The 70856-nt window shown below is 38.3% G+C and overlaps 5 protein-coding genes across 8 annotated transcripts; 2 read left to right on the top strand and 3 right to left on the bottom strand.

The window, feature by feature from the left end:
* Positions 1–449: 449 nt before the first annotated feature.
* On the bottom strand, positions 450–9535 carry znf395b (zinc finger protein 395b). Of its 3 annotated transcripts, none has more exons than XM_024291439.2 (10): positions 9217–9535; positions 6770–6929; positions 6375–6487; positions 6182–6294; positions 5779–5978; positions 5602–5702; positions 3631–3928; positions 2385–2480; positions 2196–2302; positions 450–1237 (listed from the first exon to the last, which is right to left on the bottom strand). In XM_024291439.2, exons 2-10 carry the CDS (start codon positions 6893–6895, stop codon positions 1126–1128), a joined length of 1266 nt encoding a protein of 421 aa, XP_024147207.1. In that variant the 5' UTR covers positions 6896–6929; positions 9217–9535; the 3' UTR covers positions 450–1125. The 3 variants fall into 3 exon arrangements, with proteins under 3 accessions (XP_024147207.1, XP_024147205.1, XP_024147206.1); XM_024291437.2 differs by having other exon boundaries at positions 6375–6511; positions 9217–9532; XM_024291438.2 differs by having other exon boundaries at positions 3631–3925; positions 6375–6511; positions 9217–9531.
* A 12592-nt stretch (positions 9536–22127) lies between these two features.
* paqr8 (progestin and adipoQ receptor family member VIII) lies at positions 22128–26489 on the bottom strand. Its single transcript, XM_024290609.2, has 2 exons — positions 26168–26489; positions 22128–25127 (listed from the first exon to the last, which is right to left on the bottom strand). Exon 2 carries the CDS (start codon positions 25103–25105, stop codon positions 24032–24034), a length of 1074 nt encoding a protein of 357 aa, XP_024146377.1. The 5' UTR covers positions 25106–25127; positions 26168–26489; the 3' UTR covers positions 22128–24031.
* A 657-nt stretch (positions 26490–27146) lies between these two features.
* On the top strand, positions 27147–32029 carry mcm3 (minichromosome maintenance complex component 3). The gene is made up of 17 exons (XM_024291751.2): positions 27147–27378; positions 27502–27614; positions 28478–28686; positions 28758–28888; positions 28956–29194; positions 29271–29379; positions 29459–29612; positions 29797–29928; positions 30008–30216; positions 30290–30464; positions 30540–30666; positions 30744–30894; positions 30963–31103; positions 31178–31287; positions 31364–31437; positions 31505–31610; positions 31697–32029. Exons 1-17 carry the CDS (start codon positions 27304–27306, stop codon positions 31893–31895), a joined length of 2454 nt encoding a protein of 817 aa, XP_024147519.1. The 5' UTR covers positions 27147–27303; the 3' UTR covers positions 31896–32029.
* A 6758-nt stretch (positions 32030–38787) lies between these two features.
* il17a/f3 (interleukin 17a/f3) lies at positions 38788–42958 on the top strand. The gene is made up of 4 exons (XM_024291413.2): positions 38788–38934; positions 39159–39361; positions 40155–40292; positions 42205–42958. The coding sequence occupies exons 1-4, from the start codon at positions 38926–38928 to the stop codon at positions 42332–42334; spliced, it is 480 nt and encodes a 159-aa protein (XP_024147181.1). The 5' UTR covers positions 38788–38925; the 3' UTR covers positions 42335–42958.
* Positions 42959–43444: 486 nt separating this feature from the next.
* Positions 43445–53387, bottom strand: stmn4 (stathmin-like 4). Of its 2 annotated transcripts, XM_024291411.2 has the most exons (6): positions 53237–53387; positions 47904–47966; positions 47662–47757; positions 47386–47591; positions 46952–47143; positions 43445–45031 (listed from the first exon to the last, which is right to left on the bottom strand). In XM_024291411.2, the coding sequence occupies exons 2-6, from the start codon at positions 47914–47916 to the stop codon at positions 44972–44974; spliced, it is 567 nt and encodes a 188-aa protein (XP_024147179.1). In that variant the 5' UTR covers positions 47917–47966; positions 53237–53387; the 3' UTR covers positions 43445–44971. The 2 variants fall into 2 exon arrangements, with proteins under 2 accessions (XP_024147179.1, XP_024147180.1); XM_024291412.1 differs by lacking the exon at positions 53237–53387 and having other exon boundaries at positions 47904–47969.
* Positions 53388–70856: the final 17469 nt, after the last annotated feature.

Here is a 70856-nt window from a genome sequence, read left to right as displayed (position 1 = left end):
AGAATTTTGCTCTAAAACGGAAGAAGCTAAGGCTCTGGCTCATTAATCTTGTACCATAAAATATGAAAATAGGTCTAACGGCTTCAAATCCATCATCGTAATGCACCACTGAACGGGAGAGGCTCGGGGCGATCTGCTCATTTCTAATGGATAAAAAAAAGTGCAACTCATTGTTTTGCCTCTTAATAGTGTTCAAGTATTTACTAGTTTTGGATTAAAAGTTAATATAGTTTGTGTTTATGAACGTGCGGATGAGTGTGGAAAGCGTGCATGTGTTTCTCTGTCAAACTCCACACAAAAACGCAGATGTTGTGTTTGTTTCCCGCCACATATTTTGACGTTTTCCTGTTTACCTCTATAAAATACATGTATAAAAAACCTGTAATAAAATAGTTTGCTACTCCTCTCTTGCACTGTCTTGCAGAAGAAACGAGAAAAAAAGCAGCATCTGAAATTGTCAGTGCCTTTTTTATTTTATTGTGTTTGAACAATATATTTCCTCTAATACAAACTCCTTCCCATTATGCTCATCGCACAGCTTTCACAGAAAAAAATCCATTTGGTTGTTTGCTAAAACACGGGCGGGAAGGGAATCAGTCTCATGGAAGGAACTTGGTTGAGTCAAACCAAATTTAGCTTATTCTTGTGAGTTAGTATAACAACAAAGTGCCAAAAAACATAAAAGTATAAACAAAGACGATTAAAAAAAAAGGGTATAAAATACTCGTACTTAACTCAAAGCGCACAATATAATGCACATCATAACCACTGTGTAAACACTGGAAGATTGGAATAAGAGGAAACAACTCAGTCTAGTACAGTGGAGCTACGGGGGCAGAAGGATAACCTTTGGATAAAGTAGGAGGCGGCTTAACAAATCACATGGTCAAAGGCAGTCGGACAGCACCATCGCAGACTTCAGGTTTTCAGGATCAAGTTACAAAGATACACAAAAGTCTATTTGCATTCCTTTTAGGACCCAAAAATAAACCAGGGAGGAGAAAAATAAAAAATCAAAATGACCACACACACAATAAGAAGAGCTTGTTTTCCTGGCCTCCTTTATATTCTCTTTCTGATAAAAGTCTCTGTTTCATCCGACTGTCTCTCCTTCCCTGAAGTGGTTTAGTCCGGGAAGCGCTGGCACGCCTTTTTCCAGCGGCAGGCCGTGCACCACTGGTCCTTACGCTCCACGCCGTACACCTTGCGGCATTTCTTGGCCTCACCACGACCTTTCCTGGAGAAAAAAAACATAAAATCTAAATAGAAAAAACTTATTAAAGACCTATTCTGATGAAAACCGTGTTTTTGATGTTTTTTTTACATGTTCTTTTTACATGTTCTTGTCGCATTTTCTGATTATGGAAGACATATACAAGGATAATTAAGCTTAAAATTACATTTCTGAGTATTTATTTATTCAAATTTTTGTGAATCAGGAGCAGACAAAAAAAATGATGTCCGCCACCCCGACACAAAACCACAATTATTAATTTCTCCTTCATGATCAATCAATAGTTGGCTCTTCCATTAAAAGGGACGCCATTCGCACCTCACCCCCAAATCCGAGCTCCTGATTGGTCAGAGTTTAACATGATTGACTGTAATTTGTAACTTGCAACATGTATTCAATGGCCGCTCATTTTCATCGTAAAGCCTGGAAGTGGTCATATAAACTTGCGTAGTGACACATGTTCCTTAGACGTGGTGCATGGACGTTGCAGAGGGCAGTATGAATGTAGCTTTATATGTGATGTTCCAAAAAGTAAATCGCAACAACCACTAGAGGGCACTGTAGGTGTGTGTATCAATAATTGCTGCATAGAGGAAGTGTAGCTCAGTCTTGTCCGAATTGTTCCAAAGTGTCACCAATGATGAAGAATTCAATAGATTTTGGTGATTTGAGGTGATACAAAGATTTTTGCTGACTTTTTAGCACGTTCTGAGCTGATGTCTGGCTCAAAACATTTTATTTTTGCACAGTTAATGTTATGTTGGGGAGCTGTAAGCTTGCAGGAACAAAGAGCTCTCAGCAACAGGGAGGATGCTCTGTGATAACAGGAGGAAATTTCTGATGAACTATGTCCTAGGAAAGGACACTTTGAAAAAAAATTAGGCTAAAAACAGCAATAATCACAATTAAAAGACTACTAGGAAGACTTTTATACTGTCGACAACAAACTGAGTCTGGATACCTGAAGGTGCAGTGCGTGCGGGAGGGCGACGCGCTGATGGGCTGCAGCCGGTTCTGCTGGAGCCACTGCTCCCCAACGCTGACAGACCGACAGCGAGGCTTCACCATCTGTGGGCACAGACACCCAGTGACGTTTGGAAACAAAAAAAACACTCTGGGAGGAGGAGCTTCAGTCAAGCAAAGGTCCTACCTGAGTGCTACTGTGGCCGGAGACAGATGTGGAGGGGGTCCAAGCTTGGCTGCAAGGGCTTCTGGGAGCCCCGGATACCTGGACTGGACTGCAAGCCTGGAGAAGACATGAAACAACTTTTATATTGAGCATGTGAGACATATTTAAGCACTTCAACTTAAACTAAAATAACCATTTAAATTAAAGAAAACAGATTTGACATTAAATAAACATAAATCTGGCTTTTTAAAAAGTATTTTAATTTATTTAGTTTAAATTTAAACCAATATTTGAGGGGGGAAACAATATTTTGGGGACCTACCAGCAATCCCACTGCTTTTTTAAAGAGGTTTTTTTATGTTCACTGTTGTCAAACACGGTGGTGGTAGTGTCATGCAGTTTGCCTCTTTTGATGAAAATTTAAACACAAATTAAGGAAGAACAGATTATAAAAAGGCAAATTTTAACAACTAAAGATCTATTTTTTATTCAAAACTAGTTTAAAAATGTGAACAAACAGCTAAATTGCCAAACTTTTACATTTCTTGGTCTATTTCTCCCCCTGGTGTTTCGTTCAGCTCTCCAAACCAGACCTGCTCACATCCTGTCCCACATGCCAGACGGGTAGGAGGAGGAAAGTCAGTTAACTCCTCTCCTCAGAGTTTCTCCATGCACGCTCCAGCTCAACTAAACATCTGTGAGGAAACTCGTAATGCCTTTCAAAACTGATGTTTGCAGGTGAAATCCTTTCAAAATAAAAGAGCTGATGTGTGTTTTTTCCCCCTCCAGCAGCCTGCTCCGTCTAGTCTCCTCGGCAGAGCGGGCAGGCAGACAGCTTGCTCTCTCGCTGTCACAAAGCATCCATTTACAGGCTCTGCAGCTCGGGGTAAATGCAGGTCACCAGTGAAATGTGCTGCTTTATGATGCATAAACAACACTGCAGCTCATCGGCTCTTTAGAGGGGCTGTCTGCTCGGGGGCGCGGGGTAAGGAGGACATCTGAAACAGCACCGCGGCCGTGTAAGACGAGACTCCAGCTCCGGCACAAAGACGCTAGTGTCCTAAACGGAGCGTCACCTTAGTCATTCTGGTCCAGATTGACTCGTTTCTGCTTTTGTTTTAGAAAGAAAAAAGCCAAATCCTTCTAATTTGTTCATCTTAATTCAAAAATAGTTAGTAAAAGTAAGTAAAAATATGTTTTTGTTTTAATGATGTTGATTTTTTGTGTTTAATCCTCATAAAATGAGTTATTGGACTGAAGTACCCACCTGATATAGATGCTCAGAGTGGATCTGCCAGAAGCTGCTGGGGGCCGACTGGCTGAGCGGACTGGGCCTGCTCGGTCCAGGTCCAGAGCTGGAGTTGGACCTTGGCCGGGGAGTCGGGGGCATCTGGAGGTCTGAGCTTGGAGGAGAACCACAAGGGGCCCAGCTGAGATGAGCGGATGAGAAGGGCTGGCCCAGAGCCTGCTGGGCAGGAGGTGGAGCGGAGCCGGCCTCCAACGTCTCACAGCAGATCTTTGTGTAGTAGAAGTCCTCTTCCCTCTGGGACTGGTCTGACCCACTGCTGAGTTTGAGGCCGAGACAGAGCGCAGAACAGTTTACTTCACCTCCTCCCCACCGAGCCAGAGTTCTTCCATAACCTGAAAATTTTATTCCCTCTTGGTTTTTTAATGCCGTTTTGCTCAAAAAAGCGATAAACCATCAGGTTTCTCCTCCCGTTTAGACCAGTTCATGGTCAGACACAAACATCTGAGACCGGCACATGAAGCTGATCCAAACAAGGCCTCATTAGAGCAGTTTTTAGCCCCAAATTAAACTTGCATGACATGAAAACCAGTTCTCATTTTGTTGTGGACAGTAACACATCCTGAAAATGTATTTTTGCTTTGGTTCTGACAGGAATTCATCACTTTAAACTATGTCAAATCACCTCTAAAATTAAGTTAATCAGTAATGAAACAAATGATAAGGTATAAATAAATACAAAAATGTAAAATAATAAAACTTTAAAAATTAAGCAGTAAATTGTTAAGATAAAACCTAAAGCATTTTGGATAAACTAATAAGAAACATATACCAAAAAGCTTTGAAACCTTTACATTTAGGTTTATAAAAGACACAAAACAGCTAAATAGGACGACGACTGTCTGACTAAAAGTATGCAATAATAAATTGATGTAAATATTAGACAAAAACACACATAAAATCACACAAACTGTTAAAAATATAACCAACAAGTACAAAAAATATTCTCATGGAGAGAGTCGAAACTAAGAAACAGTTTTGTTTTTGTGTTTTCTTTTAATGTAAAGGTTTGTACTTCTCTGTAAATGAGAACTGGACTGAGTGACTCCTCCCCCCTGCATTCCAAACAGAAAGTATCTGTAGTATTAGAAAGTATCTGTATCAGCAGTGGTCTCGGACGTTGTAAAAAGGTAAGGAGCTTTTATAGTAACGTTTTTTTCAACAATAATCAGTTTTTTACATGTTACTAACAAAGCTAGGAGTTAGCATACTCACATTACCGTTTGTTTTAGTGAAAAAAAGTAGTTTTTTATGTGTTGCAAACAAGGTTGGGAGTTACTCGTGTTGTAAATACGCTAACAAGGCTAATATTTAGCATGTAACGAAAAAGTTGTGGAGTTACTGTGAACACATTTAATGAACTGATATTAACGGACTTATCTCTGACTCTTTTGTCTCCCTTAATGCATCTTTTTGTTTGGCGCTCCTTACATTCGAAAATAGACCGTTCATTGACAGTACGCCTTATAATGCACCATAAAGTGCAGAAAATCGTTCACCTTTCTGCTTATCCTCTGATTCACACATTCACTTTGACTATGCAGTTTCAAGGGGTGGAGGTGTGGACTTCCAACAAACTCACCCCTGATTTGGTGAGAATGGTTACCTTAGAAATGTTGACTCAGTGCGACTCGGACTAGTCGCCGCTTCCTGTCGTCTGGCACCGACATGGCGCCATTTGTATCATGAGTAAATGGTGACTGATTTGACTTCATTTGGTTGGAGCTGGAAGTAGGTCATTTTCTACGGGTGACATCACAGTCGCTCAGTCCAGTTCTCATATACAGATAATGGTTCTTTTGTCAAAAAGAGTTCAGGGGAAAGAATTATATTTTCATAATCTGAAATCAATTATCCCCAGTATAGTCTGTCCAGTTTCCGCAAAACATCTGCTTTTACTAAAACAGCTGATGAAAACTGAGATCAGCTCACCCCAGATGCATCACACGGATGTGCCTTTTTATTCCGACGGAAGACGTGAGCACTTTTCCACAGCTGGGCCACAGACACTTATACACACTTCTAAAGGAGTTCTGCAGCAGAAGGAGGACAACAGAGTGAGACTAACGACGCGTCATTGTCAGGAGAGACAAACGAGTATCCGCCTACCTTCGCCCTCTTGGCCGTGTGCTCCTCCGCCTGCTCCAGCTCCAACTGTAGACCTTCGTCCGGGCTGCTGTCCATCTCGGTGACGGACGGTGACGGCGCCGGACTCCCGTTGCCGTGGTCCCAGCTCCAGTAGCCGCTGCTGCCGCTGTCCGACAGTTCACCGCCAGCGCTTTCCATATCCACTGACGAGGACGAGCCAGCTGGAGGAGACAGACCGAATGTGTGAGAAGCCTCCTTTCCAGCAAAAAAAAAAACTGCCTTTTTAAATTGATGTACAATAATTTGGGCTACACTGTCTTTAAGCAACTAAACTGGTGTCTGTGGGATTTTTTCTAAAACAGTCAGAAGACAAAAATAGAAAAACAACAGATGAAGGATTTTAAAACAAAGGAAAATGTCAGACCTGGTCCAGGATCTGTTTGTGGAGGGCTCTGGATCACGGGGCTGCAGGACAAACTGGTTAGAACCATGGCTGCCATGATCTCGTCCATCTCTACCGACTCCGGACTCCGGAAGCTGGACGGAGAAGAAACAAACCCCTTCAGCTTTGGTTTGGACACATCTGACGCCAAGCTGCTTCCCGCGGCGTCTCTCACCTGTTCTGAACTTCTGCCGTTCCTCCCACGCCGCCAAAGAGTACAGAAGATCCAGCACTGTGAAAGGGAGCAGCCTGGCCTGTTGCTTTGCTCTTGCGATGGAAGCTCTCCGCCTGGACACATCTTTGGGTTAGCACCTTCAGAGAGAGGCAAAAGTCTAGTAAGTCTGTAGTTTAGGACTACAACCAAAATCAAAGCTTTTCAGCAAATTTTGCAGCATTTCTAATTTTTTACTCGCCACAAAACCTTGAAGCTTAGCACGTTCTTAAAAGCGCATAACATGCCCTGTGTGTCCATAGCTGTCGATTTATGCCCAAAATTGTGTTTACAAACATATTTTGCAGCCACTGTCCGGCCGGCGACTGTAGTAGAGTTTCAGGCTACAGCTTTCTCACCAGGCTCTTCTGCCCGTCTGGTCCTTCACTGGCGTGTGTTGCTGCAGAAACGTGTCGGCCAAACGGACAGGCAGCCGTCCCGGCTGGCTCTGCTCCAGCTCTGTCCTCTGGTCCCATAGCTGCCATGATGCTGCTGCACGCTGTGAAGGATCACACTCCTCTGCAGAGGCACACAGAAACACATTAGATTGCATTTTTAATTTTGGTATCCTGGCAACTTACAGCAGCAAGCAAGTCAGTGGAATTCCCCTTTTAAACTCAGCTGTTTGCAGGAGGTAACATTTTTGTAAAATGTTTCCACAAACCCTTTATAGAGGAATTTTCTTTCAAATTCTGCACAACCAGAAATTCTAAAATGAAAATACAACAAATACAAGAAAATCTGACTTTTGCAACAGAGCTGGAAAACATTCATTCTATCAGCCTTTATTAGGCACAGAAGAAGAAAACCACCAGAGATTTGAAAATGACCGCAGAAAAAAAGAAGAAACCACAGACTCAGATAGCGTCTGAAGCGAAGCTTAATGTAGTTTTGTTTTCTGTCTCTGATAGAGCATGTGACAGACATTCCACAGACATAATCTGACGTTTGGCTACAGTGAGCCGAGTCACACAGAGGTAAAACGGGGGCAATGCTGAATTCGTCAAACACTACAACGATCCTGAATAAACACTTGAAAGGTTAATCATTTATGGGGTTTTATTCACTTTTACATAAATATGACGCAATATAACTTTACTTTTGACATATCTTTAAAAATTTAATATAGTTAGAGCATTATTGTTAAATGTTAAATATTTAATCTTAAAAAAATGTTAGAAATACAGTTTTGGCACATTTCTGATGTAGTTTGATTGATAATTTGAAGTAAACTAGCTCTGGTTAAGGCCATTATTTATATATATATATAAAAAATTCTAAGTGAAAAGGTAGAATGTAAATACTTTTCTTACCTTTGCAATGCATTTTGAGAAGTTTTTGTGAGCTAAATGTATTGAAAGAACATGACATTGCGTTGTGTTTGTGTGGTGTTTTCATAAAAGGAATTTTAAATAATAAAATTTTAAAAACATTTGAAAGAAATTAGAAATATTACTGTACATATTTACAAAATTACAGAGCCTTGGGTGTTAAAAAATTATAACTTGTTCCCTCAAATTATTTATTTGTGGCAACTAATTAGTATTTTGTATGCAACAATAAGCATTTTATGTCCACAAATGATCATTTTTGCACACATTTAGTATTTTAGCATAATCCGTTCCCACCACTAATTTATAGCAACAAAATACTAATTTTCAGCCATAAAATGCTAATTTGTATCCACAAAAAACTAATTTGTGTGCACAGATGCTAATTCCTGCCCACAAAAGGCTAATTTGTGCACACAGGAAGCTAATTTTGTGCACAAAATAGATATAAAATGTTTTTGTGGCCACAAAATGCTAATTTGTGCACACAGAATACTTATTAAATGTTTCAGTACAAAATAAAACAAGTGAGCTCTTTGAAAAGAACAAATATCAATGCAAACATGGCATGTTCAATGGGATTATGTTCGACATTTTTTTGGTAAATCCTTTATCGTCTTGAAAAATGAACAACAAGTTTAAACACCGGTAATTATATTTGTTTCCTTTTTAAATGCTTTTACTCCATTTCCCTCCACCAATACCCCTCCAGCCATTATGGAGGGGGAGAAATCTTTTTACTCTCCCACATTTTGTGCGCCTCCGAATGCAGCACAAAGCCAGACTTTCCCCCAGCTTTCAACCAATCAGCGTCGAGTATTCGTAGTAAACAAGCGCCACAGTGTGGGTGGAACTCCGACGCTGATTGGCTGTCCTCTCTTCTGCCACATACACACCCCCTTCCAGCAACGTGTTAGGACACGAGTTTCGCCGTGAGGGCACGAGCTGGACAGGGGGGGAAACGTCCTAAAATAACTCGATTTCTTGCACAAAGTAACGACAAAAAAGCCCACAATAAGGGTTAAAATGCAAACGAAATGCGTTCTAATTACGCATTCGAGAAAATAATTGCATTCTGTATCCGCGTTTCAAAATATAACCACAAAAATGTGATATTTTATAAAAAATCGAGAAAAGGGGTAATTTAGGTTAAATCGGAAAGCTTTTCAAATTAAAAGCGCCAAAATACTAGCATAAAGGCTCCGGCCCGTCGACAGATCCAAATGTTTTCAATGAGAAGTAGCGCGATTTTTATCGTTTCTATTGTTTATATTGTTTTACTTTTAGCTTTTAAAATATTTAAAAAGTGGGTTTAATCACCCGGTGGTCTCTCACTCATCTCCACCCGGCAACGCAGATAGCGATCAGGAGCAACACCCCCTCCCCCTGCCCACACAGCAGCAAAGAAAACTGCTTTTATTTTTTTGATTTGCCGCCATAAATGCAAATAAAAGCCAGATTTGCGTTGGACTTACTCTGGCTGAGGAGGGCTCCGTGCTACCGGGGCGGTCAGTATTGCAGCCGCCGGTCGTCGCTGGCTGTCCCGCCGCTCGCCGGTTCTCCAAATCTGCCGGAGGAAGAAAAAAAAGGGGGGTTGGTCGACGACGCGGCTACGTGTCTGCGCACGGCGGACCAATGCCGGGGGTGACAGCTGGGCAGAGCGCAGAGATATGAGCCTGCAGCGCGCCGCGCACAAAAGGATGATCTAGGTGAGGGGTTACAAGAACAGCAGCAGCAGCATCATCTGCCCGCCTGTCTGCCTGTCGGTCGGTCTGTCGGTCTAAAGCAGGCGCAAATCCGCCTCGCTGATGTGTTTACAATGACATCAACATCCGGCGTGGACTACACAATGGAAAATTTGCGCACGTTTGCACGATTTATCGATTTAATCCAACCAAATCGATCTGTCTGAGGCTATCTGCTAATCGAACTGGCCTATATCAACGAAACAAAAAAAACATTTCAAAATAAATCAATTATATCGATATATTGGAACATACCACTTGGATTTAGGCACATATTTCACTGCAAAAAAATGACCATCATTGCAGTCCAATGTGTGGAAAGACTTAATTTTTCAGTCATGTGACCATAATACTCTAATAATGTTTCATATCTTATTGCTATGTGGAAAAACAACAGAACTAAACTAAAATGTGAATGGATTTGTCATTTGTTTACTTGTTTGTGCACATATTTAATTTACATTTGATTATCTTGCAAGAAATACAAGAAATTTGGAAAATGTCACCTGCACCCTGTACTCAGGTATTTATGTCTGATTTATTTATTTATTTTTAGCTAAAGGTTGATTTTAGGTCAGTGAATCAGACTGATAACAATGAACCAAAATCGACTAATCATATTGTCAACCATGAATCTAATTGTAGTTAAAGTGAATAATTACACCCCTAGTAAACAGCTATTTCTGCAGAAGTGAGGCCTCTTCCTGCAGTAAAACTGATCAAATTATACATAAATATATTTTTGCAAATGCAAATTCAAATCACAACCCAACACCACTGTTCCATTTAACATTTAAACCCTCCTGGTTGCACAAAAGTGCATCCAGCAGACGTGTGTTATGAAGCCTGTGTGTTTGTTTCTGTTGGAGAGACCGGATTAGTGTCGGCTGTCTGCACCCTCTCCACCAGACCTCCAGTCAGCAGGGATTTCAGGGTCTGAGCACCAACAAAGTAGGAGAGAGTAATCCAGGCCTATAGACCCAATCTGATTCCTCAACCAGACAGAATTCCTTCTATTCTCACGTTGGCTTCACCGACGATGCTGTAAAACGGTGATGGAGCGCTGGCCAGGGCCCTGGCTAGACTAGGATTATAAATGTTGACCAGATTATATAGTTTAGGCTACTGCAAATCAAAACTGCATACAAGTCATGGTATGCTCTGATAAGATATTAGCAGACTGAACAGCAATGACAGTCATCAAGTCATCAAAAATGCTAAAGTTGGTTTATAATCTCAAAAATAATCTGATTATCTTGATATAATTTAAAAATGATTTAAATCAATTTTATTAGAAATTGTGAATTAATTTCCTTTAATTTGGAAGTCTGGGACCTTTCTGAGCTTTTTTCAATATCATTTGCTTTCATTTAAATTTATAAGTTTTTTTTTGTGGCAAAGCTTGGGATCAATTACAGTACAACACTTTTTTGAAAATGCATTTTTCATTATATGACACAATCATTCCACAATTAGCTTGAAACTGTCCAAAAACTCAATTCCGAGTAGAAAATATCATTTTTTTTTTTTTACTGCAAAAATCACAAAGATCAATTTTCAAATATGTTGAGACAAAATAAAAATGTATACATCCACAAGCAAAGTCAAAACAGTGAACCAAAAAATGTCGATAATTTTTCAGAGTCACAATTTTATTACAACTCTTGTTGGTTTTGTTTGAAGCCAAAAAATGTCATAGCTAAAATCTTTCTGAAACGTTCATGTTTAAATTTGGGGGTTGGTGTCATTCCTATGACATTGTAAACAGCCAATGTGATTAGCTAACTCACCAGTGAGTTTAGAAACTATAGGGTTAAACCACTTTCTGACATTTTTGCTAAAGGGAAACAACAGAATCTTCTTTTGTTCTTTTTTGATTTGTTTTTACAAACTGAAATGTCAACTTTTGTTTCATTTAAGTCATTTACTTACAGAAATTGAATAATTATTGACTGTATAAGAGAACTGGACTGAGTGAGTGTGATGTCATTCATAGAAAATGGTTTCCTTCCGACTCCAACAAAATGAAGTCAGTTTAGTCCCCATTTTTTCCCGAGACAGACGACGCCATGTTGGAGCCAGACAGTGTCAGTAAGCAGTCTTTGTTCTGACTCGGTCTGAATCGATGTTTTTATGGCAACCATTTTTACCAATAAAGAAGTGAGCTTGTTGGAAGGCCACACCCCTTTCTCTTGAAAGCACACCACATAAAAATATGTCATTCAAACAATTCAATTGTTCAACGTGGGACCACATATTTTTACTGATGCATCTGATTGGTAATTTATTACCTTGGATAACTTTAAAAAAAGATATAACAAGAATGATTATTCGGACAAATAAAATGACTGACTAATAGCTGTTTAATTCTCAATAGGAGTTTATGTCTTCTTGGATCCAGCAGGTACTTCCTGTTTGAAACATGAGGGGGGAGGAGTCACTCAGTCCAGTTCTCGTTCACAGTCACTGACAATGACCAGTCCAAATTGGTTTTAAATTGAAAATTGAAATAATTTTTACAGTCTATTGATTGCTTTAAAGCTGAATTTAGATCAGTTTGGTAAGCTTGTGATGGAAATTGAATTGGTTCAATATTTATTTGGGCACTGATACACAAATCTCTCCTCGACATATTGGGTATTTATACCTCTGTAAATGTTTATTTATTGAAAAACTCCCTTAATCTCCCGACTTCAAAAAAAGTGACGTGCTGCAGCCTGAACCCCTCTCTTGCTGTGCTGGTCTTTCTGGTACAAGAGAGAGGAAGAGGGTGAGAGAGGTTGAGAATGGCATGTGAAGGGTGTATGTGGCCGACACAAAGGGGTCAGGAATGGAATGAGTTGTAACTTTTTAGACTCATAGCCACCTAAAAACATTAACACAATAAACTGATCCATTCACAAATTTGTCTTCTTCTCTTGTGTTTTTGTTTAATGAATACTTGGATCACATACGTTGTCATTCTCCATCTTCCTTTACATTTTAATCTTGTAGTTTTGTCTTTAATCTCAGTGTAAACATTTTATATGTCATATAATTACCCCATATGGGTGTGATATGTTACTAAGTTAACATGAAGTGCTATACAAATAAATCTGATTTATTCATTCAAGGGGAGAATGAATAGTTAACGTGTTCTTGTAGGATTTTTCTCATGAGGGAGGACATATATATACAGGAAATTAAGCTTTTAATTGCTTTTCTGAGTGTTTCTTGATTCAAATCAATGTGACAAAATAATTCTGTTTGAAAAATAAGCTTTTTACCGCTCTGATGCATTCACTTGTAGATGAATAGATCCAAGGACTTGGATATTGGATAGCATCAATACTGCTCACCATTTATGTTGTCCCGCTAATGCTAGTGTGGGGGTATAAGGGGCAGTAAACTAACGGGAGGCTGTGTAAACAGAAAGATCACAGCAAGGGAGAGGAGAAGAGGGGCGGGGTTGCTCCGTGCCAACGGTTTGGCTAACAACTTGAATCTCTAATGATCTTGTGTGGCTCTGCAGAAACTATGTCCTTAAAACAACACAGGTTTTTGATTTTGGATAAAAACAGCATCATTTTAATTAAAAGACCCATGGAAACACTTTAATAATAGATCAAAAGATGATCAGAGTTGGACTTTAAATAGAAAAACTTAGATTTGATGAAAAACATCAAAAGAAACAAGAGTATTAATATGTCTTCAACCAAGTCTTGAGAGGTACTTGACTGATGTTAACAGATAAATGTTGAGGTTTACGCCCCCAAACAACGTATGACACTCTCCAGAACCTGCATTTGACATGAGCTTGAAGAGAGAGGCGCCGTTGGAGTCCACGCGCTGGTCCAAACAGGCTGTCAGAACCCTGAGATCAACATTGTTTGAATGTTTCCAGTTCAGTTTCTTTTGCTTGTTCTCAAATTTCAAGGTGGTGACGTTGGTTTGGTGGAGAACTGTCGGCAGGTTTAGGTTTGTGCAGGTATCAGGGTTAGGGGAGGGTCAGTTACTAAGGTGCTTTCAATATTTAGTTTATACATTTTTACAAGAATGAAGCGGCCAAAACTGCCTGAAAAATGTCCTGCAGTTGCAAAAACTGCTCACATGGGGGCAGTAAACAAAATCTACCAGATGAATAAAGAAAACCAGCAAGTCCTGCTAGCTTCAGGACAATTCAGTGACAGGCACCTTCACCCTACATCTGTGTACCTGACCGGTATTCACTCTTCTGTTATGTAAAGCTTACTCAGATTTGCTATAAGGGAGAGACAGGATCTAAAGACAATACCTTTGCATAGATGGAATGTTTTTCCAGTTTTGGACAACTCCAATCCCAGTTTAATCTACAAAAGTTAAACCCTTTAAATAATTCCAAATTTGGAACTTTCTCCTCCTTCTTCAGGACTTTTTCTCCCTGTTTTAGACATGCAGAAACGACACATCCTCTTTGTTTGAACTGTTGGCAGGAGACTTTTTTGGGCATCAATAAAACATTAACTTTTAAAAAAAAACATTAAAAAGTTCATAACTTTTGACTCATATTCAAAATAAAAGACACACTGTACCACATAAGATCATTTCAATGCAGAAAAGGTAGTGGTGCATCTTTGATTTTTTTTTTGTTTTTTACTTAACTAAATTAAATTAAATCAGAGTTAATTAACTGACCTTTACTATATTCTTTGAACCATGTGGCACATTAAAAATCCTTGAATTCCTTCAAAAATAGAAAATCTGCCTTATTTTTTGAAAGGATAAATATATTAATTGAATAATTATCTAAAAACCAGCATTTAGAGATAAACAAAAAAAAAACTTTAACGCAGTTAATGCTTTGACAGCAATTTTATCAGCTGTTTTTCTTTAAGGTGTGCCACAGTGACACATATAGATGGTATTTTAAGAGCCTAACAGACTACAATGACATCCAGTGGAATGACACCAGGAACTCCAAGAATGAGAACACCACCCTTTTCTCAGGTTATGCAGCTTGTAGTTTTAATTGGCAGAAATTCCTTTTGTTTATGTCATGCCTTTTTTTTAATAAAATTATAAAATCATTAAATTTCAAGTGAAATTTCATGGAAGTAAAACAAGCTTTTTAAAAATCTCAGAATAAAAGAAGGAAAACATATTTTTTTTCTTTTATAAAACAATATATTTTAGTTTTACACCGTAAAAAATGTAGTTTTACTCCATCAAACATTCTTGCACTGGTTTATTAATGGTTTTTCACAAGTATCCAACAAGTAAAATTGACCATAGACACCAATCAGATGGAAGGTGTTGAGTGTTAAATGTATTTTTTCCATAATCAAAAAGAGCCCTGTAGCCTTGAAGTGGAACTTTATAACATATAGGTTAGAGGTCTGATACCCGAGGCTGCAGAGCCACATGTGAATCTTTTACCCCTACTTTGTGGATCTCTACCTTTGAAGAAAAATATAAAGTTTTTAGTTTTAAAAGTAACTGTAAAGTTAAAAAGCAAGTAAGTGAGAAAGTAAAAAAAAACGAGTTAAATAAACAAAAAGTAAAATACTACATTACCCATAATGCTCCAACAATCCATCAGTTTTTCCTAGTTTACCAAAGTTGTACTAAAACACTAATAGATTTTGGGCTCCGTGTGTCAGAAAGTCTAACAAAAATTCACGCTTAATAGGCATCAGAATATAATCAGATTTTCTATTTTTTAAACAAATTTAAGGATTTTAAGTGTGCCAAATCCTGTACGAGTCACTTAATTAGTTCTGATTTGATTTTATTTAGTTACATTTACACATTTCTGGCTAAGAGGTCCCCCCAAAAAACAGAAAAAAATATGTTTTTATCATTATTACTGCTGACATTACACCACCTACTACTAAGTTTGTCATTGAGATGATCTTATGTAACACAAGGTGCCTTTTATTTTGAAAGGAAGGTATGTAAACCTCTGTCAAAAGTTATAAACTATTTCATATTTTGGAAGAATATATTTTTTCTATGTTTTATTTATGCAAAAAAACAATAGCTCATTTATATTTATCAAAACTGTAACATTGAATTCAAATCAATGTCTTATATTCCTGAAACTCCTTCTGGGTTGGACTCAAATGGCTCTTGAAGATGCAGATCTGATCTAGTGTAATCATCTCTTTGAGCTTCTTTCTTAAAGGTCCTGACTGTAACTTTACGTCATTTATTGTTGGAGTAAATGAGACCATGTAATGGCTTTGAACTATTGCACTTTTTTATTGGACATCATTTTCATCATTTGTCACATTTGTCAGGAATGTCAAGCTGAATACGAAAATGCAGATAAAAAAAAGAATAGTTTAGTAGAAGAAATCAAACATGAGCATCAGTTGGGTTGAACTAAACAGTAATAAAGAAAAACCTAAAGCTTGTGTTTTATAATAACCTTCTTGTTCTGCTGGTATCATTACCTGAGTGGTTGGAATACTATTTTCACCGTGACAACAGCAGAGTGTCTTATACTCCTCACTTCAAGCGCAGGGACAGGTTGACTGACGTTTAACCACGTTTAACCTCCAGAGCTATAGGAGAACCTGTCTTTGTAACCAAATATCTTGCTAAAGTCAAACCTGGATTGTTTTCTTTTATTTTTTAAGCTTTCATAGTTTTACTCTATGGAGAAATTTTTGTTGATTTTGTTTCTCTTCAGAACAAATAGATCCGTGTGTAGATGAAGTAAAAGGGTTGGATGATAGATTCCTCTCACTCCTGTCCTTTTTTTCCATTTTTGGGGATACTGTCAAGTTTGGGATTTTTTTTTTTTTTTTTTCTCAGTGCTTTGATATGCTGCTTCTTTACTGTAGGAATGAGGTTATCTCTGTTGGAGAAGTTCTCTTCTTGGAAGTTTAGTCTCCTGTACTTCCTGGTTGATTCTGGCTGTAGCGTGTTTTAGTTCTTTCCAGTGTGTTGGGAGGCATGTTGTTGTGGTCTTGCCAGTTAGCAATCACAACTCCGTCTGGATCTGAAGATGAAAGCAAGTCACTTTAAGTAAAACACAAAACAATGAAAGTAAAAAAGGCAATTTGCATTTCTTCTTTAAATGTAATGACATTCAAGGAGAACCTACGGGATCCTCCTCCATTCATTTCAGCGTTCCCGTTGACGTTCCCCTTAGTCTGCCAGAAGAGAAAAGATGACATGAGTGGAAGCAGAATATGAACACATGCATGCAATACACAATTCATATATAGTTTTGCTTTATTGGAAAAATCAATAATTTTTTTGTTTATATTGCAAATGTTGCTGGGTTTGTTTTTTTGCGAAGGAGTAGCAAAAACAGCAATGCTAGCATGTTAGCATTATCACATTTAACAGGACTCATTCAGGATGACTTTCTCTGGACACATTTTTAAAAACAACTAAGATCACAGGACATCCCTCAAACATTCACGCTAGCTCCTTGCTTGGTCAGATTTATTTGGGTAGCTGTAGACTTACGCCAAACAAGCTAACTTGCTGCTCTTGGTTTGCTTGCAAGTGAACCCTGGTACAGTTCACTACAGTGTGAACACAGACAAGCAAAAAGAAGGTAAAAAGCACAAATTAGGAAAAAACAAAGCCAGCAGTGCAAACTCAATGATGCTCAAATTTAGACTAGAAATGGTAATATTTTAGGTTGGTTATTGTGGAGTTGTGAGGCTTTAGAACTAGATCTTTATAAACCAGACTTTTTTTAAATAGATTTTTATCTCATTATTTCTCAATTAAGACCATTCTTCCCCTAAATTGCATTCTTTTGCTGTTTGCTTTGCTCAAAAAGTACAATGTTAATCCAAACCAAACGAGTCATGAACTTTTTCACACTATCCATGAAAAATGAATCCAATTGTTTGAAGTCTAACGGAAAACTACACTCACTGACCTTAAAAAACATCCGTGAAATACATCAAACGTAAACTCAAAAATGTAGATAGAGACACTCTCTATTAAGGTAAGGATTTTCAGAGCAATTTTGTAAAGATTAATAGAAATTTTCAGGAAAAAAGTGCCTTTATAGGTATGTTTTTAAAATTCCAATCACCAAAACATATATTGTTCAAAAAGTTTCTGCAACTAATTAATCATTTATTCTGCTAAAATCTATTTTTTTACAGTTATCTTTAATTTACAAATACTTGAAAATATTTAAAATGAAAATTTGAGAGTGAATTATCACTTTGGTGCACATATAAAATGATAGATTTTAGCAATGTTGTGCAGATGCAACTTTTACCACTAACTATATTTTAATGACAATAACTTATTTTTGGCTAGCAGCCTATAATAAAAAAAATATGAGGTAGTTTGTAGTTCAATATATAAAACAACAGTCTGTTTTTCAGGTGTACATAAAATATATAGTTTAAATACATTATTTACATTTAATTTCATAAGTAAATTTGTAGATATAAGATTGTTGTTACGGTCTAAGTTGTCTAATACAAATCTGACACATGCAGTTTTATTATTTAAACGCAGGTTGCCTAGGTGGAGTGAAGCGAATGTGAAAATTGGATAAATTTTCCTCAGATGTACGTTGACAGTAAATAAGAAATGACTCATCTGTGATGAGAAAAACTCTGTGTTAAAGAGAGCAACCTGCATATTTATGCATGAATGAACGCATTTACTATGGCATCATTATTGTGATCATATTTACTCATTTCCAGAAACTACTTAACATTTTAATGTTGTGTTTGGTACGTCACATAATTATAGATTTCCTTTAAATGGTGTAATATTATATTTCTCAATGGATTTGTACCTAATGAGACTGACTAGTTTTACAATCGCCACCATTCTTCCAAACTGATTGCTAATAGCCCGCCTCTAATCGCTCCTAATTACCAGCTAATGAATACTGATAAGCGTAGGTCTCAGTATTTACACGCTGATGATGCAGGCGCATCAGTGCAGTGAGTCCTGGGTGATAAAAGGATGATGAGGTTTGAGGAAAGACGTGACAACAGAGGATAAGTAAGATGGAAGAAATCCAAAATTACCTTCATGTTGTAGTCACTGCTGTTTTTTCTGTGGAGACAAAGAGGACAAACAAGAGGTTATCAGAGGGTTTGGTGGTTTATTAATTTTGCATAAGTCAAAAGGGGGATTTCTTTTTAAATCTCAGTTTTCCTTTATGCATCTTTGACCAGACTTTCAAAGAATATATCCTAAACTATTATACAATTAATGCAATAAAATTCATAGTGTCTGTATTCTTATTAGCTGATTTAATTATTTTGTTATCAGACAAAAAATAATTAAATCAGCTATTCCACAATTAGACAATAAATTGGGAAATACATTTACAAATCCCAAAAGTATTGATTCAATTTATTTTTCTTTTTTGATCAAACCAATCAGACAAACTTCTATGGTTGCAGATGAAAAAATATATTTTTTTCTGTTTTCTGTCTCTTGAAAACTCTCTTTCCACCTTTAAAAACTCTAAAATCAACGTTTATGACTAAGCCTACTCTGGTTCCAGTTTTGTGAGAGATAAACATGCTACAGGGACAGATTTCAGAAATAAAGCCCATACTTTCCATGGTCAGGGGCGGAGCTACAGGGGACAAAGGGGGGCCCCCAACAAAAAGCTTAGCTCCCTGATTTTTGAGTCCATATTAGCATTATTTACAAAAAATAAGGAATCATCATTATAAGCTCCTTGAAGCATTGCACAAATAAAAAAAGCTATATTTTTAGATGAAATGTTGAGCCCCTCAAATTATTTGCTACGCCCCTGTATTGTCTGGGTTTTTTTTAAGAATTTCAACACATTTTTTGTTTGTTTTTGTTACTTCTTTACATTAGACATAGCTTCTCAACTAAAATAACAACTGCTTTAATATTAATAACAATAATAAAACAGTTTGAAGTACATATTTTTGATCCTTTCATTTGAAATGGACGTCCACTGCTGCTCTTATTAAATGTTCTAGCTCCGCCACTGCCTGTGGTTTTTCTGCAGGCCGTGAGAAAACCTCTGTCTCAGCAGATCGTGTCGACGCAAACGCAGAAAGATGCTATCATGCCAGTCAAGTTACAACCTCAGTCGAGCAACTTCACTTTTGAAATGGCATTTGCTCCTCTGCAGACAGACAACACCCTTCATCCGAAACCACCCATCAGGTCTGACAAGTCCAGGTTGTGCTTTTACTGAGTGGTAAATGGTAATCAAAGCATCAGAAAAGTGAATGCGTCGCATGAAAGCATGCATGAAGTGGCACCACTTTCGATTCTTTGGATTTTTTAGGCGCGACATGCAACATTTTTTTATGTTTACTGAAGTAAATCTTTAAGTGCATTTGAACAAAAACTACTTTAAAAATGTTTGCCTTACTTTTGACAATTGGTGCACAGGGTAATAAGAAGGATGCTGAGAATCAGCAAGGCGACTGCAGAGACGAGGAACATTAGAGGTCCAAACCAGCTCATGGAGCTGACCATCCCAACTGGAGCCATCGTCCTTTTGCTCTGAAGAAAAAAAAAAAAAAGCATTACATTTTTGTCCTAAAAGCCTACATACAGAAACTCCAGGGATGTGGCTCTACTTTAAAGCAAGGGTTTTAGAGGATTTAACAATCTGAAAACTGTAAAAGGTTCAACTTACACAGGAGGTGGTTTAACGCTGCAATGGCTCTGATGGAACTCCAGCTGGTGTCAGTCATTGAGCTGCTGCTGCTTTATGTGCTGCAGGTGAATTAGGGGAGGGGCTACTCACTGAACAGTGACCTCCTGCTACATTGTTGTAGAAGGAAGCTTTTAGTTCAGCAAACCTATAGTACTTTCAACATTCATCTCATAAATGTTTGCTTTTAAGCATTTATGCATCTGTTGTTATAAAATAGACTGCAAATACAGATCTGTATTCATTTTTTTTATTTTGTTTTTTCTAATTTAATGAATATTGTGACAAAATTGTTGCTAAATTTAAACTGTTTCTCTGTACTTTAGTGGGTTTTTTCCCCATCATGCAGTTACTTTTTACTGTCACTTAAGTAAATACTTGGAAAGTACTTCTAAGTATTTCCAAGGTATTTTGTTTGGAGACAATGCCATAATTATCAAAGAGCAGCTTAAGTATTGGTGGCTTTATGTCTGAATCAACAGAAAGCAGCTGAATGTCGCCCCCTAGCGACCATTTCCTGCAGAAAACTATCAGTAAAACTTTTATCATTTCTAAATACTTTAGGCATCCTCTGTTTTTGTTGTGTTTAAAGGCAGAATTTATCTGTTTTGTTTTTTTAAAGAAATATTCAGAGCCTGGTACTATGTAATCTGATTACTTTGTTTTGGGGTGCAGCTCTAACTCTGTGTAATTTCATTGAAAGTGTTCTCAGTCTCTCAGTTCTCTGTTAATGTGTGTATTTGAGGGACTTTCAGGGTTTTGTGATGGAAGTGGAGATTATGGGATATGCCCCCCTCCCCTTTTTTATCCTACATATCCAGTTGAACAGGTTTGAGGGCGTAGGAACTGACTGTAACATTTTCATGGATCTTGCAGTGCAACATTCTTTAAATGCAATTCCAGAGTTTGTTTTAAAGTGGAAAGTTTAGAGATATCCACATGGGCTTTTGTTGTATTTGGGGTTTGATCAAATGTGGTTTTGAGTGTCTTAATTTGCACAGAAATTTAGCATAACGTTTAATTTTTATGAATTGTTTTTCAAAATGCAATTTTTAATTTCTGTTCATTATAGTTGGAATTCCCATTTTGGCCTGATTCCCAAAGTTCCTGGAGGAATGTGACATTCCCAAAATGTTAAGTAAGATGAGCAAAATGAGTTTATAAAAATGTAAGTACAATATCAAACAAAAAATATAAAATTTAACTTTTTACTGTTAAAAAAATGAAATCTACCATATTATGACCTCATTAATAAATAAAATATATTTAAAAAATACCTTAATGAGCCTCTTTTTATTAATTTTGTTTAATTTTTGAGTCCTAATCTGACTCTAGAATAAAAAAGTTGGAACCTCCTGAGCAAATTTGCTGGAAAGTTGGTTTAAGATGAGAAGAAGTGGATTCTCTCCTGAAAGAACTGAGAAGGAATTGCATTTATCCACTATAAACGAAGCCCATGATCCCTCCACACACACACTGTCATTGAAAATAGCATCCAGGCGCCCGATGCTCACTTAACAACCTCATCCTATCATAACCATCTGTTGAAACCCCACTCTCTTTCCAGCAATTAGCCTGATCACCCTGCTAAGAGTTTGTTTAGGGCACAAAGCAGAATCAATAACCATTCAGCAACGGCAGGGAAACTCTGAGACCAAATATGAGCAATTTAAAATATTAATTCCATTGTTCTGAGCACAACTGGTGAGCACACAAACTCTACCAACAAGTCGTTTCAGCTGGATCACCCCGGTGGAGAAGAAATGGATTTCACCGCGTGGGCGCATGAATCCACATGCTACCGTAAACGTAATTAAGTTCCTGCCTCTTTTTTCGATTAACACTATACTTGGGAAAATAAGAATACTAAAACATAATTGTTCTGCCAAGATTTAAATGATTCTGATACTTATCTTTCCACTGAAGCTACAGAACTCAAAGCACAAAATAAAATTTTCTGAAATCCTAGCTACACGGTATCTAAAAAAGAGAAATTATGAACCCACACCTTCAATTTTCCAATGAAAAAAAATCCTTACTATCATAGACTTTTGTGAAAATGTTGAGTCCTTAGAATTTACAAAAAGGTAACTTGGTGTATCACGGTTACAGGGTTGAAAGACACATACCTGCATGGTGGAACACACTAATTATCTGTATTCAAAGTCTGTCAACTTTAAAAATGTGTCTGTGAAGTGCAAAAAAAAAAAAGAAATGTAAAAGAACAAGTTTAGGTCACAGAGGTTTTATTTGACTCTTTTAAAGGCAGCACTGTTACATTCCAGATTGTCAAAGGTCAGTCTGTAGTTGTCAAACAATAATTACCTGTGCACATTATGCATTATGTATTTAGTTAGTCAAGCAAATACAAGTGTGTAAGAATCACTTTTGAGTTTTAAAAACCAAGAAAGAAGGTTATTGATCTCTCTGCCTAGAACTTGTTGGTATAGTCCATATTTATTTTAAAAACAACTTTATTTTCTGATATGCTGAATACTTGGGATTCAGATTTTTAGACTTCTAGGGCTTGGATGGGGCAGGGTTACTGTAGGTTATAATGGACAGGTAATAGTTTTCAGTTTAAAATATTTGAATTTGGATCAACGTAAAAAAAAAAGAAGAAGTTTGGGAAAAAGATTGGAACCCAAAATACTGCCTTGTGGCACACCACCTTTTCCATCTAAAGAATGACCCTTTAACTGAATAAGCAGCCACAGCTAAACTAAATAATTTAAAAGAGTGAACTTTTACATATTGATGTAAGAAAGAAAACTTTTTTCCTCACGAATGACATCCAAGAATGATTCAAACAGATTTAGCATACCATGTTTTCCGCACTTTAAAGTCTTTATTTTTCTCAAAAAAACGACAGTACACCTTATAATTTGGAACAATTTGGACCTCTTACGGGAATTATTTCTGATTGTGTTAACTGATTTTGAACAAAATGGTAGTTTTACTAATGTGTTTCAAACAAGGTTGGGTGTTATTGTAAACATGCCAGCGTAGCTAAAATGCTAACATGTAGCGTGTTCCAAACAAGTTCTAGAGTTACTCTGAACGCAGTTATCTTCAGTGATTTATCTCTGACTCTAAAGCGTCTTACAGTTCAGTATGCCTTATAGATGACATACGTGACCATGTGCCTTTAAATCGGGTGCATTTTATAGAGGGAAAATACATGTAAGTGAAGTTTTAACTTCTGTTAGTCTGGTTTGTATCAACAAGTTCTGCCAACTCTTTAGGTCCAAGCACATCCTCTGGTCTACAGGAAACAGTGACTGTTGATTCTTGGAGAACACTCCCACAGACTACTTGGTTTCGGCTTGTTTTCCTGCTACTTTTGCCTTCTACCTGATGATTAGTAGAATGAGTTAACTCCAGGTTATGAAAATCAGACGATCAGCGACAGGAAAGGCAGGGATAACTGGAAAACAACCTAGACGACCCACCAAGGTTGGGCGGTCATGTCTAGCAGTGAAACAACAGACACTTTCTCCTGCGACTTTTCCTAAACAAGTAACTCTTAAATTCTAAGAAAAGAGGGTGTGTCCACCATTATTACAGCTCTCCTCAAAGAGAACTGGTAGGACCACAGAAAGGAAGGGATTCCTCAGTGATTGACATACAAGGTCAACGAGAACTACCAAAAAACATTGGGTGACAAGAGATAATTTCTAAAGTATTTTCAACTTTTCTTCATTTTTCTTCAAGTATTTTAAACACTAGATGGTTCTTGGGTCAAATAAGTAACCACATTTTTTAAATACTTTTTATTATTTTTATTTATGACCTTCTTTGTACCAACTATTATCGTCCTTGATTCAGCACTTTAATCATTTGCATCTATAAATTAAACTATAAACAGTTTATTGTTTAAATATTTAGAGTACATAATTATAAATGATTAAATCCATAAAAGTAGTAAACTTCCTACAGGTTAGTATCTTTTTGCTCCCGCAGTTTCTTGTCTGTGTACCTCATGGTGAGAAGTGCTGTCAGAATGCAACAGGTAAGCAGAACTGGGAAGGTCACGCAACCCCACCACAGTTGCCACTCCCCAAAAACCACCACCACCGTCTCCCGCCGCCTGGCGTAGTCTTGGAAAAGAGCCTCCAGCTGGAACAAGGTGCACATGGACAGAAACACGTGGAAGACCTGGTGACCCTGGCCCACAAAGTCACAGCGGCCCGGGAAGAAGCGCTCGGGTACGGGGCAGGAAAAGAAGAAGGCGGACAACAGGAAAGAGGCGATCTGCAGGGTGTGAAAGGTCAGGGAGGACTCTTGAGTCCATGAGGTGGTGAGCAGGCGGTGGACCACGGGGCTGATGTCCAACACGTAGGCCACCCCGGTGGGGATCAGCTGGCAGATTTTCCGCTGTACCGGATACGGCCGCCTGTACTTGTACTTAGCAAAGCAGCAGCCTGCACAGGAGAGCCATGCAAAGAGAGCAGCTCCGGGAAGAAAGAGCCTCCCAATCCTGTCCCTCCATGCCGGCTCCGATGTGTAGAAATAATGACCAAGGGAACAACCGTATTGGTACACAGCTACACCTACATAGTCCAGAAAGAAGAAAAAGTAGTGTGCACGCACTGAGTGAGACTGCAGGAGATGTGCTGCCACACTGAGACAGAGGTATGTGAGTGCAGACACCATGAAGAGGCCAAGAGGTAGAGAGGCTGCATCCAAGGGGCACCCCAGGGCACTAACATTGGCCCACCAGCGAATCAACAGGACAGGGACTGCAAGCAAGTGAGTCCATACATTTAGAGATTCGTTGTGCCGCTGGAAGAGGCTGAGGACGTAGCAGCGCCAGTCTTGCTGAACGGGGCGGTAGCCCGACAAGATGTAGGGCTCTCGGAAAAGGGTGGGGACCTCAGAGGCGGGGACAGTAGCTGCAAGTGACGGAGGAGAGCCGGAGATGAGGTCTGAGATGTGAGGGAAGCGGCTGAGGTGCTTTACGGTCAGCGTGAAGGCGCTGAACCGCTGTAGGATGTCCGTCAACATTTCTCCTGCTGCAATAAAGACACTGTTGAAGACAAAAAGCGTATAAAGGTTATTAATGATGTGTTTTTAACATGTTCTTGTGGTATTTTTTGATGATGGGGGACATATTTAAACAAAATAGGGCTTAATATAGCATTTCGAAGTATCTTTGTCATGAATCAGAAGTAGACGGGGAAAAATGCTGTTTCAAAAATATTGTGTTTGTGACATAGAAAATACACTAGACGGGCCCCATTCTGGTGCATCCACTTTTAGACGAGATCCGTGAATGTCTTTGTTTTCTGAATATTAGGTTGGGACTGTAGCGAGAGAGAAACAGAGAGCTTTCAGCAACAGAAAGAGGTGTGCTGACACCTAATTTATAATGAACTACTGCTGCTCTGCAGAAACTACAAGCAATTATTTTACATTTTGGCTAAAAACTGCAAAATCAAAATTAAAACACCACTGGAGACGCTTTTACAATAGATTAAAAGATGACTGGAGTGGGACTTTAAATAATCTCGGAGTCATGCTGCAGAAATTACCCACACAGATGAAAGAGTCATTTAAAAATCCTGAACTACAACCAGGAAAATTCTTTGTGGCTTTTCATTCATTAATTTATCCATCAGGGTTCATAGTACAACTCTGAACTGTAAGCCTCTTGGCACGTTGCATTTAAAGACTGTAATGCATCAAAATGCCAGTACTAGGGGAGACATTGGGCTTTAATTACAGACAGCAAGTGACCAAGCCTGTAAACATGCCTTTATATGACACTCACACAAAAGAATGTGAGCTAAAATTGTCTCAATTAAGGAGCTGTGATGCAATGTTTCAAAGAATTATCTTCTGCAAGGGTGCAGCCTGACCTCTCCCAGCAGAGGCTTCTACCATCAAAACCTGGGATGTGGATGTGGGCGTGGCAAACACCTTCCAACAAGTGTAGACCGATTCAAATTTTTATGGTATTAAATTCACATGATTATCTTATTAACTTCACATAAATTCTGTCTCAGAGCTTGAGCAAGCAAAGTTTTTTTTTATTTTTCATAAGAGAGAATAAAATGTTCTTCTCACCTGTTCAGGTAGACCGGGCAGCACCTGCTTGGTTTTAACCTCAGACCGACTCTCCTCCAACACAAAGCGGGCAGACAAGAGGATTCAAAACTACCGAGACATTTCTCAGGCTGTCAACCGGCAAAAACAAAACCGACCCGGTAGACTGGAGAGGCGGAGTCAAACTTTCAAGACACGCCCACCAGAAGTTCAAATGTAAAAAGTCATTTTTTTCATGCCCCAGCACGCCTATATTTACATTTTCAGAGCAGAATAAAGTTCTCAAAATATATCACATGCTTTTTTTTTAAACTTTTGTTCTACAACTATAGCCTACACACGATTTTGCTGCTTTATTTATTTGGCACCTATATGCAACAAGACCAACTTTAAAGAAATACTAATATCTAACGAAAATAACAATAATAGTTAACCATGAAAAGTTGAAAAAGAAAATAATTATTTTTAAAGAAATAAAAGTGAAAGTACAGTATTGCTTTAGCTGCCTTAATTTCATAAAAACTGGACAAATTGGAAAAGTATTTCTCTGAACTATATTTGGATTTTTAGATAAATCCAATATAAAAAGGGGGAACATGTCTACCAGGTCAAAAACTGCGTTTTTATGCAATAATATCCATTTAGTAGCATATTTCGTTTGTTTGTTTATTATCTACTGGAGTGCTTTTAATTATATCCCATTCATTTTTTATTTATGTATTTCTTTATATTCGTATAAAAAACATTTTTTTAAGTTTTTAATTTATATTTTTGCATTAACTTTAAAAGTTCACAATTCTGATGTTCTATTGAATTTTCGATCGGTGTTTGTCTCCCTCTAGTGGCAAAACCTCTAACTACAAACCATCTCGAAATGGATGCTCAAGTCTAGACTCCTCCCCTTCCGCCGCATTTTCGCGGGAGTTCTTGGGAGGGCGGGGCAACACTGTGAAGCAAACATTCTATTGGATAGCTGACCCAGGAGCCAAAGAGGCGGCTTCCTAGCTGGCCAATAGGGGTGCACGCTTTGGTTGCACGCGGCACGCTGTGGCGCGAAAGTCTTTCACTTGTGCGGCTTGTCGGCAGCGAAGCACAAGGCGGCGGCAGTAGTTAGTAAGCTTTTGTCAGTTTTTAAACTTAAAAACTTTGCAACAAAAATGGCGACTGACGTGGTAGATGACCAGGAGATGAGGGAGGCGCAGAGGGACTATCTGGACTTCCTGGACGACGATGTGAGTCTTATTAGTTCAAGTAACCACATTCTTTCGTCTCGCGTGAACTGGTTTGGTTTTGGTGAAACTAAGCAATATTTTTGTTTCTTTAATTGTTTGTTTGTTTTCTTGTGACATTTTTAGCAAGACCAGGGCATTTACCAAAGCAAAGTCCGGGACATGATCAGCGAGAACAAAGGGCGACTCATCGTCAACATCAACGACCTGAGGAGACGCAACGAGGCCCGAGCTGCAAAGTCAGAATCAACACACAAAGCTGACACGACACACACATTTGTGTAGACATTGAACACTAACACAAAACAGTTAAAATCGCGAGGAGAAAGAAATGAATTTAACTTCATTACTGAATTGTCTCTGCTGCCCTCTTGTGGCCAAAATGAGAATTTTAACATTGTAGTGTATTTTTATATGAATAAAACAAAAAAAATTATTGAATGTTATGTTTATATATAATGATAAAAACAAACAAAAAAAGATGTGGGTTGACCTAATTTATTTTTATTTCAAGTAAATCTGCTGCAGCAGGATGATTTTATTTGAGACCGGATGTATTTTATTTTGAAATGAACTTGTATTTGCTGCTATCAAAAGCAACCAAAAAAGATGAAATTGTTTATCGAAATGCATTTAATGCAAATATTTCAAAGCTAGATTTCATCTAAAACATATTTTTAATTCCCCACAAAAACAAAGTTATTTTTCTAAACAATAAAGTTCTTTTAGGGTTCCGTTCCTATAAGAAACTTGACAGAATTAGTCTTTTTGCAATAAAGGTTACAGACCCCTCATTTTGGAGTTTTTGCTTTTAATTTTAGGTCTAAAAATAATTTTATTAGTTACTACTTTTTATATCTTTTTTTTAAATCAGTCTAGCCAAAAATATCCCATCTAAGACCTCTCTGAGGTTTTAATTTATAAAATGTGAATTTATTTAATTTTGATATTTTTATGCTGAAACAAGTATTATTCATAAAAGTTTGTTTAATTTATTTTTCATTGTAAAAAGCAGGGAAAATAGTTAAAATGATAAATTTTGATCATGAACTCAGGAAATTGAGTATTTTTTTCATGATCATGAATGCTTCATCTCTATCAGATTGATGAGCAACGCCTTCGAGGAGCTGCTGGCGTTCCAGCGGGCTCTGAAGGACCTGGTGGCCTCTGTGGACGCCACCTACGCCAAGCAACACGAGGAGTTCTTTGTGGGTCTGGAGGGGAGCTTCGGCTCCAAGCACGTCTCGCCGCGGACGCTGACGTCCCGCCTACTGGGCAGCATGGTTTGCGTGGAGGGCATCATCACCAAATGTAAGCACATTTCTGTTTGTGGGATTCGCGAAAGGGTCACAGAATTGCTAACGTGATCTCGTGGGCTGCAGGTTCTCTGGTACGTCCCAAAGTGGTGCGCAGCGTCCACTACTGCCCGGCCACGAAGAAGACCATGGAGAGGAAGTACACCGACCTGACCTCGCTTGATGCTTTTCCCTCCAGCGCCATCTACCCCACCAAGGTACAGTTGAAACCACGATCTCTGTCACTACACATGTGAGCTTTGGACTGAACCTTGCCGATTTCAGGACGAGGAGAACAACCCGCTGGAGACGGAGTTTGGCCTCTCCACCTACAAGGACCACCAGACCATCACGGTGCAGGAGATGCCAGAGAAGGCCCCTGCTGGCCAGCTGCCCCGCTCCGTGGACATCATCCTGGACAACGACCTGGTGGATCTGGTGAAGCCCGGAGACAGGGTGCAGGTGATCGGAACGTACCGCTGCCTTCCCGGGAAGAAGGGAGGATTCACCTCCGGCACCTTCAGGTTTGATGCGTTTAAGTTCTGCTTTCTGAGTTTCTTGGATACTTTGACCAATAAACTCAATCTCTTTGGGTTTTAGGACGATCATGATAGCATGCAACGTGAAACAAATGAGCAAGGAGGTGTCGCCGTGCTTCTCTGCTGACGACGCCGCCAAAATCCGGAACTTCAGTCAGACTCGCTCCATTGTGAGTCGATTTTCTCCTTTTAGAACTTCCTGTTTCAGCGCACAGAGGGGCTGAATTGTTTTGGTTTTTGTCTCGGTAGAATGTGTTTGACCAGCTGGCGCGCTCTCTGGCTCCCAGCATCCACGGCCACGAGTACATCAAGAAGGCCATCCTGTGTATGCTGCTGGGAGGCGTGGAGAAGGTGCTGGAGAATGGCTCCCGCATCCGAGGGGACATCAACATCCTGCTTATCGGTAAGACCGTCCAGGAGCGTAACGTGGTTACGGCTTTTAAAGGAACCAGCACTTGACTGCCTGATAGTGTAAAGCTACTGTATAAATGTTTTTAAATCTGTAGAAAAATGTGACAAGAAAATGTTAAATATCAACAAAAACATGATTTTTATCATATGAGTCATTAACATCTAATGGGTTGCAGGTGACCCGTCGGTGGCGAAGTCCCAGCTGTTGCGATACGTCCTCCACACAGCGCCCAGAGCCATTCCCACCACCGGGCGGGGGTCGTCTGGCGTGGGTCTCACAGCAGCCGTCACCACCGACCAGGAGACAGGTAACTCCACCCACCTTCTCCTGACTAATTTCCCCCCATTTTCTTTCGCTTCTTTTCTCAACGGGTCTTCTCTCCCAAGGCGAGCGGCGTCTGGAGGCGGGTGCCATGGTGCTGGCTGACCGCGGCGTGGTATGCATCGACGAGTTTGACAAGATGTCTGACATTGACCGCACGGCCATCCACGAGGTGATGGAGCAGGGCCGCGTCACCATCGCGAAGGCCGGCATCCATGCGCGGCTCAACGCCCGCTGCTCCGTGCTGGCTGCCGCCAACCCGGTCTACGGCAGGGTAAGCCCCTCCCCTGCTAAACCTCGCCACGGTAACTCCTGCAACAATTCACCTGCTTTTATTTTTGCCACAGTACGACCAGTACAAGACCCCCATGGAGAACATCGGCCTGCAGGACTCCCTGCTTTCCCGCTTCGACCTTTTGTTCATCGTCCTGGACCAGATGGACCCGGAGCAGGACCGAGAGATCTCCGACCACGTGCTGAGGATGCACCGCTACCGCGACCCGCGCGAGCAGGAGGGGGCAGGTACCAAAGAGCCGCAGTCGTGTTCGTCCACTCGCTTTATGCCACACATCCTGACGATGTCGCCTCCTTCTCCAGCTATGGCTCTGGGCGGGACGGTGGACGTGCTGGCCACTGAGGATCCAGACGTGGTGGTGGACGAGCGTGAGGAGCTCCAGATCTACGAGAAACACAACGTCCTGCTGCACGGAAGCAGGAGGAAGAAGTAGGAGGCGCCAGTACTTTCCGTCACACGCTTTCCGGAGGAAACGCTGGAATTCAAGCGTGGTTGTTTGCTTTCAGGGATAAGATTCTGAGTAAGGAGTTCATGAGGAAGTACATCCACATCGCCAAGGCGGTGACTCCTGTGCTGACGGAGGAGGCAGCCAATCACATCGCAGAGGAGTATTCCAGGCTGAGGGGCCAGGAGCAGCTGGGATCGGACATCGCGAGGGTGAGCAGCAGCTCTCCGTCTTTCCTCCTTTTGGAGAGGTCCGTCTCTGACCCCGTCTCCCCCTGTAGACCTCCCCGGTGACGGCTCGTACTCTGGAGACGCTGATCCGCCTCGCCACGGCGCACGCCAAAGCCCGCATCAGCAAGGTGGTGGAGCGCGTGGATTCAGAGGTCGCCGTGGAGCTCGTCCAGTTTGCGTACTTCAAAAAGGTTTGTCCCGCTCCGCCGCGAGTCACGAGGGTTTTCGGCTTTTGTGGTGACGCTCCCCGCCGTGTGACCCGCAGGTTCTGGAAAAAGAGAAGAAGCGTTCAAGACAGGACCGCGACTCCGGATCAGAGGACGAAGAGGAAGAGGAGCCGGTCTCACAGCGATCGCAGAGCAGCCAGAGGAAGAGGTCAGGAGGACTATCATCAAAAATAAAAAGGCTCCGCTCTGACGTCAGCACTGACACTTCCTCTTATCTCCTGCAGGGGGCGACGTGGATCTCAGGGCAGTGAGCCTTACAGCCCCTATGACTTCACCGAAGAGCAGGACGTTCCTGAAAGTAAGCAGTGATGTTCAGGAACCTTTTGGACCCAGAAGAATTTCCTAATTTGAAATTTTCTCTGCAGTTCAGTCTGGAATCTCCAAGGCAACCAAACCCCAGCGGCGGGAGGAGGAGGATGAGGCCATGGACGCCACGCCGCAGGCTGAAGGTGCAGAACTGTCTGCCGAGAGGTACGTAGCCCCGCCCTCATGCAGGTCCCACTCTACAACACCGTCACTTACGACCTTAAAACCTTCTCCTGCTTTCTCTCCATCAGGCTGAAGGAGTTCAAGTCCTCGCTGTTCGCCGTCTTCCAGTCCGCACACGCTCAGTCGATCAAGATGGAGGCGCTGATGGACGGCATCAACAAGGAGGGCGGGGCGGTCTTCACGGACACGGAGGTCCGCTCCGCTTTGGCGCGTATGCAGGACGATAACCAGGTCATGGTGGCGGATAACATCGTCTTCCTCATCTGAGCGACGATGGCGAGGGCGGCGAGGGAATGTTTGTGTTGTGATGCAAGGAAGGGGATTTTCTCAACTTTTGTAAATAGTGGAAATGGTCTGATATTGTTAAAGTCCAAAACTAATAAAATGATGCACATATCTGATTATTGACTGAATACTTTCAATAAACTGATTTAATTGGAAAATAATACAAGAGAAGAGAGGGTACACTGAAATATTCTTTTTGATGCTTCATTCTCGCCATGACCAGTCTGTTACTTCAACGCCTTCGTCTAGCAGAAACTGCTGATACACTACAGCCTCATGAAGTGGGCGTGGAGCCTCCATACCACCCTCATGGAGTCTGAGGTCATTTGAGGCCTGATGCAGGACTCTGGGAGAGCTCCTCCTGTTCTCTCCTTATCAAAGGAGGAGATAAGTGGTCCTGATGTAGAGTTGATGCCCCATTATGGTCCTCACATCCCCTGATGTACTGTCCTGAGTCATGCTAGCGCCTTCATGCTCTGGACATTACGCTGACTAACACAGTAGACCTTCTTGATTGACGTCCTGGATGAGTTTCACTAACTGGGCCACTTGTGTGGGTTGTAGACGTCATCTCAAAAGCACCACTTTATTACAGATGTCTTACTGATCGGCTATAATTTCCACCTGTTGTTTATTCCACTTGCACAAAAACGTGAAATTGTCAGCCTGTTTTGCTTACTAATAGTAATCATTTGTATTTGTTATTATTTGTTTTTATTGTATTTTTAAAATTTTATCTCTAATTTCTTCTATTTCATGAAATGCAAAACTGCAATTTAAACAGAAAGCAATGACTTCATCAGACACTTAACCTCAACTTGGCCCAGATTCAGGCAATTGCGCCTCATCGGATGCCGTGCAGAATAAAGTTCACTCAGGAGGCGGTTCTGCTCTGGATCCGCTCTGAATCAGCCCGTCTGCGGCGCCTTGTTTTCCTGTCAAAACATGTCTGTCAGAGTTCACTGAGTCATCCACCGAATCAAATGAAATTTAAAAAAATCACTATTTTCCATTAATGTGAAACTTTTTTTTGTGTCTTTATTACTCATATTAAAAAATATATACTGTTTTTATTAATAGCATTACAAAGACTTGGACTTAAATCATTAAGTTATTATAAAAAACTAAAATAAGATATATTGTTTGGCCATTTAAACAAATTTCTCCTATTTTAAATTAAAAATATACAAATGCAAATATCATTGATGTAAAAATAAAAATATAACAAATCATCATAACATATAAAATACAATAATATATAAAGAAAAAAAATCTATCAGTCAACAATATCTTTTAAAAAATCAGATTTGTGTGCCTCTGTTATTTTGTGAAGGGGCCTTGTGCCAAACCACATTGCATGCTGAACTTAATAAAATCTTTCATGTTTTTCTGCAGTTTATCTCTCAGGTATGTTTGAGATTTCCCAGTGAGGATAGTTTGAAGGTCTTCCAGCTCTCAGATCTGGGAGTTCTTTCAAAGCTGCTCTCTGATTATTGCTGCTCATAGATACTCAATTACAAAAGTGATGGATTGCAAGAATATATTACTTTTTTTGTTGGATAGCTGTTGCACAGAGCATCTCTGATGCTTTTTCAGTTGTTGTTTTTCAGTTAGATCTTAGTAACTAACGTATTATAACAGATTAATTTACCAAAATTTGATATTTCAAAGCAGTGAGAACACAAAGTGTTCGTAGATTAAAAAAAAACAGCAAAAATTTATGTTTTCCTTGTTTTTTTTGCATTTTTAATTGCTTTTTACACTGCCTCTTAGCTGTTATTGTAGACTATATTTATTTGATTCAACTTTAATTTATTAGGCAGCAGTCTTCTTAGTTCAAAAATTTTCCAAAATACTGAAAAGTATTTTATTTCTCTCTTTTTTTTTTTATTTGCATGAAAAAACTTTGTAAAAATTTAAAGCCGTGCAGGTGCAGCTCACATCCGCCCTCGCCGTTCCCTTAGACCCAACCTCTCTCTCACCACCTCTGCCTCACATTAATCAAAGCTGGCAAATACTTTTTTTTTCAAAATGGCAGCTTTTCTGTTGGTTTTATCTCCATAGGAACCATTTTATGTTTTAGTCGCCTAGGAGTGACGAACAGATTTATGTCATTTTTAGAAGAATTGGTAAAAGTAAATTTTGTGATTTCCTTAGCAACAGAGATTTTTTCTATCAAACACTTCCACATTCCTAATGTGTCCATATTGTATGTTATATCATTTATTTCAGTTTGAGCCAACGATTTGTGTGTTACATTTTCATAAAATGATAGTAAAAAATATGCAAACCACAAGGAAAAGTCACTTTTCAAGCTAGCCATGTTAGCATTATTAAAAATCGACATCTTCTAATTATATAATTTTTTTCCAAGTAGACTCTCAATGACTTAAGGAGTTAGGAAGCAAAAGATTGAAATTTATTGCAGGAGTTTATATTTGCATAAGGTACAACAGATAATTTTTTTTTAATTCAAGATGGCAGCCTCTTCATGGAATCAAAGGTCAACAAAACTTTGGTGGTGTTTGTAGACTTAAGCTGGTGGCATGTATGTGAAATTTCATTAGATTGGTCAAACTAAAGCATTATAGGAATTAGATTTACTGATAAAGCTATTGATATTATATATAATTGTCTTCCTTTGTATTTTATTGCTTCCTTTTTTGTTTGAATGCTTCTTTTTTGATTGCTTGCTCAAAATACTTTGATCAACTTTTTTTTGGACTTCTGCAGGGATTACCAAGGATGTCCTGTAATAGTAATACGCAAACCAATCTGGATTTATAACCGGAATGACTTCAGTTTGCAGAACTCTGCAGTATTTTTACTAAACGTCAGGAATCTTTTGTGGTTCCAGTAAATCCTGACCCATCCCTCAACTTCTCATGCAGATCACCACAGAGAAAGATCCGTGGTGCTGCAGGTGTAACGCTCAGAGCTTGTCAACCAGACTCCGATCAGACTGGAGATACTGTAAGTGAGATGTGAAGTGCACAAAAAAAAAAAAAAATCGAGAGGTTACAGCAATCCAGATTCGAGGCCTCAACCTCGACTCCCACATCTGATTCATATCAGCGCGGCGCGGGCCGCAGCCAGTGTCTGACACCCATCAGCTCCAAACCAAAGGCAGTTTTTGTTCTCATTGATCACCACAGCAGTTTGTCTGCTCTCTGCTCTGATGAATGTTTGCTTGTAGATGTCAGCGCCGAACCAAAAGCATTTTTAGTCTTTATAATTTCAGTGTTGTTTTTGTGAAACTTTTGATTTTCTTCTTGGCTCCCTTCAACTTTTTCACAGCTATAATTGAAGCGCAGAAGGGGGTGAAAGACGGGGAAAACACTACAAAAGAGAAGAGAATGCACATTTCTGCTTGGACTGAGTTACCATGTTTTATCCAAAGGCTTTTATCTAAAACAGCTTAGAAGCATATGGAATACAGTCAAGATGTGACCTGCAAAGCCCCCCAAAAATCCTCCTGTGGTTGAGCTAGCATCACAAAAACCTTCTTTAAAATGGATTTTGTGTTAGTGGTGAGGACACTTTTATACCAGAAGAATCCACCTCATTCTCTTTGAAATCCCGCCGTTCCTTCAGGGTTTTGGTGATCCTGCCTCTTTTGGTCTGCGGTTTAACTGGACAAATTTGTGCAGGAATTTTTACGACGTTGTTCCCGACATCTGCAGAAGGTCTGGTGAAATTTAGTGGAGAGAATCCCGTTTGAAATGTTTATGGACTCCAAGATTCTGCTCACGCCACAATGACGGCGGTGGGAGGTGTGACTAGGACTGTTTCAAGGCTGATGAAGGAAGCCATGCCTGATGGGAAATCTGAAAACAGCTGTGAATGAAGAGTCTTGATTTAATGTAAGAGCACAAAAATCAACAAATAAATCAATATCTGATTATTTGGTAAAGATTAGTCTTAACTGCAAACACACTACTCACAATATGTTAGTGATATTGGTATTTACATAAGTGCTTTAGACAAATTTTGATAAAATACACAATTGATTTTACTAGTAATGAAAGATAAGGATAGTCATTTTTATTGGTTTGAAATTTATTAATCCAAAAAACTAGCAAACTTCTGATTGCTGATTGTATTGCACATAAATTTACAGTTTTTTTCTTTTTGATTGCTTGAAATATACAATTTCTAATCTAATCTAAAAAAGAATATTTTAGTCGCCTGTCTTTATTTTCACAACAAATGTTTAACTGATAAAAAAAAGAAAAGACAGATCAAGGTTTTCAAAAAAATATGGAAGCAGAAAAAGAAACAGAAACATTGCAAAATAAATACAGATTGACAGCAGAGAGCGAAACAGACATGTTTTCCTGTGAAAACACTTTGAGTAATCAAAGACTGTCGTGTAAACTATGCAAAAGTCAAAGTGTGTTTCTAAAATTCCCCCAAAAAGCTGAGAAATTCTTATGGCGCTTTGTAATTCCATCTTTGCTTAAAAAAATAAAACGAGCAACAGATGAAGGATTTGAGAAACTAGAGAACAAGTCTCGTCAAACGGGACGAAAACTGTTGAGGAAACACAAAGAAACACTGTTACATCTGAAGATCCGTCCATCACTTTTTACTCAACTCATTTTGGGGTCGTGGGGTCACTCCTGGCTTTTATAAAGCAGAGTTAGGGTAAACCTTGAGTGGTTCACCATTGCAGAGCCCACATATGATATATGGAACACATGACAGGAAATACATGGGAAGAGGAAATACCTTCATAAAAGAAGAGTCTGATGTTTTGCTGTAGAAGCAGAAAGTTGGGAGCTTATTCCAGCTTTTTAGAAATTCTCGGAGGAACCATTAATCCTGCAAACTGCAGGAGATGATTTTAACCCTTTGTATTGTATTTGATACACACATTTCTAAGACCCCTATCTCATTGGCATGATCCAAACTTTCCTTAAAAACTCATTGAACATAACTTGGTCATTTTTTCTATGCTGTAGTTCATCATCATTCCACTAGGGGCAGTAGAAGGGCTTTTCCTGCTCATTTCAAAGTGGACGCTTCCATGAAATCTCAAAAACACTTGTAGCAGGAAAAGACAAGCCAACTTTGTTGTGAGAATATCTTCCAACGTATCATGATTGATACTTTTATTTTTTTTAAATTAAGCAAACATGCATTTTTTGTTTGGATTTCAACAAAGGGTGCGAAAAAATGGTTTAATTCCAAAAAATGTGATTTTTTTCCCCAATTCTTTGATGTTTTGGGCTTTTCAGGGTTTGAGAAAAAATGAAAATATGAGGTCTTGGAGATTTGGCATGTGTCCGTAAAAAGCATAAAAATGTAAAATCCTGAAGCAATTTTATCAGGCAGCTTACAATGAGAAACCACAACTTCGGAGATTTGATCTACACTGCAAAAATCTGAATCTCAAGAAAAGAATAAAAAGCTTTGTTTCAAGAAAATGAGTCTCTGCTTTGCAAGACAAAAAAATCTTCTTCAATAGGAAATTAATCTTAGTTTGATTATGTCTTGGTTGCAAAAAGTTTATTCTTAAAAATTACATTGTTTTAACCCAAATGACTGTTTTTTGTTTTTTTTTTTGCTTATTTAAAGAAAATCAGCCAATGGGGTAAGAATTTTTTTGATTATTTCTAATGACCTCGTTTTTGCAATGTAGAACCCAAACTCTGCTTATTTGTAGCATTCGTGATCAAATTTATGCTTTTCATTAAAGTTTTGATAGTATTTAGAGACTCAGACATGTGAAACAGGAAGTCCCACTCCGATCATTTTTTGATCTGTGAAAGTGTTCCCAGTGGTCTTTTCATTATGATTATACAGTTTTTAGGCAGCATAAAAAACTGTTGTTTTCTGGGTCATAGTTTCTGCAGAGCGACAGTAGTTCGAAATTTGCCTCTAAGTTGTGGTGTGTGGGGCAGCTATTGGCACATAGCAACCCCGTCCCCCTTCCCGTCCCTGTTGCTGAGAGATCAGAGCGGCCCATCCGTTGTAGTTTCTACATAAGAACTACAATCTTTTGTCATCTGCACCTCATTCAATAATTCGAATGAAGAAATACTCGGAAATGAAACTTTAATCTTTATTTTCTTAGTACATGTTCTCCGTCATCAGAAAAATACTACAAAAACACATTAAAAAACCCCAAAAACATGATGTAATCTGAATTAATCTTTACAGACAATATGTGGACAAAAATGAATCCAAGATTTCTAAAATGTTTGCACCCCAAAAGTTATTTCCACTCACTGTACAGTTGGATATTAAGAACTCTAAATTAGGAAGGGGGTTTTCATCTGAGACTTAAACTTCCATTTGCCCCCTTCTCTAAAAATTCTCTATAAGATTAGATGCTATCATTTCTACAAGTTGAGCTCTTTTTCTTTTCTTACCAGAACCTGTGTCAGCATTTCCTTGACCTACATTGCTCAGGTTGTATTGCCTGTGCGTCGGCGTTGTTTCAGTGAAATCTTTACTTGTAGATTGGAATGGAATTCAACTATGACTTATAGAAACTATTAAGGGATCTAACTAATGTCTGGTTATTAACTTTACTAGTGTTGGGGTTGTTATTCAATTTTATTTAAGGATATTTTTTGTCCCTTTTACCATGTTTTTAACAAATGCTGCATTTTTTTTGCCCCAAAAGTTTCCACACATGAGAATAAATTCCCCATTTTCCCAAAACATCAAACACAAAAGGTGTGAAGACATTTTCACACCTTTTCAGTTTGGTGGTTTTCATTTAAAGGCCGTTTCACTTGTTGATTCATTCCTGTACAAAAGTCATGGATCCACAGAGGAAAAACCCCAAGAAAAGTGCCAACAAATGACACTTTTATCTACAGTGAAAATAAAAAATGAGCAGTTTTTAAATCAGCTCTGTGACGGAAATGAAACTCACATCTCGCCAAAGCACTTCAGAGCCGTCAGGTCGTCCTGTAAACAGACTGGAGACTAAACAAAAGCAGACTGCAGAGGAGCCCCCTCACACTTGCAGCTGAGCGTCGAGGCAGAGACGACAGTCATGCTTCTGGTAAGTAAATCTATCTCTGCTTTGCCTTAAATAGAATCCAAACAAATAAAGTTTCTTTATATTTTGGGATTTGAAATGATTTGATTAAAAGCATTTTTACGTAAAATTTCAAAATAAAAAGTAGAAATGCTGATTTGTTTAGGAAACTTAGTGGACAATAAAGAACATCAAACTACGAAGTTTTGGTTTGCTGCTTTTTAAAAATTTTGCTGTTGTTTGTTTAGGTACTGAGAGCTTTGCTGTTGCTGGGTGTCCTCTCTCTGGTGCATGCCAAGGAAGGTCGGGCTCCCCCAGCACGGCCGAAGCAAGGACCCGGACCAAAATACAGAACCCTCAGAGTGAACGTGGATCCATCGGTGATGCCTCAGTTCACCAGCGCTTCTACCTCAAACCTGGCAAACTCCTCTCTGTCACCCTGGACCTACAGGTGAGGCTGTGTTGAGAGCACATTTGACTTCATTATTTTTGGTGTATTACTTTGCATTTTCTTTTGCTTAAATGCCTTAAGAGCATGCTCAGTGTATTTTTGTAAATTATCTTATAGAAAATTTACTTAAATTTTAAGTTTTGACTAAAGATCAACAAAGTGAATATTGAAAATTCATAAAGAATGGGATTTTTTTTGTGTTCTTACCGCGTTGTTAGAATAGTAAGATTAAAATGACTAAGACATATTGTTATTATGCAAACAATAGCATATTATCTGGTAAATATCCCCAACACAAACAGACAATTTGCAAAAATAAAACCTGCTGCATAAGTCTTTAATCCCTGTATAAGCTAATCTTTGCAGATTTGCTGATGACATTCTGCTTTCTTTAACTACAATGATTCCTTTTCTAAAGCATCACGTCAATGTACTTCAGCAGTTACAAAACCATTAATAGAAACAATATTTTAACAAGAAAAAAATACATAAGTCCAAAAGTTAATGCAATTAAAAAGCTATTTTGCAAAAATTAAAATCCACCATATCGTTGGGTTTCTTTTGGTACATTTCAAAATAAAAGTAAAAAAAAAGTGGTTTTAAAAGTGCATTATATTCTGAAATGTTTTATCAGTAAATTTGAAGGTGTTCAAACATTGGAGTTTGTGGGGAAGAGAGATCTCCTTTATAAACCTTTTATGACCTAGAAATTAAATTGTTTTGTGATTTTTTTTTAATGTTTTGTCGATTCAACTTTTGAAATATACTTAGATTTGTTCCTCTTGGTTTGCAGAGAAAACTTTAACTCTTCTCGTTTGCCAAAGAGGATCTCAGAGGCTGAATGCCGTACTTCTGGATGTGTCCGTAACGGGGTGGAGGATGACTCTCTGGAGGCTAAACCCATCCAGTATCAAATCCTGGTTCTGTACAGGTAAGTTCATCATCATTCCACTAGGGGCAGTAGAAGGGCTTTTCCTGATCAATTCAAAATGGCTGCTTCCGTGAAATCTCAAAAACACTTTTGGTGGGAAAACGTTTGGGTAATTTTCAAAACTTTATGGAGAGAACAACTCATTTGTTGTTATTCATTTTTTAAAATGACTAATTGGTCTATGGAAAGAATGCAAAATGAATCAATAATTCTTTTTTTATATATATATTTGCACCATGTTAAAAATGTACGGCTCAAGTTTGAGACGCTGAATCCGTGTATCATTCATTCATTCGTTTTTCAACTTAAAATCGGAAATGAAAAAACGAAAAACCACACTGAATACTCACTCATGTCAATATTTTTGCATTTTCGACTTACATTGTTGTGAGGAGAAACTTACCAAACTACCCAACATATCATTTAATTGATAGGATTTATTAAAAATGAAAATGCATTTTTTTTGTATACTACATTAAAGGGTTAAAATACATTTTAATAAAAAAATATTTATATTTTGGTCAAATATTTGTTGTATTGGGCTTTCCAGGGTTAAATGTAAAAATATTGAGTGGAATGCTGTAGAAACAAACTTCATTTGCAAAAAACAAACAGTTTTAGCCACAATTACTGCTTTACAATGGAGTGAAAGGGCTAAAAACTCATAAATGGATGACACATTTGTCGTAAGTGGCACAGCCTCTCAGAGTTTTGTCCCACATTTGGGTTTTCAGATGTTATCAAAGCATTTCAGAAGTCACAGTTGCTGCGTGAATGCAGCGCCTTTAGTTTGTTTTTCCATTCTAAGTCCCGTGTGAACATTTTTACGAGCCCCTTTTGCCCCTGCAGAGCTATTGTGAATTCTGGCATATTTTTTCAGAACAAACCGTGCAGTTACTTAACGGCTTGTCCTGATGTAAACCCAAACATAGGAACCACTGAATGCACCATGTTTTACAGTTTTTAGTTAATGATGAGCCATTTTTCTCTTTTTTACACCTCTTTAAATTGAGCATGACTGTTTTTTGAAGATCAAAACATAAAAAATGAACACACACTGTTAAAGTTCCCTGCTATTACCTTTAGAAGTATGTAAAACTAAATGAAAAACAGGGGGAAAAAGATTGATATTTCACAATAAAATACCCATCTGCAGATCTGAAAATAAAATGAATCAAAATTGTTTTTTCTTTTTTGACAACAATTACAACACAGTGCGAATTACAATAAAACAAACACTTTAAGGATGATTCTTATATTCCCCATTTTTAGACCCAGCTTGAACATCTTTTAATTTATTCAGTGGTCTTTTAATTATGATTATGCTGTTTTTATCCAAAATCAAAAAATCTCTCATTTTTTCTGCACAACGACAGTGTTTCATTAGAAATTTACATCTGAGTTGTGGGTGGGACTGTTGTGGAGTAAGCCTGCTGCCACTTTCCATCATTTATTTGCTTTTCTTGGAAACTTTCACTCCACTAACCTAATATTACTGGTTCAACAAAAATGACGAGCAGTATTGGAGCTATCAGACCACTCAGACAAGGAAAACAAAGATGGATCTAGTCGTCTATAAGGGGATACATCAGAACGTAGTAGAGCAGGGAGCTTGTGGCTTGCCGTAGTAACTTGTACATCACAGTTTTTAAGACGTTTTTTCATCTGTTCCTGATTATCATTGATTTAAATAAAGAAATACTCAGAAATGTAATTTTAAGCTTAATTTTCTTCATATATGTCCTCCATCATGAGAAAAACGACACAAGATGCTAAAAACACATTTGTCACTTGAGTAGGTCTTTAAAAATTTAAATTCATATGTTCTGCCTACAGTCCTTGAGATGAGGCAGCATGATTTTCTTCTCCAGTCTCCAGGTGACGTTCCACTGCTCTTTCTTTCTCATTTCAGAGTCCAGAGGCAGCAGAGTGTCGGCAAGAAAAAAAAGAAGAAGTCGAGGAAATACGACTTTATTCTTGGGACCCAGGTGATCACGGTGGGCTGCACCTGTGTGAGACCGAGTGTCATACCACAGCAGTAACTCGCCATTTTGCCTGATCAATAAACAAACAAACAAACAAAAAAACACCAAAGCAAATGTTTATTTTATATATCTGAGTATATTTACCCAACATGTCTCTGATTGACTTCTGTGGGACATTTTTACATGAATAATAACCACAAACACATTTTAGAGCTTAATCAGGAGTATACTATTCTTTTTTTTTTGTGCCGTAATCCAAAAAATTCCAAAATTATTGCTCTAAAACAAATAATACAACATAGATGAGCTTCTTTTAAATCAAACTAAAAGAGATTCTTTTTTTTGCCTTTCACCACACTTCCATAGTACTTGTTGCTTTGGAAAACATCGCCCCACAGGAATGTTTGTTCTATTTGAAGTTAGAAATCAGAGTGGGTGCAGAAAGTTCATGTAAAACTGAGGTAAAAGGAAACTGTTAACGTCAGAGATGTCACTTTCATTTTAGCTGATTGAATCAGGAAAAATCTAGACATTTTGTCATGTTTTGTTTGCTTATACTGCCCTCTTGTGGTATGCAATGCTTGCTTAAATATACTATGTATAAAAGCTTGTGTGACTTGTGTTTGTTTGAATGCTAAAAACAATATTTTGGCAATAAATCCAGATTTTATATAAGAAAAAGTAAAGTTTTTTGCCTTTGTTTGAATTTTTTTCAATTTCTATTAAATTTAGCATCACTAACAACTGATCAAGTTAAAGATTTTCAAAATAGAGTTCCAAAAATATAACAATTTAAGAAGAAACTTAATAAAAACTTGTACTTATCTTCTAAAAAGTGATGTACCAATATTTTTTATGAATTTATAAAACATTTCCCTTTCACATCATTAAATAAAATATAAAATCATGAAAAAAAATTGTGATTTACCTTGATATCTCCCTTCATTGTTACATATATTTACACTTAATAAGGACTTATTCTTGCTGGTTCAAAAAAAGAATGCTTTTTTTTTTTTTTGCTCAGTAATCAAATTGAAAATGTAGTATTTTTAAGTAGATGACATTTTTGGCTTATAGTTTAGGTATATGTTACGTTAAATCCCAGTTCAGGAAAAATAAATAAATCCAAAAAGTTGAAATAAAAAAAATGAAGAAACCGAAGCAGGATGAATTAAGATTTTTTTTACTGATCATGCCAAACAAATACAATCAAACCTTTAAGATACAGCAACACACTTTACAGCGAGTACAAACCCCCCGTTCCAGCTTTACCCAACTCTTACAGTGCATTGATCCGATGGTTAATTCAATATGAAGTCAGTATCAACTCGGGCACATTTCATCTTTCTGCACATCCCTCAGAGAGAAAATCTGCTTTCACAGTCTGACCTACTGAGACTCTTTCCAGGTTCTGCATTCTCTCTCCTCTCCATGCTCTTACTGTTTGTTTATTTGTTTTTTCGCTGTTTATGCTGACTCTTGGATGCACATGTGCTTTTGAGTTGTGCTTCATGAAACAGAAACAGAGTGCAAACAGTGCAAAAATCCGAAAAATCCAAATGCATGTCACAGATCTACTACAGCACGACTACAGGTTCACACAGAGCATGAAAATGACGGAAATAGCAAAAGAACAATATTTATTTTGTCTATAAACCAAAAAAAAAAAAAAGTAAAACAAAAAAACATAATTCTGCATGTTGTGATATTTTATTATTTACAAAGATTCTAAAAGTGGAGGAGTTGTGAAGAAATATGAGCGCTAAAAAAAAAAAGCTGGCTTTAAATTGTGGTTGGAGTCTTGGCCTTAATTAGAACCGCAAAGCTACGTTCACACAACCTTGGAGCAGCCACTTAAAGTGAAAAGTCTATGTAAACTCGTGTTTCTGGCTTCCATGTTCGAAGCTTTTGCATTTACACACAGCTACACAAGTTTCTACAATCTTTTTTGGCTGTTTTTACAAACCAGGTTGAATTTGACCAATCAGGGACTCAATTTGGTCGTTACAAATGGATGACGTCCCTCTATAGTCATGGAGGTGATGATTCCGGACAGAATTATATGACACCAAATCTTTGATATTTGGAATAGAGCTACAAAAGACAAAGCCTGGAGCAAGACTTGGGAGATTTGCACCACTTTGACATTTCGCACCAAACCTGTAGGTGGCGGACATGCACTAGCAAACAGCAGTAAAAGGAATAGAAGAAGAAATCCCGTCCTTGCTTGTACAGAGTGAAATGCGTGTTTAACAAGGTGCTAAATGCAACTTTATGGTCCCGGTGAGAACGTAGCTTTAGATTGACGTTTTTCAGGATGGTTTGGGTGTCTTTTAATAAACTATCTATTGTTAGAACGTCCTGCTGTTTGACTGATCTAAACCATCATAGTGGTGAAGTGCTGCAAGTTTTGTTGGTTCCGTCACATTTCCCCACCGAATGTCTTCATAGAAAAGAAAAAAAGTTCACATGGAGAGCAGGACAAACTTCTCCTTCGGAATTCCAACCTCACATCAAATATAAAATCTGCTTTTTCAAATTATTTGATGTTGCTGTCAAGTATTTCTTCCACATTTTTTTTTGCACTGTTTTGATACATTTTTTATTTTTTTAAACCAGACTCCAAAAAAGAGAGAAAGAATGAAGACCCTCCAGTCTTGGTTTCTCTCTTTCAGCTCCCTCACCTCCTCTGATCTACCGACAGGCCTCCTCCTTCATCTCCTTGTTCTTCCTCACCTCCTCTGCGTGTTTATCCTGCAAGGCAAAAGCAGAACCATGCCATTAACATATACGACTTCATTTCCTCTAAAGAGTGGGAGCCAGCCGGGACATAAAGAAGGCCGTGAGATCGCTCAAGAAGTTTTGAAAAGAAAAGGCAGATTTACGGAGGAAAATGAATAACTGCTTTTTATCGTGTTGAATATTCATGATTAAGTATGCAGAGAGTGGTGAAATGGAACGCTTTGTCCCTCTGATCCTTAATATATACAATGTGTGTTCTCATTCCAGTCCTGAAAAACTAGTGTTGACTCATATTAGGTTCTGGAAGTTGGATTCTCTGAGTTTTAGTTTGAAAATATATGCAGGAATGTTTCCAAAAGCAAGTTTTCCTCTGGGAGACATTCCTGTACGAATTTCTGACCAGGAATTTGGAGAACTGGACTTCTAAGAGCACATGGAACGCAGCATCATTATTCCCTCAAACATGGACGTGTATCCAGAGGCTTTCTTGGCAGTTTTTGAGATGTGCTGCATCTTTGTTTCTCAACTTTTAGCTGCTCCCTCCTTAAACCAAATGAGTGAAATTTCACTTCCTGTTTACTATTTTTTCAAACTGTTCATTATAGAGTAAACATTTTTTGGAGTCATTTGGATTCTTACTGATCAAAACTGCGTAGGAGCAGCAAAGTTTTATTTTACCCTTTAGGAAAATTTGATACGGCTTTACAGTTATTACATCGTTACTTTTAGAATAAATTTAAATCATATTTTGTTTTCAAAATAATAAAAAACAAAATTCAGTAAATAAAAATAAGTGCTTTACGAAACTGAAAAAACAATGTTCTTATCATGAAAAAACAATGTTGCTACGATAACAAACCAAACACATTATGATGAGCAAACAATGTAGTTACCATGAAAAAAACATTATTTTCTTGAGAAAACAATGTCATTATCATCAGAAAACTATGCTGTTATTATGAGAAAATGTTGTTGTTATTACAAAAAACAATATCGTTATCATAGGAAAATGTCATTATCAGAAGAAAAAAATGTTGTAATGAGAAAATTATGTCGTTTTCATGAAAATGATCTTAAAATGCTTGTTTAGACATTTTTTCATTAATTGTCAAACATATCTGTTTAAGAAAGTGGGAAAATGTCAAGTTTTATTGGATATTATTCACCTATTATTATTCATATTATATCGAAGTTCAAAACGGCTGATAAGAAAACTCTGATGACCGAGCATTCTAGTATTATTTAAACGCATCACTTACGGACAAATCAGTGAGACGTGAAATAAGTCTCACCACAGATTCGTGCATAACTGAGGTTGTGGGTGCGCATAACAAGTGACTCATCCATGATTTCTACAGATTCGCGTGTGTAATTGGTTTCAAGCTGTTGTAATTTTAATTTGTGCACATGTAAATTGTATTTTTTTAATTTAGTCATTTTTGTACTTATGCACATAATGTATTTTATGAGTTTCAAATCAAGAATTATGCACGCACAAAACCTAAATTATGCACAAATCAGGAATTATGCACAAATTTGGAATTACACACTCACAAATCCAAAGTTACGCACAAATCAAGTATTACGCATGCATAAATCGGGGTGATACTTATTTCTCTCCATACTTTATTAAAATAAAATTATGTCATTATCATTAGAAAACGATTTAACTATCACAAAAAGCAAGGTTGCTATTAGACGAAAATGTCGTTATCAGGAGAAAAGGATGTTGTAATGATGAGAAAACAATGTTGTTATCACAAGAAAACAATTACGTTATCTTGACAAAATAATGTCATTATCATGAGAAAACAATGTTATTATGAGAAAACGGGCAAAAGACAAAATAAAAAGTAAGATAGGCCAATCACAGCCTCAATACTCAGCAGCATCATGGACGCTCATATTTTGTAAAGGTAAAGTTCTCCTTACCTTCTCCTGCAGCCTCTCCAGCATGGCGGCCAGAAGGGCCTCCCTGTTCTCCTTGTTGGCCTCCATCTTCTGCTCCAGCTTCTCTTTGGCATTCTTGATGAAGTTGTTGTTTTCAGCGTAGGCCTTCTGGATCACCTCGCGCTCATGTTCCCTTTTCTCGGCCAAATGCTTCAGCAGCTCAGCTTCCTGGCACTGAGAGAGGAGAAAGAAATTGTTGGTTTATAGTTAAACCTATTTAGATGGTATTGGGTTAAGAATACTTCTTGTCACTTTGATTTGATTAACACTGAGCATTGTGCTCCTATGCTTGAATGATCATCATCTCCAGCCTTTCTCCTCCTGTCCTCAGCTGGTAAGTCACAAAGTGTGTCAACAGATCTACATCAGCACCCGTCCGAGCAGCAAATAGCTCAGATTAGGACTCTGCTTCCCACCTTTCGCCTCTCCTCAGCGGCCTCCAGCTTCTTTTGGATCTCCTCCAGAGAGGGGTCACGGCGCTGCGGCATGGAGGTGTTGAGTTCCGGCAGGGCGTCGAAGGACGGGGGCTTGAGGATGACCTCAAAGGCCTGACCCGATGTCCTCTTGTTGAGCTCGATCACCTCTACATCTTTAATGGCACACCAACCCAGGTCCACCGCATCTGTGGGACGAGAAAAGGTGGTTTTTGAGCCTCCTCAGGCTCAAATGTTTCCTTTAAGATCATCTTTTACCTTCTGCTTTGTACGTGGCCTTTTCTGCCGTCTGAGGGTTGAAACAGGCGCAGAACAGAGACACCAGGGGGAGCTCTTTGACCTTCTCTTTATAGGCTGAGGACAAACACACCTTTATTATCAAATTCGACCTTGCTTTTGTCATGAAGACACAGATAGCAGAGTGAACCTGCCTCTGCAGTGCATGGAATCAATCAGTGGGAGCAGTGAGGTGAGTGCGTTTGTGCTGCGGCTGCATTTACCTGCCAGAGTCATCTTCTCGCTGCGAGTGTTTCTCTCTGGGGATGCTGAGGATCCTGTTCGCTCTGTCAGCAGCACATGGGGAGGGGGGTGACAGCACAGACTTCAATGAATAAACTTCAAGGGGTCACAGAGGAGAGAAGCAGCAGCTGAGGGACAGAACCAAGCAGATCCTGCGACGATGACGTGCTTTTTACGCAGCTGTGCTGCTCAGTAACACATCTGCACGCAATTGACACGTCAGGAGTGCCGGCCAGATCCTTCTTTGAGGCTTGCCAGACTACGCCACTTTTCAGCACTTGTGTTTTTTTCTTTTTTAGAATTAAATAAAAGCTTGTAAAGGTGAATGCATGCAGGGTAAATTACATTTAAGATAAGGAGAAACAGGAAAGACTCACAAACAGCTCATGGCTTTTAAAGCTTTTTTTCTTGGTCTGAATACTACATAATAATAACTTTATGATGTTCTTACGTCTATTTTAACTTCCTTTACATTATATATGGAAAATATGGACTTAATCCTAGATATGTCCCTATTTATTTGCTTAACTCTACCCAGAATCTCTTATGGGGTCCAGATGACCCCACTTTTAATGTAAACTTGTCTAGAATAGCACAAGGGTTAAAAGAGAGACCGAGATGCTTCAAGAAAAGAAGTGTAAAGCAACGGACACACATGTGACGATTGTTCAAGAATGTGCTTAAAATGTGGGCTTTTGAATGTGAGTTTAGCCCATGGTGTTCACAATGCACAAGCAGGGAGGGGCTTATTCGTTTTCTGCAGTTCACCAGCGCATGAACACAAACCTTCAGTTGGAAGAGTGTTGGTGTGAAATGTCAAAACGGTTTGCAAATGTCCCTCGAGGCTTTTTCTTTCACAGCTCTATTCCAATACATGAAAGACTTGGTGACACAAACTGAAATTATTATTTTTCCTCCATGAGGCCGCTTGAACGCACATTGCCAATTGGATGATGTGAACGCAGCTTCAGAATGACTAAAGATGAGTTTTGACTTCCATGACCTACAATATTTAACAAGTTGCCTTAAAAAAATATACATTAAAATGAATAAACGAGCCTTGTAAAGGCAAGCAGATAGTTTCAATTTAAGATTGTGTGTGTAAAGACAGCAGTTGTGTAAGAGTCTCTGAAAATTGTTTTTAAGATGAAAAGGTTTTGTAAATAGTTGTGTAGTCTGTCCTATTAAAAAAAAAAAAAAAAAAAAAATGACTGAACCTCTTCTACTCAAACACATAAATGTGTAGATATACCAGAACAGCTTAGAGATTCATGACTTGGAAGAAAAAAAATCAAACATAAGGAGAAACAATAATTGAAAACAAGGCAGCCAGTCCTTCTTCTAGAGATTCATTTTGGTAGTTTATTGCACAAATCTGAAGATTACATCACGCTCGTTAAAGGAAACTGATCGGGTTTATGTTCCAACTGCTGATCAAAACACATGGTGCCACTATGACAGACTTTCTGCAAACTCTTTTGATGTCCGTTTGATGTCTGGGGTCCTCAGTCGAGTTAAGAGGCGTAACACATTTTTACCATATATCATACAATGATCATTTGCAGAATGCTATAATTACAATGCTGCCAATGCATTTATGATTTATATTTTGGGTTTTCACATTTTTTACTCCAGAAAGGGGCACTAATAGATTCATTTTTGCACATATGACTGGTATTGTCACGTTTTAGTGCTATTTTATCCAAAGAATAATAGTTTAACTGGTAAAAATGATTTAAAATGTTGCCACTCTCCATAACTAGTGAACATTTAGCAACATAAAATGAAAATGATGATTTATTTTGGTCAAATTTCACATTAGAGTTATGACAGCACTCTAAATCATTAAGGAATACCAAACAAGCAATTTTTTAATATTATAAATAATTACTATTTTGTTTTGAAAAATATAAATGAAAAGCTTAGAAACATAAATAATGAAGGATATTAATACTTAAATGAGTGCAAAGCTCTAAACTCAACAAGCCAGACAGGGAAATGCTAAAAAGAGATCAGACTTTGATCTGGAAACTTGAGTTTTAGAAATGTCTCTTCGATGCACCCATAGATCCTCAAAGGCGAGGACAAGAACTATAAACTATTAGGGTGACATGGCAGCTGGGGTGATGAAAGGGCCACATGGGATCATCTGTGAGGAGGTAATGGTGGGGGAGTTATTTTTTATTTTTTTTAGAAAAATGCATAAGGAAAGAATTATAAGTCAATGTGAGAAAATGCTTTTAATTACTCAAACAATAGCATTGCTAAATATATTTGTTTCAAAATAATATTTATGTGTCTTTATAGCCAAGATCTGTATTGAAGCTCAGATTTCTGCTGTTTTTTTTTTTTTCATATGTTTGGGATGGGAAAACTGGTAAAAGCAGCTAAAAAACATTTTAGATGCCAAAATGCGTTAAAAAAATGACAAGACACATTATCAGCCTGTTTTAAACCTTTACGACCCACTCCAATCATCTTTTGATCCATTGGAAAATTGTTCCCAGTGGTTTTTAATCAAAAATATGTTTTTTTTACGTTTTCTAGATCATAGTTTCTGCAGAGCAATTTTAAGCTTAATTTTTTTGTATAAATGTAATCTATCATCAGAAAAAATTCAACAAGGACAAGATATATATATATATATATATATATATATATATATGTATATATAAGATATAAACTGTGTAAAATGTACTAGTTAAAGCTAATAATGAGTATTTCAATAAGAAATCTTGTGATAACAGAACACAACTAATCACAAATAACTCCAGACTTCACCAGCACCTGCTGTTTCTCTGCATCCATGTGTGTCAGATGGTGGCACATGAGGGGAAGGCGTGCTGTAAATCTGTCTCTTTTATGTTATGCATCCCATTTAGGCCAACTGGACACAATATTTCCATACTTTTATCTTATTTCATTCAGGACATTGTCACATTGTATGAATGGTTGCAAGAACAGTTAGCCTTTGAGTTTTCTTATCATCTTTTTCTTTTTAACATGAGTTCAGTGGAGTAGGGTTGATTTAAATTTCTGGATTTTTACACCGGCTGAATTCCCCGAGCAGATATCATTTGTCTACCACTCTGTGTCGTGTGGTTTGCACAGGAAGGCCAACAACATTAAGAGAGGAAACTTAATGAAGCGTTTTATTGTTGTAAGGTTAGCCCTGCCTGTGGTTTCTTTTGAGGGCCTAATTTAAAGACCATGTCTGATAAGTTTGTTTACTAAGACGCAAAATGTTCCCCTTTTATCATCTGTGCAGCAATTTAAAATATAAAATGAAGTCTTATTTTGTGTCGTAGTTCCTTCACTACTCACTATAGTGCACTATAGTCCGTTTGCTGTTTTGAAGAGCTGTCCGAATCAACAATTCCAAAATCCAGTGCCCTAGAATATACAGGTCTCTATAAAAAACAGTGTGCATCCATACTCATTCGATTGGCAATTATAGACCACAATGCATTGTGATTAAACTTTTTTTCTTTTTGAGAAAAAAGTATATATTTTTTTAATAATCCAAGTTTTCATCAGCAAAACACTGTGGATTTCTAAAAAGTTTTCATAAAATGCATGTATTTACTTCCTGAAATTGGTTACATCATATTTTCCTTAAAAAATAAAATACTGAGTAATTTTAAAATCCATAGTCCCACGCTATATAGTTTTCTGATTGTTAGAGGTTAGGGAAGGAATTTTGGACATAGCACATGTTTGCACATGCTACAAAAGCTAAGCTAAGCTAGCAATGCTAGTGTTGCCCCACCTTTAACACTAAATTATTCACCTAAACTGAGGTTTTACTACCTTTTGTGAATCAAGTATAACCCTGCACAATGTTGTTTATCCTCTTTTACTTGTACACATATAATTTAGCTACTAGGTGGACTGGAGCTGTGCGAAATTGGACAAAACGAGCCCAGCGCTGTGCTAATTGATGTGTCATGAGGCAAAGGCAGATCATCTGTCTCCTGGGACCCCCTCACATTAAATTCCACAGCACACACTGAGCTGACCACAATGACATGATTTCCTGTGGGAGAGACTCACACAAGGACACACAGCAACGCACACTAATCAACATGCGGCACTGTTGTAATGCACACAACCACACAACAATGCATCTCTTTAGCGAAACCACCCAAGTTGCAAATCAATGCACCTCTTCTTGCAGGCAGCAAAGCATTTAGTGGTATTTGTCAGGTCACACTGAGGAATAAAGCAGCCTGTAAAAGTGCAAAAAGCGGAGAGCTGGGATGATGCGTAATTTTATACAGAATTAGCTTTTTTTCTTAACAAATAAATGTAGTAGTTTGCATGCATGTTTTTTTTTAATTTGTTAAATTTCTGAAAAAAAAAAATCCAAAAAGACATAAACTCGATTCTACTGCTACTGTATCTAGAACTCACAAACAAAATTAAGTCAATTGTGTCTGAATCATATCAATTATTTAAAATATATAGATGATCCAGCAGCTATAGGCCAAAGCGAAGACGTTTAGCTACATTCAGCCATACCTTAGCCACACCCTCCAAATGTAAAACCTTATTTCACACATTATCAAAATTTTAATAGGAAAATCACACATATCAAATATCTTTTCACTTAAATTTTATCTGTTAATATTTTAAGCAAAATTTCTTTCCCAGTTTAATGTTTTATTTAATTTTTGACACACTTTGGATGCTTCTTGTGATGCTTAAGTTAGACTTTCTATGCATTTTTGAGGCTTTCTGATTAACTTTAATTAACTTTATTATGGCAAAACTTTCATTATTATTATTATTTAATTTTTTTTCTGTCTGTTGCTTTTTTTTAAAATTACCTAATAAAATCAAATCCTACTTACTTTTACAAATTGGAAAATTTTAGCTTTAAGGAAAACAAATATAACAATAAAAGAAATCAGAACAGTTTACAGTTAAAAACAGCTTTATGCATTATTTTCACCCACTTAATATTTCCGTTTTGTTCATTTGTGATCTTTAACTATTGTACGACTTCAAGTTTTCTTCCAAAGCTAAAGCAGAATTGCATTAGCTGTAATCTTGGATTAATAATAAAAGATAGAGGCTATTTTATTAATTTGTTTCTTTACAGTTTACTGGCCATGCCGGCTTCTCTTTCTCTCCCTTCACCTCCATTCTCCATCAGCAGGAGTCACCGCATCATGACTGTCCTCACCTCCATCACATTCCCCCTTCACACTGAAAGATCACATCCGATAATTCGATAAAGCCGAAAACGGAGTGTTACCTGGATCCTAGTAAAGCTAAAATGTGTGCTGTGAGGTTGCTGTCGCAGACTTACCCCCCCTCTGTCCCTGTTGTCTCTGCTGCTGGTGGACCGCTGACTTGGCTTGCCCCCCGACTGCCTATGTGGATGCAGGTGCCGGGCAACAGCATCAGCAACAGCGTCAGTGCTGCGTCCATGACATCACCTTGGAGACGCCTCATTGGTCAGAGGCACTGCCAGCATCCGTGTGTGTGCTCCAATGAGGGTGGGGAAGACGGACAGAGAGGGAGGGTTGTCAGCTCTTTGTGCTGGCTGCAGGGTGGGTGGCAGAAGACTCGCTTTAATGACACGGAGCAGCAGTGCGTGCATGCTGCTCACGAGGACAAGGCGGGGTGAGGAGATGCCGAAGGCTGGCGCATGCTTCAGTGTGCCTGTGTGAGTTCTCCTCAGCAGGATGCCCAGCCCAAAGGCACGCGGGCGTAAATTATTTAGACGTTAAAAGAGAATACAGAAACGGGGAGCAATTCTTTCTACATGTAAAACATGCAGATTTGATCATAAGCATACAAAAATTCTGTTCAGCTACTACAAATTTTACATGTATTTTTATATACTGCTTTATTCCATTATGTTGTTGCTATATCCACCATTTTGCAACAATTTTAGCACATCTTTACAAGAAATATACCAGATTTTTCAGAGTAAAAGTCAGGTTTTTTTTCATAGTTTGACCAGTGGTGCAATTTATACACAGGTGAGTCATAGCAAAAACCACCAGAGGGCGCTGTAGTATTTGCTACTGACAGCAACACAGAAGAAGAAGCAACGCTCTGTCAAGAGCAGGCATGTGCGGGATCTGGAACACGCGTTTAGCCCATGATGTTCACACTGGACAAGTAGGGAGGGGCTTCTTCTTCTTCTGCTGTTTACTAGCTCAAGTCTGCCACCTACAGTTGGAAGATACTTAGCGAAAAATTTCAAACCGATTCAAAGTCACTCCAGACTTTTTTTTTTTTCACATCTCTATTCCGATATATGAAAGACTAATTACGGGCACAAGCCGTAATTACATTTTCCTCCATGATCAGTTTTCAAATGGTTGGCACATTCGTGAATTAAAAGGAACACCATTCAAATCCAAGTTCCTGATTGGTCAAAGTTTGACTTAGTTTAGCTTTCACCGTGTGTGAATGCTATAAAAGTGTGTTTACGCACATTTACATAGACTTTTCAGTGGAAGCGGCTACTTGAACGTGCGTTCCCGAGGACAGTGGGAACATAGATTAAAATTAGATTATTTTTTTTTATCATGAATTTTGAATTTTTTGAATTTTTCAACCTACAGTCTGAAAAATACTAAAATCTGCTTTTTTTCCTTTTTTTAGACACTGACTGACTGACTGGAAGCCAAAACTTTGTGCATCATCACTGCTGCATACCTCTGGGCAAAGTGGGTAGCTTGTTTTATTAGATCACAAAACTGCAGCGCTGCATTTTGAACCCTGCGTGTGGCAACCTTTGTTTTTTTTAGCTGCCCTTTGAAAAACTTCTTGCGGGCCTCCTGAAGTTTTTCTTCAAACAAGACCAGCTGTTAAACCCCAGTGCAGAGCTTTTAAAAAGCTGCTGATTAACTGTTAATGCTGCTGTTTAACATCAAATGGGTTATGAAAAAATACTATATTAAGGGGAGTATTGTAAAAACTCTCTTTGCTTCTGCCATTGACACTGTTTCAGCTCACACAACATTCCAAATGTCACCAAAATGTCTAAAGTGTGAGATAAAAACAGCTGAGAGTGGAAAAACCAGGACTACATATGCATGAGAATGCCTTAGGGTGTGTCCCTTTGTCGCTTTGTCCTCTCCTGCCACCCCTCTGCCGGTAAACGCACATGGGATACAGAACATCACACACATCCTGGAAATGAGATCACCAGAAGGAGAGAGGAAGGAGATAGAAGCAAGAGAGGAAAAACAGAATGAGAGCACAAGGGAAAAAAGAATCAAACAGATTTTTTGAGGAGATTCTGGGAGAAGAAAGATAAGAAGCAGAACCAGACAACTCCAGAGAATTGGAACAGACTGGGAACACCCTTGGAGATGGGAGGGAGTGGTGAAGACGGGCTCTGAGGATGCATGATGAAGAATGTTTGAGGAAAGTCACAGAATACAGGAATAAAAAATATATATATTTCTGCATAAATCTCAGCTCCAAATAAAAAATATATGTATTGCTCACTGGTAGATATTAGAATATCTGCAGCAGCAAATACTTTTAATGTGGAATATACGTGAAAACATATCATGAGTGCACAGTGTATGGAACGCAGGTTGTTGTAAAGGCAGCACAGCAGCTCTGATCAGAATCTGACATCATCCTCTCTGGGTCTCAGAATGACATCACCCCATTTAATAAATGGTTTTACTCGTCCAACTGAGTGTGTGCATCTAAGAGCAGAATCAAAGCACAGAGTGGATGCTGTGATCATGCAAGGCCGTCCACCATAAGACAATTACACGAGCAGTGATATAATTGAAGCTGACAGGCTTTTAGGTGGATTGATCTTGATTGGCTGATATCACTTTTACACACAAGCTCAAATACAAGTGGGTTTGGACGTGCATTAAAGCTGCATCAACAGGAACCTTAGAAGAGTCACATCATCACACAGCAATCTTTCTTAAACGCGTAAAAGATTTTACAGACTTAACGCTTTTGTACATTAAACCTGTAGAAGAAAAGCACGTGTTAAGCTGATAAAATAAGAGAAAGGAAGTGAACGGCTCAGAGACAAAGAGTGAACCTGCAGATATTTTTATAGGATTTAAGCCCCTGCTGACTAGTAATAAGTGAAAGCAGAGATGCTATAAAGTTCAGGCAAAATTATGAGACAAATAAAATACTTTTTGTGGGAAAAGATGAAAGATTCAGAGCTTTTACAGTTAAAAAAAAAATTCATATATTTTATTGATGCAGTGAAAATGTTCATTTATTCTTCAACAACTAATAAAATAATTTTCAAAATGACTCCAAACTGAAAATATTGCAATAATACTTTTTAATTTACTTTTTTCTTTTTTCTGAAATAAATAAAAAATTCTTGACCAGAAAAAATGAACCATAATACTTCCACCACTGTGTTTTACTGGGGGTTCTGACTTGCTATTTTTATAAGCTATCAAAAACCTATTACCATATTTTTTCACTGTAAAAAAACACCCTAAAACTTTGTCACAAGAGCAGGTGGAGTCTAAAAGCAACATGGAGGACAAGCTGTTCATACTACTCCTAATCTTTGTAATTTTTTCCCCCTGCAACAACAATAAAAAGATAGTCTAATTTCATTTATTTTCTCTCTTTTTAGAATAATATGGGACAGAAAGTCATCAAACTGGGTCACAGAGAGGCAGAAGTACCACTGAAAGCGACCGTCATTTTGGTGCAGTAGATGTGAACCTCACCATACTGGAAGAGCCTCTGAATGATCTGATGAACCCAGACATGGAAACGTGATTACTGATGCTTTTGTAGAACTCTTCAAAATATATAAATCTGATCTTTCATCATCATCCCTGTCTTCCATTCATTGTAAATGAGATATACAATACATGCTACCATTTAGTAATCAGGCTAAAAATGCTAAACAGCAGCTCCTCCCACATGCGTCTGGAGTCTCAAGTTTATGAACAAAATTTGGATGATTGTAAAGTATAGAATTTGATATAGAAAAAGAGGTATCCAACGCAAATTTGATGTGTGAATCGTGCACATTTGGTGTGAATGCAGCACAACTTTATTTTTTTTGCGGAATCAGCATGTTTTTTAACTTGTTACGAACACGGAGTTAGAGGTATTGAAAATATCTTAATTCTTCTAACACGGCTAACATGTAGCATGCTTCAAACAAGTTCTAGAGTTACTGTGAATGCAGTTAAAGTCTGATGGACTGACGGACTTATCTCTGACTCTTTTGTGTCGCCTAATATGCCTATAGCTTGCTGTGGCTTATATATGACATGATTTTAAAATTAGACCATTTATTGACCGTGCACCTTCAATTCTCTATGTAAAGGTTTAAAACCTTGGTTGCAACAGCTCTTTGAAGCATGTTTTTCTTCAGCGGAGCTTCATAAAGTAAGGGAGGGAAAATAAATGTTCTGGAAAACATGAAGAAAAATATTAGGAAGAATCTTTGAGAGCAAAGGTCTGATAGATTTTATTTGGGAGACTAAAATGTTGCCAAAGGTAGAAATCAATCATAACAGATTACAGAAATGATGACTGGAAAGGCACACTGACAGTGCCATCTTCTGGCCATTAGCAACCCAGCTATTTTCAACCATTCGACAAAAGAAAAACAGTAAACGTGAATTGGGTTTTAACCTGGTGAACCCTTGACCTGCTATTAACGTATCCTTTAGAACTGTCTCCTGAAAGGTGAAATAAGCCCTAATTCTCCATGAACATATTTAGTTTCCTTCTTTCCCCGAGCCTTTGTTCTTTGATTGGAGCCTCCATGAGGTCAAATGCGCAGAGCACTGAGTATCTTTTCTGGTGTTTATTGGATGGCTTTTTTCTTAATGGCATGCAGATGCTGAAAACCAGGGTGACATGAGCATCCAGACACAGAAACAAGAGGTCATGGATGTGAAGGTGGAGTTCTGCAGGGATAGGACGACAGTTATGGGTCTCTGGTGCGGTGTGTGTGATGTACGACACATGGGTCAGTGTGGACAAAGAAACCCTTTAGAGACATGATGATGGTTTTGTATAGACTAAGTTGGTCAACCATAAAGAGGCGAGCAACTTCACGACAAAACAAGCTGATCAGGATGTTTTAGTAACCTGGATTTAGGTGATTTAACATGCTGGTTTCATTTAACATTGTTCTTTTCTGCACATGCTTAGTGTGTGATGACAATGTGCATGCACGCCATATGTAGATGATTAGGGAAAGACTCATTCGCTGTCTTGTTTGCAGGTATGTAAAACATTTCAACTGTTTCTTCTACTTGGAAAAACATGACAAATAAACATAAAACCACTGTTTTGGCTGAGTTGCTTATTTTGCTTGAAAAAACTCAGAACTATTTTATAAAACTCTCATAAAGTTATGCTGTATGTTGTCAGGAAGACAAGTTTATTCTTAAATCTTTCAGCCAATCCTTAGGAATAAACACGCTCTGTTATTTTGTGAAATATTAAAATAGTATCCCTTGTTTTTATGGATGCTGAACCCCACATGACGCAGAGCAAATTTTCCATCTCTGCTAAGGCGAGCACAAGGCGGAGCTTGGAGTAATGATGCTGACAACGAGGAAAGCTGCGTCCACCAGCTGGAGCTGCCGCTTGGCTGTTTGAAGGTGCATGGAGAATTTATAACAGCTGTTAAACTGAAAACAGCAGCTCCTTCGCCTGGAAATAATTCCCACCAGGAATAAAATAACTAGAAAGGCCAAAGCAGGAAAAATAGCGCTGGTTTGTCAGTACAGGATCCTTTATTTGATCAGTTTGGTTCAATTATCCAGCAAATTACATAGTGCTGGATTGTTAATTACGTTTTTTATCTATCAGTGTAAAAAAAGTTTTTAACTATGTGAAGCCCACAACATTAAAAAAATGCAAACATTTATTTTTGAAAAATAAGATATTTTTTTTACTCTTTGGGAAATACACCAAAAATATTTTGCAATATGATTTTTTTAAATGTAATATAAACAGTTTTAATTATGATACGTTGGATGATTTGGTAAATTTTTGCTCAAAACAATGCTAGTTTAAGATGTGTTCAGGAAAAATGACCCACTGTCTCAAATTTGAGCCACACATTTTTTAACAAGGTGTAACTGTATAGGAATTCATTATTAAGAAATTTTGTATTATTTTGTACAGCAAGTAATCATTTAAAAAAACATTATAATAGATAAGTTATACTCACCTCGAAGTTTTGAAAATTACCTAAACTTTTTCCCGCCAAAAGCGTTTTTGGGATTTCATGGAAGCAGCCATTTTGAATTGACCAGGAAAAGTCCTTCTACTGCTCCTAGTGGAAAGAAGATGAATTACAAGGCAGAAAACATGGAGCAAGTTATATGCAATAGGGCTTTAAAATAATTTTTGATCCTGCTAATGAGATAGGGGTCTCAGAAAAGTGTGCATCAAAGATGATACCAATGGTTATAGACCTATAGGGTTGAATTCATTTATGACAGACAACATAACTTCAGCTTTTTTTTTTTTCGAAATTTCTCTAAAAGTTAAATTTGACATGACTTTTATTGTTGAGAAACATGCTATAATAGACAGAGAAAGAGAGACTAATAAGCAAATAAAAAAAACAGGTCATTAAAGACAAAAAACCCCCCAATAATCTTTGTTTTCTGCTCTTCGGTGACCTCAATGAGCAAAAAAAGGCAAAGAAATAGCAGGATGTTTCTCAACACAAAACTGACCTGTCTCCAGGATTCCTCTCACCTGTTTAATAAATAACTGCTGCTTCCATCTGCTGTATTTTGAGGCGTCTTTTAAATTGGAGGCCACAATTAGAATCAGGTCCAGGTGGCGACCTGCTGAACAAACAAGGAGTCAGGCTCAAGCTGGGCTGACCCTTGATCCCCCTTGGCAGGGGGATGCTCCAGGTCCTTTCTGCTGAGGTTGTTTGTTAGAGGCTGCTGTCAAGGCTCATTGAGCTAAATTTACCCCCCATTTACAGTTACTGTAAACCTCCTGCCTGTTAGTTAAAAGATAAGACTTGTCTGAATCCATAAAGTTGGTGTCTGAATTTATTTATTTTTTCTGGTTTTGTATTTATTCTGGCAAAACTGCTTTGTGAAACATGGGAAAAGTTCCTGGACAATGCTGTTCCGTCTGTTTTCTGTCATAGTTCACCTCTCAGAGTCACTTTGGACCGCAAATTCCACCAGTCCGTATTTAAACAGCTCTTTGGCTCTATATGTGTGTTTATTTCCTGCTTTCCTTTCTTATTTTTTTGAAAAGGAAAAAAAATCTTGCTGTTGTTGCACTCTGAGGTGGTCCAGCAAAGAATGCTGGGAATTCAGACACCAGACAAGCCACCACGGTGTCAGCCAGGGGTCTTTTCAGATCAAATCACATCTCCATCAATTAACGACTTCTATAAAAATCGATACGGCGCTCCCAGCTGCCAAGATCAACTTCTGCTGCTTTTTATTCACGAAGTGGAAGGTCTTTTTTTCCCCGCCACCATGTGGTTTGAATGAATCCTTCTCCTGTCACTAGTGGCAACATGGATCACGCCTACTTATAATGTCAGCCTGCAATAACAAATCATATATGCCCTTATAATAATAGTGTCTCACCTTACCTATTAACACACAGATTTAAATCCACTAAATTTATCGCCTGTGAGGAAATGTAAACAAAAAAAGGAAAATTCAACAGCTTTTGAAGACAATCAGGAAAAACAATTATGTTTGCCGGTGACAAATAGGAGCCGTCTGAAGATCACAGGTTTCCACGTTTCATGGGGATCAGGAGAACAGAGCGCTTGTCAGGCCCTCCACGGGGGCAAACGGGCACGTGTGCCAGCAGAAGGTCGATTCCTCTGATCTTGCAGCTCGTAAAGCAAAGCCAGAAAGCCGCAATGCCTTTGATCACTTGCCGTCTAAGGAAGCCAGTCCTCCTGACCTTTAGGGATGCAGCTCTATGCCGGTTCCTTGATCAAAACTTAAATACATGCTTATATTTCAAGCAGCTAACAGTCCTCATGATAAAACAAAGGAAACTATAAAAGGTTAAATCCTCCACCTTTCAGATCTTTACTCTTTTCCAGGTCATAGCAGGAGTTTCCCCAGAGGTACGCTGCGGAGGCAGGAAGCACAGCCTCCTGCGGCTTGTCCTCCCTCCTCATGCTGTAAATCCCAGCAAGCGGGGCCTGCAGGGGGCAGAGGGGAACATAAAATATGGCAGCCCTGACATGCATATAGAAACGCGACAGCTCAGAGTGAGGAGGCTGCATGGAAGCAGAGCCACGGCAGACAGATGAGTGATGGAAATGCCAAACAAACGGCAGCTCCTCTTACCTTGACACGTGGAAGGGCCGGGCCTGTATGAAGCCAATGGTTTGTTATTCTGGCCGAAGCAGTCCTAGACTGCAAGGACCAGATTGTTTTCTTCTTTCTCGCTGCACCTTTGAATGAAGATTGAACCCTGCTACATACGCAAAAACTCACCAAGAAAAAAAAAGATGACATCACAGCAAGCAAAACCTGTAAACAATGAAGTGAATGTGGTGTAAATTTTTTACAGGCTCAAAAAAAAAAAAGTGAATGAAACCAAAACATGGATCGGGAATGTTAAAAGGTATACAATTATTATGGGATGGCCACAAGACCTACTGCTTGGCGTCCATTTTTTTTGGCAAAATGGGAAAGTAGGCAATTTTACATTTATCCACAATATGGAGAAAAAGAAAACTTTTGTTTGAGCGGTCTTCACAACTAAGTGTGCAACCACAACAAAAGTTATGCTGACTTTTGACCATAAGAAGGCTGCCATCTTGAATTTTCAAAGAAAAATCACCCTAAGTACTTTCTACAAATTTAAACTCCTTCTAGGTATTTGGATCAATTGCCTCCTAACTCCTCGAGTATCATAGGGAAGCTTGGGAAAAAATGTTGGTAATAAAGTTTGTTAAATTTTTCATAATGAGCTTGCAAAAGTGGCGTTCCCCTGTTGCTCATACATTTGTAACCGAAATACTTAGAAATTGTAATACCTGAATCCCTGGCTCAAGCTGAACAAAACAATCAAAATAGGAATATTTGCAATGTGGGCGCAGTTAACTCATTACTTCTGTTGCCTAGGAAATACAAAAGTTTACTTTTGCCCAAAATTAAGACTTTTTAGTCACACCCAGGCAACCAAAAACTAAAATGGTTACTTTGGAGATAAAACCTAAAGCTGCTAAGCAAGTGAGGGCAGGTCAAAATGGTCAAAAACGGCAAGGGTGGCACCTACGAGTATTGATATTCATTTTCTCTTTGTTTTTAACGGTGGGTGTAATATTGGTTTTAAAAAAACTTGGGTTTTTAAAAAGAGACAAGCATTTCTTGATGAAACACAGAAAATCCCCCCACAAAAGTCAGGCTTGTTTCAAATCAGCCTAAAACATACAACAGACACCTTCTCCACTGCTGTTGATGATTTCCCTCTTTGCCTTGTGCTGCTTGTTTGTAAAGGCAGATCTTTTCATTTGCTTTTTTTGCTAATAGTTGTGACAGCCTGTTAAGAAAAAGGAATTCTTTTTTTTTTTTTTTGAGAACAGATCTGGCCTGAGGGTTGAGCCATGACCAGATGAGGCTGAGGGTCAGGGTTAGTCACTTGTTTGAGATTGGGGCTAAAATATGTACGATATCAGTTGGGTTGACGTGAAGATGACAAAACCAGGATGTATGTGTGGGGAGAGTAAAATGATAAAAGCTGATAAGCACACATTACAGACTACATCTGGCAAAAACCTGGCTGAGTTGAAGCTTAAGTCTGATATTTATTTCTGGGATTGCACAATAGAGCATTAAAAGAAACTTATAAATTGTTGATCTTCCTAGCATTCAAGCAAGAATTCAAAATACACACAGTTCCCTCCTAGAAAGGCCTCCCAAGAACAAATAACAGTTTGTAAACAAGCAAAGGTGAGCATTGGACACAAAATTAAAACTCAAAAAGTCTGGGATGTCCTGTGGTCTTTGAACTCTCCAATCTGATGGGTTTTGAAGGCTGTCAGGAAAAACAAGACCAACTACACTCTGAACACCATAACACACTACCAACAGAGAAAAAGACCCGCTTCATTCCAGTACATATTGATGTTTTTTGTCAATTTAAAGACAGATGTTTTCTATTGGAAGTAAAGCATATACTGTAAAAAAAAAAGCCTAATTTCCCAGGCTGGGATGAATACAGTATTTCTATTCTATTCTTAAGCAAGCAAAAAAAAAAAAGAAAAAGTAATAAAATTATAATACATGACGAAAAAAAGGAATTAAGTAACAGGATATTTGACCTGTTGGTTGATTAACATTTCTGAGCTCTCTAGCTGTCACCATTAGGCAGATTTTGCAAACAATCCTTGGCATTACTGAAAACAGAGAAAAAAAACAAGGACAAATAGGTCTGAAAGTTGATGGAAGACACAGAAAGCTGAGAATAAAATTAGTTGCTGAAGGCATTATAGGATACTTTTATAAATAAAGTTTGATTGATTATAACCAGCCTATTTTTGAACCAGTCTGTAAGTTTGTTCACTTTTGGTAAAAGAGAGTAACCATTTTGCGTTGGAAATGTAGATGCCTCTGGAACAAGGCACTAGCAGACACCAGGCACACTGACCTTGTATTGTTTACTTTGGATGTGAATCCTGTTTATTTTAGGAGGATGTTGCAAACCTCCACTTTCTTTGCCTGCAATTCATATAGATCAGAGTGTGGTTGCCATTGAGGACTAACTCGGACCAATCAGTGTTTACTGACTGTGGCTCCAACATGGCGCTGTCCGTCTTGCAAAAATGTGACGACTGAATTGACTGAATCTCGTTGGATCAAGAAGTTGTAGGACTCTGAGGTCAGCTACCTTTTTCTTCAGCTTCTTGAGAAAAGCAAGTGTTGTACATGTAGATTTTTCATCCACTACGTGACACAGTATAACTGTACAGAAAGACTATACAACTTTTAGGGACTGAAGTACCTACGTTTCATAGCTCTGAAGTCATTCACAATTGGTCTTTTTTGGAACTGGTACTACAGTGACACAAACAAAAGACGTGTTTTACTATTCCCTTGAGAGACAGAAATAAAAGACGTTCATAAAAACCTCCTGACACAAGGACTCTCCAGATCTCTCAGGTCCTTGAGTCTAGCAGAGAGTGTCTGGTCCATCCACTTCTGCCTCATTGTGTGTCCCTGCTTTGCCAGGTGATTTGTCTCCTGCAGTTTGATGCTACGTCATCCCATGATTGCAATGGAGCTGATGGAAGGATCTTTTCTAGCGAGGTCCTCTGGAGGTAGAATGGTATGGATTTCAGCTAAGGTTGATAGGAACTGAAACAGACACTTTGCTATTATGTGTTACGATTTTTATGGCTACCCAGTAATGGTCGACATAAAAACGTCAGTATAATGTTTAGCTGTTAGCTTTCATTTCAAAGTATAAATAGTCTGTTGAATAACAACATTAAACTCAATCTAGTAAAAGAAAAGCTACAGAAAAAAAACCAAACCTATTGAAGACGGTTTTCTTCTGACAGCAACCATAACTATCAAGCGACCTTTCTCCTCAGACAGGAAAATGGTTGTTTTTCAAACTGTCAACACAGCAGCTCAGAGGAAGCATGGAATTATTACACTGCAACACAGGGAGTGCGCTTCAGACTCAGGGGGTTTGGTTGGCAGACGTCCAAGAGGAGCCCAGTGCGAAACCTGTTTGTGTGTTTGAAGAGTTAGCGCCTACCAGGTTCACAGCTTTGCACCTGGTTCACAAAAACGCCCGGACGCTGGAGCTGTCACAGCTGATGTGTGTTTGGTCTAAATTAGCTTCCAAACGTCACACAGCTGTTTCTGACCTCTGATCCCACAACATTAGGATGGTAGTGTTACAGCAGCGCATCCTGTAAAAGCCACTGAATAAGCATCATAATAAAATACGCTTTTTGTTTGTATGGAAAACAAATGTGATTTTTGTCAAGAACGACTAAAGCTGCACGTTTTGTCATTGACTGTACATGAGAACTGGATTAGGTGAGTGTGAAGTTATACAAAGAAACGGAATTAGTCCAGCAAAATCAATTCAAGGTAGTGTCAATTCAATCAACATTTTTTCGCAATATTGATGGCGCCATGTTGAAGGTAGACGGTGTCAGTAAGAAGGGATTAATAAAAATCGGTCTACGTCACCGTTTCTACGGCAACTACTCAAACTTATCAGGCGTTTTGAAAATTTAATGTGAGACCACATATTTTATTGAGAAATCTGATTGGTCAGTTTATGACTGGGATAATTTAAGATTAGCAGGAATGGTTATTCTGACAAATAGAATGACTGCTGTATATTTCTCAACAGAAGTCTATTGGATTTCAGCGTCTTGGAGCAAGCAGATACTCCCTGTTTGGAACTCCAGCTGGGAAGGGTCACTCTGTCCAATTCTCATATACAGTCAATAGTTCTGATATTGTGCAACACACCTTTAACAGCTGCTAAAACACAACAATAACAAAATATTGCAAGACTCTTAAAATGACCTATTACTCTTTTTGTGATTGCCAAGCTTCTGCATTTTTTTATTGCATTCATTGTGAAGCGTAGAAGTAGACAGTATAAAGGCTTAAAACCTTAATAACATGTAAAAAAAAAAACTTTAATTTTTAAAATGTAAACATGACAAACTAAAAGAGAACAGTAAGAGAACAAACGTGTCAAGGGGATGTGAGAGAGAACAACTGATACCATGATATTCAACACCATGATTATCAGCATTGAAGAACAAAATGAACAAAAAAAATGACATGACAGTACCCCCTACAAAGGGGCACCTGGGAAGGAGTAAAAAGTTGCAATAGGCTTGCCAATGAATCTAGTTTGTTGCTACATAAAATGGTAGATTTGTGGAAAGAAAATATATATATACTCAGGTTTTTGTCAATGTCGTTTTAACTTGTGAATTACAAAAACAAATTGCACAAGACACATGATATAAATAAAAATGTTGCTTAATAGCCTGTTATGGAAAACAACAGATTTCTTTTAATAAGTGTCTTTTTATACTTAATTGAATTATCTATGAGTATCAGTGGCTTCCAACACAAGCACCACATATTCATGAGTTTGGAAATAGTTCCGGCCTGGACTTAGAAATTAAGTCAGTATCCAAAGAAAACAAAGGAAAAATAAATCAGACAGCTTTTGGAGCCATTCCTCAAGAGCACTTTAAAATATTGCAAGAAAGCTTGGCCCATTGTACAAGGAGCAGACATAAACAAGAGGTTCTTTATAGAATGACTTCAGCAACAATCTGTCAATGAATGGTCTAATTTCAAACATGCAAAAGATCATCCTTTCAATTTGTATTTCTTCAACACGTAAATAAAATCATGTGATGTTATCTTAAATAAAAAAAATGATATGGGTTTAGTAAACTAGAAACATAATCAAAAAGCCCCAAAGAAAACTTTAATAGAAATTATTGATTATCCACAAAAGATAATCAAAAATCAAAAATCTAAAGTATTTTTTTTTGTTTTTATTCCATCAGTTTCTTACATTAGGAAAGAATAACTGTCATTAATTCCTCCTGCTTGAAACCATCCCTCCAGATGAGTTAAGTTCTTACAGAAACCCGTCTGTGTCTCTTAATGTCTGTTTTAATCTTAGGTTTATTTCAGGCATTTCAAAAACTTGTACTTTTTACTAAGCTGGATTTATGTTGACTTACTGCTCTGTTTTTAATTATTCTTGAGTTTCATTTCCCCCCAACTTCAGCCAAGCTTAGCAGTTAAACACTCAGATTTCCTTGGCGTTCAGAGTCACTAGAAGTTCCTCAGGTTTTTGTTGTTGTAAAACAAGCCCAAATCATCGCCCCTCCACCACCATGCCTGTCATTAGATTTGAGTTGTTTCTGGTTGTTGTGTTGGTTTTTGGCACTAAACACTGAACAGCCTAAAAAACTTTGATACAGTTCTGTAAACATCAAAAGAGCTTCCATGTTTATTCCATCACTTCATAACAGCTGTTTAACTGCTTCCAGAAAAGGATCATTATTAAAACTTAGCTGCAATTTATCATATTAAATAAAAGTAGCTTGGGGGTACAACCCACATGTTTCTAATTACTTTTTTCTTTTTAATCGAAATAACAGTAGAGAGGGAAAACATGCAACTTGTTGAGTTGTGTTTTTCCAAATACCAAACTATTGTAATATTCCTTGTGCTTTATCATATGTTCAGCTCTATAGAGGCCCCGGATTATAAGGGCTACAACCTATATTTGAACTTTTATCAAATATAAGTTGCCTGCTGCGATTGTGTCGGCTACATTCGCCATGTTAGTGTATTAACAATTGTGTTAGTGACACGTAAAAAAAAACACAATCAGACACGGCTACACATTAGGTGCGTTAGCATATTCACAATAACACCAACCTTGATTGGAACTCATAAAAAAAGACTGACATTTTGATGCAGTGCCGTGTACTTCTCAAATTGCTTCAGCATCAGTAAGTACAACTTGAATTAATCCATATTAAGGTAGTTTTTTCTGAAAAAAAATGAAGACTTAAGTAATCAGATTTGAAACTAACTTGTGCATAGGAGTGTATCTAAACACAAAATTGAAAAAAAAAACTCTTTTAGTGGATTAGATTTGTTGTTTTTCCACCTTTTTCATATTCATGTTTTCTCAATATTCATGTTTGCAAAATAATACATTGAACTTTAAAAGCCACAGACGCAAATAATGCTACTGTGCAGGTTGGATTTCTCTGTAAACAGCTTCTCGGCAAGTCATAATCATTTAACAGCAGGCCAAGGTCAAGTAAACAAATGGACTGAATTCTTTCTGCTCCCCAAACAGTCAGCCACCGACCACCTGGTATTAGTCAGTGTGGCCACATTTCTCTCGCACTTTCATGCATCTTTTCACAGTAAGATCCAGTGCCCCAGCGTGAGCAGACATTCATCAGCTGGCCCCTGGGCTGCAGAAAGGAGGCCAGCTGCAACATGGGAGAAACAAAAATCAGTTTTGGAAAGGAACATTTTGTCATAACACTAGGAAATGTTGTGGATTCTGTATTTATTGCAATCAAATAAAACATTAAGCCAAGGAAGAAGTTCACAAGAGGTTATCTACAAGCTAGGATTTAGAGAGTAACATTACTTCAATGAAACAAAATATAGAAAGAAAAACAGATCTATTTTTGAGCCTTCTCTGATCACACTGGAGATGTTTATTTGAAATGCTGACCAGTGTTTAGTTATTCAGAGGTGGTGATGTCATGGCCCAGCATGAGAACTGGTTGAACTTGAACCGCTCCAACTCTCACAGATAAAAGAAATTTGTGGATCAGTGAACTGAATCTGTCTATCTCCGGGTTGCTGCTGAGGTCAAGGTGGACGGTCTCCCCTCTTGGATGGCATTTATCAAGCTCCTGGCATGCACATGAAAGGGAACTTTTGATATTTTTGTGCCCACATTTTAGGGAGTACTTGCACCGACATCCACATAAAGAACGATTCATGTCTATGTCAACTCTGTCCAAACGCTCTTTCACGGGGAAAATTTGTGCCTCGCCGTGTTTTTAACTTTGACGATGCAAGTGCATTAAATAGAACAAATATGCCAAAATAATAAATTTAAGAAAAAACTACTGTGGAGAGATGGTGGATTCAGCTGTCCAGTCCAGATGGTCGACCAAAGCAATGCTCAAAGTTGTCTACAGTTTGTGTTAATAACATCAAATCGTTTTAAGAGTCCTAATTAAAGACAAAACAAAAGGCGGTTGAAGGTATCGCTGGTGCGAGCAAAGCTGGGATCATCGTCCCTCAAAGCATCTGGAAGCTCCTGGGCTTAATATTCAAAGCATTCATCTTAGATTCTGTCAGGATCAAAGGTAGAAAGAAGCTTAAAAGACAAAAACTAATAAATGGTTGTCAGCGCCAGACAGTTTTTGGTGTTAAAAAGACTAAGGACTTTAAGGGGCTTGGTTACGGTTACTCAGTTCTTTTGTATACCATGAGCAGCTTCAAACATTATGTCAGTTACAGTACGTTGTTAAATGGTAGCAGGAACTCCTTTTCTTTTATATAGTGGTAGAGTACTTCAGCATCTGTAAAGAATCCTCCCTTCTTATTTTAATGTCACTGAAAGCAAAAAAAATAAATGCTAATTTTAAATATATTGCAGGGAGGCAAAAACTATCTGAATAATAGTTAACAGTGCTAATATAAAAGAAAATGTCTAAGCTGAAGAAGTGTTGAGTAAATCTACATTCGCCCAATTGAACAATGCTAAAAGTAAAAACTAAATTAGCCATACTAAGTGCAGAAAAGTTGAAAGTAGTGTAATGTTGTTTAACTACGCTAATATAAAGTGTAAATGCTAAACTAGCTAAATTGTTGTGTTGTACACATTGACATGTACTATTTTACTGGACAAAACCATAGAAAATGCCTTACCTCCGCCCCCCCTGAAATGAGGTAAAAGCCGTCACCGTGGCTTACTGTTCATCTGCCGCCATTTTGTAACTTGTCGACAGCGATTAGTCCGAGTCAGTCTGAGATACGTTTTTAGAGGAACTACTGTTGCCAATCATGAGTGAGCTTGTTCCAGCCTGTTCAAACTCCACACTTCTTCCACTGAAAGCGGGCTCAGGAGAAGCTGTCAATCAAATGTTGGATGTTGGGCCAGCGAGCACCACATGCTTTTACTGAGGCATCTGATTGGTCAGCTTGAATAACTTGTAATAAAGAAAAAATATCTTTGTCAAAAATTAGGATTAGGAAGAAGATGTTAAGAAGAAGGCATCAGAGCAAGAATGATTATTCTGACTAATAAAAGTACTGAGAAATAACTGTCTATTTCTCCAAAGAAGTCTTTGGGATTTTGGCCTTCTTGAAACCAGCAGGTAGTTCCTATTTGGAACTTGAGAGGAGGCAATTTGCTATGTCCAGTGATTTCTACTGTACAGTCAATGGTCGTACCTAGTTCCTTTTGTTCAGGGAATCACATAACATTTTGTTTCTCCACTCCAGTCCATGGTCTCCCGCTGAAGCCTTAGTCACATGCACTAGTACCCATGGGTTACTGTGGGTTGTCCGGGCCTACTAAAGGGTCGGAATGCAGATGTGTCTTGCAGTTTTGATGATATCCAGTTTTGCTTTGAGCCAAATGATGGAAAAACCTCATCATCCATTCAGGGATGATAGAACCTACCTTTTCCAGTTCCTCATTGTGTTTTGGTTTTTAATTTTTCATTTGATTCCTGGAAATTACTTTTATTTACTGAAAAGTTGTTTTGTCTTTTTACGTTTTGGTGGCAATGAATTCAAATCAATAATGGCAAAAGGGTAAATGCTAAACTAGCTGACAAACTAAGGGAAAGTTAAAAGTAGACATTTTTTATGATTCCCACATTTTCCCTATTTAATGGAAAAAAGTTGTACATTTCTCTCCATTCTACTGGCTGCTGCTTTCAGCTTGTCGTCAGGAGTGTAGGCGTTGGGGCCAACGTATGAATGCCTGGCTTTGTATGCTGGCATACATGGGCTGGGATCACCTCCACTTTTACTTTTTTAGAAAAAAGTTGTTTTATTGGGGAATTCCGAAAGCACAGTTCTTTTTTATTTATTTTTTTTTGTTGCAAATAATAGTCAAAAAAATCTTAATTAGCCCATTCAAGGCAACATACAGGAAGGATTGGACACACAAGCAACTGCACCACTATAATATCACCGCTAAGCCCTTTGGCCTTTTTTATTTCAGGGAAATTTAGCAGGAAGGAAAAAATGCAGAGGTGGCAAAGAGAGCAGGGAAGGAAATACTGCCAGGTCTGCGGGGCCTATAACCAACTTTTATGCTGTTCGCCAATGCGCATAGTCAAGTGGCTGTATCTGTTTTCAGCTAAACGAAGGCAGACCCAGCTTCCAGTTTGGGTCCAGTGTGCCTCAGCAGAT

This window comes from Oryzias melastigma, linkage group LG24 (genome assembly GCF_002922805.2).
Source record: "Oryzias melastigma strain HK-1 linkage group LG24, ASM292280v2, whole genome shotgun sequence".
Lineage (NCBI taxonomy): Eukaryota > Metazoa > Chordata > Actinopteri > Beloniformes > Adrianichthyidae > Oryzias > Oryzias melastigma.
This window is presented reverse-complemented; position numbering and strand designations above follow the sequence as displayed.

Coding starts and splice junctions, on each gene's coding strand:
- stmn4 (XM_024291411.2), bottom strand. Junction 47,592..47,661: donor GGCCACGTACAAAGCAGAAG/GTAAAAGATGAT, acceptor CTCGTCCCACAG/ATGCGGTGGACCTGGGTTGG. Junction 45,032..46,951: donor TGGAGAGGCTGCAGGAGAAG/GTAAGGAGAACT, acceptor TTTGCCTTGCAG/GATAAACACGCAGAGGAGGT.
- znf395b (XM_024291437.2), bottom strand. CDS start 6,895: ATGGCAGCTATGGGACCAGAGGACAGAGCTGGAGCAGAGCCAGCCGGG. Junction 5,703..5,778: donor ACACGGCCAAGAGGGCGAAG/GTAGGCGGATAC, acceptor CTTCTGCTGCAG/AACTCCTTTAGAAGTGTGTA. Junction 2,303..2,384: donor CCGGCCACAGTAGCACTCAG/GTAGGACCTTTG, acceptor CTGTGCCCACAG/ATGGTGAAGCCTCGCTGTCG.
- mcm3 (XM_024291751.2), top strand. CDS start 27,304: ATGGCGACTGACGTGGTAGATGACCAGGAGATGAGGGAGGCGCAGAGG. Junction 28,889..28,955: donor GCGCCATCTACCCCACCAAG/GTACAGTTGAAA, acceptor TGCCGATTTCAG/GACGAGGAGAACAACCCGCT. Junction 29,613..29,796: donor CATCAACATCCTGCTTATCG/GTAAGACCGTCC, acceptor AATGGGTTGCAG/GTGACCCGTCGGTGGCGAAG.
- il17a/f3 (XM_024291413.2), top strand. Junction 39,362..40,154: donor CTGTCACCCTGGACCTACAG/GTGAGGCTGTGT, acceptor CTTGGTTTGCAG/AGAAAACTTTAACTCTTCTC. Junction 40,293..42,204: donor CAAATCCTGGTTCTGTACAG/GTAAGTTCATCA, acceptor TTCTCATTTCAG/AGTCCAGAGGCAGCAGAGTG.
- paqr8 (XM_024290609.2), bottom strand. CDS start 25,105: ATGTTGACGGACATCCTACAGCGGTTCAGCGCCTTCACGCTGACCGTA.